This window comes from Eschrichtius robustus, chromosome 10, assembly GCF_028021215.1.
Source record: "Eschrichtius robustus isolate mEscRob2 chromosome 10, mEscRob2.pri, whole genome shotgun sequence".
NCBI lineage: Eukaryota > Metazoa > Chordata > Mammalia > Artiodactyla > Eschrichtiidae > Eschrichtius > Eschrichtius robustus.
Window position 1 is genome coordinate 87,655,314 of NC_090833.1, and position 72,089 is coordinate 87,727,402.

At 42.3% G+C, this 72,089-nt stretch overlaps 1 long non-coding RNA gene across 1 annotated transcript; it reads left to right on the forward strand.

The window, feature by feature from the left end:
* The first annotated feature begins 13,237 nt into the window (after window positions 1-13,237).
* Window positions 13,238-16,873, forward strand: LOC137770861 (uncharacterized). Its single transcript, XR_011075251.1, has 3 exons — window positions 13,238-13,346; window positions 15,883-16,015; window positions 16,732-16,873. It is a non-coding gene; the product is annotated as an uncharacterized lncRNA (long non-coding RNA).
* The last annotated feature ends 55,216 nt before the right edge of the window (window positions 16,874-72,089 follow it).

Genomic DNA, 72,089 nt, shown 5'->3' on the forward strand with positions numbered 1-72,089 from the left:
CAGAAAAGTGTGTGATATGTAGGCACTCCATGAAGACTTGTTAAATGAATGAATGAATGGATGAGTGAATAAGTGGATGAATGAGTGAATAGTTCCCCTTCTGCTATTCTTTGATTGGAAATCAGTACATGCACTGCTGAATGTCTCAGTTTAAACAGCTTGGAAATGTTCAGTTCAGCCAATTAACTCTCCACTGGGGTTCAGACCCGTCTGAGACCTGAAGAAGCACACTGCCGTCTCCTAAGATCTGCTCTTCCAAGTGTGATATTAGTCATGGCGACCGAGAGAAATAAACATCGTCTCACCATCGGTGGTGTATTTGACTCCAGGAACAGGACCAATTATTTAATACTCTCCTCTGCACACTAATATCATTTTCAGTAATAATCATTCCTCATCCAGGTTTTCTTAATTTGTTCTTTAGTTCTAAACCAATAATTTAAAAAGAACAATCAATTTCAATTTAAAGGTATGATTCATGCTCAGTAAGTTATTTCATGTATGAAGTAAAATCTACAGTTAATGAAAAGACATTACTCCTCACAATTTGTACCAGGAGTTGTAAATTTTAAACACAAAAACTCCAAGTGATCAGCTGGAGTAACGTAATTAAGGTAAAAAGTTCTGGTCCTTCATCTTTATAATCGCAGGCCTACCACTGTTTGCTGCAGGTCTGCTGCTTATATGCAGGAATATGGAATAGCGTGGGGGCCACACACGTGAGCTTCTCTGGACAGGATGCTGTCCAAAGGATCGTGAAGGAAAGACGAGGGCTGAGCCCACATGTGTTGGAGGTCTGCTGTGTAGGTGGGCGTGCTGCAAAGTGACCTCAGGTACAATATAATGTTATCAAAGGATGAGTGCTAACAATGTGCTGATTTGAAGCTTTCATCTATATTATTAAAGCTCAATGGTAATCACAGCAATAGCTTAGAAAGACCTTCCAAATTTCCCCCTTCCCCCTACCCCAGGAGGAGTATTTTATCACTGGCGATGTTTAGAATGCTAGCACATGACGAAAATAAAAAGCCAACCAGAACTGTGGTGGGTTTTATGGTTGTTTTTAATTTCTCTCAAGCAATCTATCCCATTGTGTGCTGGGCTGGACCGCTCCCACCGCCGCGCCCTTGATATGCTACCGCTTATCATTTCTCCCTGTTTGGGTAAAATCTCTAATCCTCAGTTGTCACAAACAGCTGCCAAAGGCACATAGCATGTTCCTGCATGCCTCAGCTTCAAACTGCAGTGTTGATCTGTCTAGTAAGAACTGAAAAGGACTTAAGAGAGAATCTACTTAAAACCTTTCATTTTACAATGAAAAATTTTATTTACCTGATTTTTAAAAAAATTTCAAATGCTTTCGCTTATTTTGTTTCTCAACCAAACCTTTTAAGTGGGCAGGATAAGCATTATTGCTGATTTGGATGAGGGACATTTGAGGCTCTGGAAGTTAAATGACAAGCCCAAGGTTACACAACCTAGTAAATCCCAAAGTCTAGTCTTAAACCCTCAAGGACCTGTAGGGCCTATTTTGCTTTTTATAATTATGTTGAATTCAAGGCCATTTGTTTACACAACCTGGATTAGAAGTCATTACTCTTAGGGAACTCTGAGCTACAATTTCAAAATGCACAGTGTAGCTGTGGAAACTGCAGTTTTTTGCAGGAAGCAGCTAGGTTTGATACATATTTGTGTTTCCAGGGCACATATGGGCACTGGGTACATGTTTGTTTCATGGAGGAATGAAATCTTAGGAGAGCCTCAATATCCAGTGCAGACCAGTCCACACTGAACCCTAGTGGGGTTGGTGGTCATGATGGGATGACTCAAAGATCATGTCAACAAAAAGCAGTGTAAAGACCTATGTGCTTTTATTCTTTTTTTATTTTTATTTTTTATAAATTTATTTATTTTGTTTATTTATTTATTTTTGGCTGTGTTGGGTCTTCATTGCTGCACGCAGGCTTTCTCTAGTTGTGGCGAGCAGAGGCTACTCTTCGTTGCGGTGCGCGGGCTTCTCATTGCTGTGGCTTCTCAGGTTGTGTAGCACGGGCTCTAGGTGCGTGGGCTTCAGTAGTTGTGGCACTTGGGCTCAGTAGTTGTGGCTCACAGGCTCTAGAGCGCAGGCTCAGTAGTTGTGGCGCACGGGCTTAATTGCTCCGTGGCATGTGGGCTCTTCCTGGACCAGGGCTCGAACCCGTGTCCTCTGCATTGGCAGGCGGACTCTTAACCAATGGGCCACCAGCGAAGCCCGACCTGTGTGCTTTTAAAGAAGAAAAACCTGAAAATAGCCTCTAAAGCTATCCGTAATAGTAATAATTGCCATTTTTGAGTACCTTCCATGGACAGGCAGTTTCCCTTCCACATTGTGGAAAACCCTGCCAAGTTGTGAGCAGTGTGTACAAACGTGTTCTGCCTACAACTGAGGCTGTGTGTGCACGGTTAGCATAACGTCTGGAGGTCAGGATGCTAAGCTAGATGGGTTGGGTGATGAAGGGGAGAGTGGGGGGCACCAACCATGTGGGTCACAGGATGAGGTGCAGGGCGAAGGTGCCAAGGAAAGTGGTGTGTTTACTGAAACCCATCGAGAGGAGGATGAGTATATACAACGGTGCTATCAGGGCCGTGAGCAGCTCTGCTCACTGGGTGGGGAGTGACAGGATGGGCAGTCAAGGGAAGACTATATTAATGATGAAAAATTATTTTCCATCTTTCCAAATTGTGCCGCCAACCTGTTAATTCTTTTGGATGTCCCAAAAAAAGTATAGTCTTCCCAGATGTGCTGCAGATAAAGACAGGTCGAGAATGACCACGTTGGGTATTTCACACATGTAATTTGTAATTCCTACAATGACTCTACAGATACGAACTCTCATGGGGTTTAAGAGCTCACCCCAGTTCACGGTGTGGGTGGCTGGGAATTGTATTCAGTTTAGGTAAGTCTCCAAAACCCGTGTGTTTCCCTCCTTGCCTGTTCCCTCACACCTATGGGACAGGCTGTCTTGGGAAGAAGAAAGTGGTAGCATTTTGAACGGCAAAACTTGGACCAGTGGCGAGCTTCAGGGAGGCAGCTCTCCAGCCAACCTAAGGGGAGGAGTGCTCTGACAAGCAGAGCTGCCCGCGAGTGGCATGGGCCTCCGAAGAAGGCTGCAGGATCCTCAGAGGGGGAGAGTCCAAGCAGAGGGATGGGGATCCGCGTGGTCAGGATCTCCCCGAAGAGGGCATTCGGAGGGTCTGTCAGCCTGCCTCTGGGATGGAAAGTCAAGATCTTACACGGAGACTGATCAGGCCACTACCAAGGTCAGGCCACAAGGCATGTGCCGCTCACACAGGGGCTAACTCAGCTGCCCCTAGAGGAGTAGTCCAGGCAAATATGACGGGGACCCAATGAATATCAGACCCAATGACACAGGCCAAAGATGGTCAGTGCTTATTGCCCTAGCTGGTAACGGAAGTCATGAAACAGAGAAGGGGGTGGGGAGAATGGAGGACAACAGGGATGAGGGAGGAGACGGCCACGGGCACTGTGCCGGAGGGTGTGGGGTCCCTGATTTTGGCCAAGGAGGAGTCAGAGAGACTGCAGGTCATCTTGGGCGGAGACGGGCAGCCCCGCCACCCTGTCACCTACGGAAGGCCAGAGCAGCACCCTGCCATGTGGTGGCAGGCGTTACTGGAGCAGGAGAATCCGGGTCAGAAGGGTTGAAATCCGGCTCTGCTGTGAAACCTCCGGAGAGACAGGACTTTAAGCTCTCAGTTTCCTCGCCTGTGAAAGGGGTTCTGCCTCCTTCGGGACAATCAAGAGGGAGTGTTTGCAACATGCTTAACGGGAGGCCTGCCTCCCACTGAGCAATCACTAAACAGCAGCTGTTATTATTATTTTTCATTATTGTTGTTTTGAGTTTAGGACTTACAAAAGCCTATTCTACAAAGCCAAATACATTCCAACTCTTCAACTCATTTTTGGAATCAGGGAATGGGAAATGATTTGTAGTCAGAGAACATTCTGGAAAGTACTTTGGGAAACAGTCTTCCTTGTTCAGGCTGAGATCCTCTGTAAAACGGGCATGATAACACATTTTAGCACGGTGCCTGTCCCATAGAGAATCCTCAAAAATGTTAGCAATTATCTTCATTATTTTAACTAATCACATCATCATCGTAGCTCCTTTTTAACTTTTGGAGCGTGAAGTTAGCTTTGTTTTGCTTTTCAAATTTATTATCAAGAATTGCCTGGTTCTTGGTTTACTCACTGATTACCATTTTTCCCAATGAGACAATCTAATCAGAATTTGGTTACTGAACTAATAAATGCTTCTGAGGGTCTATCTGACACTGCTTTAGTATTGTGAAAGCGCTCCTGTTCTTATTAGGGTAGTTCATGCATGGCTCTTCAGTTAATTTATATTTATCACAGAATACAGTGGGTCTTCACTGGGGATGGTTTTGCCCCCAAGCCATATCCGGAGGCAGTTTTGTTTGTTACAACTGACGTTGGGGTTGCTACTGGCATCTCATGGGTGAAGGGAAGGGATGCTGTTAAATATCCTAAAGTGCAAAGGCCAGGCCTCCACAACAGACATACCCAGCCCCAAATGTCAGTAGTGTCGAGGCTGAGAAACGCTGGTCCGACATCTATCTTTCCTACTCTCTTTGCTTGAGAAATGCCAAGAGGACCAGGGGCAGATGACTTTGTGGTGCGTTGCGCCAGGCACTGTTTTTGAGAAAAGTTGTGGGGACCTGCAAAGCCTTTTTTTTTAGCAAAGAGCAAAGTCACAGATAGCCAAAGCACTAAGAGCATGCCCTCCTGCTGGCTAGGTGTCCCCCTCTGGCTTCCCTGCCCTGGCCAGGGTGTGAGCATCGCCTCAGCCAGAGGAACATTTTCAGTGTGAATCAAACCTCCTAAGGAATCCACAGAACATGAGCACTGCGGACTGTTTGCCCAAGACTAAGAGGGGGAAGGGATTGTGTTTGGGGGGCTGATGATGCTGAACTTTCAACCCTTCTTAGCAATGTTTGCTGGCCAGAAAGCAAAGCCAGCTGTATTTGGACAGCACTTTATACAAACAGACAACACAGACTGTTATCTCCTAAATTGGAGGCTTTCTACAATGTCTTCTCATGTGGGCACTGGACTCAGGCGGGAAGACCACCCACAGGCAAGCACGCAGCACCTCCCAGGGAGGCCCTCTAATCACTCACCGTTCTCGCCACCTGTTCTGGGCTGTGTTATCAGATGTGAAGGAGCCAGCTAATAACCGTTTATAAGCTATAAATGGAAGTGGCTATGGCAGGGAGCTGATAAACATTTTGAGGGCAAATTATTTGTGTAGCTGACTGTCATCTGCACCCCTCTCAACTGCTTAAAAGGACGTGTTTCAGGTTACAGGATGTCTAAATGGTTGTTTGCAGGGCGGATGCCTATTGCAGTGCTGGGTCTGTGGTCTCGATCCAGGCCACAGGTCATGACAACAGCCCTGGATATTTTCAGCCTTCCTGGGCACCAGGTCTTTTTTCTTAACCCTGTTTGGGGGTGAAAAGGAAATTCCAAAGCTAGAACCCCTTAAAGTATCTCACGTGCTTTGAAATCTCAAATCTCAGGGTGGGGTTGAAATGCATGGACAGAGTTGTTTAGGAAGTGAGCTTTTACACGCTCCATTAGTTTGGGTTGGGTTTTGTTTCGTTTCTGCTAAAAGAAAGCAAGGATGGGAATGCTGTATGTAAATGGACATCTGACTGTCTGAGGCAATTACAGCTCCTGAATTGTGTTTGTAGGGCTTAGCACAAAAGAAGCGTTTCAGCAACGCAATACGGTCACAGCCGAGCCACTATCGTGCCTTGGGTTGGTGGGTTGGTAGCTATTGGATTAAAAGGCTGAAGGGGGAGTTTTGGAAATGAAAATGGTGTGAGGAATAGGGAAGAAGGGCCCTGGACATTTAAATAACAAAGTGACACCCTGTTTTTTCAGGGGCATGGGGGAGTGGGCAGAACTTGCTGCCCAAGCCCAACTTCTACTTTTATCTTCCCAGGGGAGCCACAGACTAGAGTCTGTGTGTGACCAGAGTTTCCAGAGGCTCTGAGCCACTAGTGCAGGACCTGGGGATCACCAATTTCATGCTGTCTTAGGATGTGGGAAGGGTGCCAGGGGGCTGCCTGCAGAGCCGGGTTCCAGACCCCTCTGCTCTTGCTGGGCTGGGGGATCTTCAGCAAGTGTCTTGCCTTCTCTGCACCCATGTGTTTATTTGCCACAAGGGATGCTAATGGCTGAGGGTGCTGCTGGAAGCTACAGAGGTTTGACTAGAAACCATCATCAGGGAATCCATAATTGGGCTGGAGACAAGACCTTTTACGGAGAGATCTTCAACCGTCCAAGGCCACAGAGAACTGGCAGCAGTGCCCCAGGGGAAACGGAGAGCAGGGAGACTCTAAGGAGGAGGTCTGGCTTGCGTTGGCCTCCAGGGGTGGTTGGGTTCGGTCGGGGACTGAGGGAGGGAATGCCATGGCCAGAGGCGCAGTGGAGGGCATCCACGCTGTCCGTCAAAGGCACAGTTTATCTGTCCCAAAGGAGCAGACTGGAGCCTTGCAGGTTGACATTAGGGAAGCAGGTTAGGGCCACATTGTGAAGGCAGAGGTCAGTCTTTTCCTGGTAACACCTGAGCAGGAAGGGCTGGAAAGCAGTGATCTGAGGCAGGTGGGTCTCGTAAAAAGGTAAGACACCTGAGGGAGAGACAGCGGCAGCCCAGCATCAGGGGTGGGCAGCTCACAGGCAGCTGGAAAGGAGAGATGGGGAGGGAAGAGACCCCAGAGAAAGAGCCCGCTGGACTCAGGAGGAGAATTAGCAAGACCCTGCTGGGGGTGAGGCTGAGCCTGAGTCACCAGGAAAGTGACATACCTTCCACAGAAACTAGCACATCCTAGAGACTGAAAGGAGAGCTTTGTTTCCTACACTTTGAATTTGGGGGAAAAGCATCCAAGTAGAAACACCCCGCAGGTAGTTGGAAATACAGACCTGGGGTTGGAAAGGGTGCATTTGCTTCTCTAGATCCCAACTCGGTTGTTATCACTTCAAGGGCAGCAGTGCCATCCCAGGACAGTGGACATAGTATTGGGCAACAACTATGTACTGAATTATCAGCTGAAGGCATGTTCTTGTCAAGCCACAGCCCTACAAAGGCGGGATTACGATGATTGTTATATTCAGAAACAAAGGTTCAGAGAAGTTAAGAAATTTATCCAAGATCACACAGCTTGTAAGCAGCTGAATTGGGATTCACACTCAGGTCTGGCTGATGGAAAAGGCCATACTCTCCCCATTCTCCCTCATGACCCCCTTGACTTCTTAATGTTGGAACTCTTTCATGTGGAACTTCTGCTTCTCTACAACTAATGCAATGCCTTGGGCACAATGGTTAATTTTTTGATATGTGTTAAATATTAATCTTTCTTTCTGCTACCACATTTCTTACAAATAAATATCAAAATTTTATTAGTCCACGAGTTTGAAAAATAAAACAAAAACAAGAACAAAAAAATCTTGGCCTCTTTCTCTTAAAAGCATCCAGTTTAGAGACATCAAATTAATCACAGTTATTTGCTGAGTCAAAAATTATATACTCCCTTTTTCTTTTTTTGCAAAGTGAAGGAAATTTCTGAAAGGCAAAGGAGACAATATAAATTTATCCTTAACTTTATTACAAAGCATTTATCTAGAAGTTTTTGTTAATAAAATTCTTTGGCAAAACTTTAATAATTTTCTAAAAGTAAAACTTAGCTGTGTCTCTTCCAGGTACCTATCAGGCCAAGTTCATCCATATCCATGTTAAAATATCATTTATATATTTGGGGAAGGAAAGTACACAGATTGTGCAAGGTCTCACAGTGACTAGAAGTTGGAATGTAAGATGACTATTTACCACTTCTACTCTTAAAGTCATGCCAAAGCCAGGCTACCTCCCATATAGTTTCAAGGAAAAATGAAATCAGAAACCTAGCTATGGTGATTTTTACTGCGTTGAAGTTTTTGCCAAATTTGGGTTCTTAAAGGAACCAGAGTGTTTTGGCAGGGACCTTGCATTTTTTTCAACTGTCACCTGGAGCACTTAGCTGGGATCCTCTACTGTGCAATGAGTTTGCCTCAACCCTGCCTGCCCTCTTCTTTAATTTAAATCAGAGTAAACAGTATATGAGAGTATGTTACAGTATATATTCGCTACTGACTACGTGTTTCTTCCACCATAACCCACTGGCAGGCAGGAAATGGACAGTCTTCATCAATTTCCTGGAGAATTAGCATTTTCTGTCAAGTTGCATTGCTCTTTCACCCAAGGAATTTCTGAACACCAGAGAGAAACCCTAGGCAAAGTGGCCCATTGGTGGTTTGGTGAAACCATTGTTTCTGTATTAATGATCCTTTTACTCCATGAGCCTAATCATAAAAATCTATATGTCCACAGAGGTCTAAAGCAAATTAAGTTAAACTGTAGAGAAATGGAAAAATATTACTTTTCCATTTTGTTTTATTTCATTTTTAAATCAAAATGATTACACTTTTTCATATGGTTGTTACAGACAAGGCTTTATGTCTCTGTACACCAGCAAGAGAAAAAAAAGCGAGAGAAAAACAATGAAAAATGTTTGTTTGGATAATACAAATTTTGCAACTCAGGGAGAAAGTTGTGGAGCTTCATTTTATTTTTCAGCCTATGTATTAAGCTATAGGAGTCCATTGTAGAAGCAATACGCACTATTTCTTAGACAAAGAAAAATTAATAATTGATTTTGATGCTGAAATCAAAATCTACTTTGTAATCTTCAATCCTGGAATGGTGGCGAAACCAAAAAACTGAGCATGTGCAGGCCAACATCCCCACACTGCCCTCTGGTGGTGGCCTGCCTCTTGGCATCTTTGCATTGATACTAGGGGTCAGGCAGCTGGGAGCCTTTTGGGCAGTCGAGGTTTGACTGTGAAGAAGGAGGTCATTGCAGATATTTTACAGTTTTATCTTTTTGTGTGTACTTCACTTTTATCACATGTCCTAGTTTTCAGTCATCTCCTGTTCATCTCCCCACTGGCCTGCTAGCTACTTGGTGACAGGACACTGTCATCTTCATCTCGTGCACCCACTTAATAGAACCCAGTGCCTGTTGAATGCATGTTAAATGTGTGAAGAAAGGGATACCTCATTAAACTAGAGTGTGGCTAAATGATTGTCCCCACCTCACCCCCAAAGAAGGGGACTGTGCTGTTCTTAGTTGTATTTACCATGTGCCCACAGAACTGAGCTGGAGTGAGGGCACCTGATTACTGGGGCACCTGACATGTGGGCACCTGCATCTTGGGGAGCTAGTGTGTGGGCATGTGCATCTTGGGACCCACTTTAATTTCAGCCTCAGACCCTGGCCTGGCTATGTAGCTGACATCTCTCTCCATCACTGATACAGATGAAGTGACAGAGCCAGCAGGGCTCAGACACAACATTTGGAAAAACATTTGGAACACCAATTTTCTCTTCTCATTTCAAATGCAGGGATACTACAATGCAAATGTGGAAAAGACATAACAACTGTTAGCAACAGTTTGACCTACATAGCTTGTTCACAGTGTTACCAACCTCTCAGAAACAGTACTTCCTGATGAAATAACTTAGTCCATTTTTTTTTCTTTCTTCTTTCTGCTCTTCTTTCTGCCCTTTCTGAAGGGCAAATCACTTCACAGGGCCTCAACTATGAAATTAGAGCGTTGATTAGCTAGAGCCTTCCAGCTCAGATATTTCCTTAAATCTAGTCTCTTATAACTTTTCTTTATTTTATTTGAATTCATTAAAATTTAAAAAGTGATAACTTAGACATGTTTATCTCTTTGCAGAGAGCTCCCTACTCTGCCCTGCTTGTCCCTTTTTCCCACCAGAATCTCTAACCAGTCCATCCTTGACACTTGCCTTCACTGGAGATGGCCTTTATAAAGATGGGCTTCTGCTTTTTAGATCTTTTAAAGAAAGCTCACATGTAGAAAAATGTTCATAGTAGCATTGTTCATAGTTACCCAAAGCTGCAACCAACCTGGATGTTACTGTATATATTCTGGAATACTATACAGCCATGAAAATGAGTGGGTTACACAGAGGCATATGAATGTGTGGTGTGATGACATGCCTGCTCAAATACCCAGGATTGGGGAGTTAAACAAAACATACAACAACAAGAAAATAGGGCAAACACTTTACATTGTAGATTTCCATTTTTTCTTAAATGGGAAATTTTGCAGAAGCACACGTGAGAGGAACCTGAATTGACATCTCAGGGCAGAGCTTCTCACAGTGTGATTGCAAAGCCCGTCAGGATCATCTGAGGGCCTTGTCAGAAACAAAGATGCCTGACTCCACATTGGCTCTCCTGCATCAGAATCTCCAGGTGGGACTGGGGAAGCATAATAAAGTCCCCAGCTGATTCTTATGCACAGTAAACTATGAAAACTTGTTCTAAAGCTTGGTTAAATCTCAAGGAGGATGGTTCTTCGTTAACCTCCGAGGTTTCTTATTGTCTCAAATATCACCAATGTCCCCTGACAGTCTAAGGCAAGGACCAAGCCCAGTAACATTCAGAATTGAGGGGGATACATGCCTCCCCCATTTTCATGGGCTGTTCGAGAATCAGATTTACGAAGACCAGTTGGCCAAAGAGAGAGTGCCAAGCAGCCCAAGACCCCTGAGCAGATTTTAGCCAAGATTTTGGGGGTCAGAGAGAGGCCAAGAATGCCACTCTTATATTAAGAAAAAGCCAGTAAGCCAGGGGATGTGGTTGCATATTTATGATGAGGTTAATATATATTGAGCAAAAGACAAATAACAATAATCAAGCTTAGCTGGGGTGCTTTTTTTCCTCCCTTTAAAGACATTTAAACTCAGTCCAAAAGCTGACCTCAAGTTCCTATTTTATTATTCTAAGCCATATCATTAGCTACAGGAAATAATCCTGTTGGTTGGAGGAAATACTTAAGGAGCAGTTTTCTTTAGGCTTTGCCAAGTATGTGATGTAGCGGGGAAGCTAAATGCAAGGCACGCTTTATGTTCACCTGGTATTAACATGCGAAATAATTGATTCATCATCTTAGAGATGGAGACACCTGCTGGATCAAGATCATAAAATGAGTGACTAGGTCTTTATGGTCCATGACAAGGGGGGCGGATTAAGGCATAAACTGGATAATTTTAGGTAAAGGGGAAAAAGCGGTTTTATTTCCTCTGCAATCCCTATGGTTTTGGTGTCGACCCACCCTCTTTTTGTCATTATGAAAGTAAGATTCATTTCAGAATATCTCCCTGAAATTGATTAATTGATGGGTTGAGTTGTCCTTGGTTACTGTACGTTGTTTTCCATAGCAGTTAAGAGTATGGACTCCGGAGTCCACTGACTAGGATCAAATTCCAGCTCTGCTACTTAGAAGCAGGGTGATCTGGGCTGGGTAACCAACTGTCCTGATTTGCCAGGGACCAAGAAGTTTGCTGAGATATGGCACATTCGGTGCTGAAACCAGGCAAGTCCCAGGCAAACTGGGACAGGCTGGCCATCCTAGAGCTGGAGCAAGTTATTTCACCTTTCTGAGACTTCAGTTTCCTCATCCGTGAAGTGGAGGTGCTAGCACAGCAGCCCACCCTGTGGAGTGGTTGGGGAATTCCCGGAGGCAATCAGCACTTGGAACTGTGCCGGGTGCACAGCAAGCACCAGTGTGTTTTGTCACTTTTAACTAGAAATGCCCTGTTCCACCTCCTCCCGGCACAGAGAACTAATGTGGTATGATGACAGATCTAGACCGGGACCCAGACCACGCACGTCACTTATGGATATTGTGAACCTTCCTTCACTGTGTGGTTGGCTGGTTGAGATGCTCACGAAACAGGTATTTGGTATCTTCCACGCAGTAACAGGCATGACATTTGGGGCCTGAATATCCTCTACGCTTCTCTGGGTGATTGTGACTCCACTCGTAGGGTGTTGTGACCACACACTCGCCTGTGAGCCATGGAAGCAGGAGGCCATGGCTCGTTTCAGGAAGCAGGCAAGATGGTCACTGCCCCAGGGCGTGGATTGAGATGGGAGAGGAGTGGGGACCAGGGCCTGGGGGAGGGGAGATCAAGCTTGGACTTGGAACCTTGAGGGGTCAGGGACCTTAAAGGCCACCTGGATGTAGGAGTCACATCAGAGTAGGAGAAGAGGCCAGGTCTGTTCTCTGATTTCCTCAAAAGTTCCTGGGAAAAAAAGAAAAGGATGGCAGGAAGGGCAATCAATAAGGAAAAGCAGGTTGAGGAAATATATACCTGCATGGGCCAGTTTACAGTAAATATTCTATTCATTCAAAACATATTTATTGAACACCTACTATGCACCAGGTGCCGTGTGCCACCTGCACTAGAGGTGTGTCTCTGAACACAACAGGCAGCGGCCTTCTATCCTAGTAGGGCCACCCCTTCTTTCAACATGCAGTTACTGAGCACCTACTATGTGCTGTGCAGTGTTCTAGGCACCTGCCTTGTGACATTCACAGACTAATAAACAAACACATATATAGGAAAACATCAGGGTAATGAGAGAGAATAATAACAGCTAATGCTCACTGAATGCCTGCTCAGCAGAGAATTGACCAGCCCAAGATGTCAGTAGAGCTGGGGTGGAGAAGCTCTGCTCTAGAATGCCTGGGGAGAGAGAGACATTAGGCAGGGGTCACAGAAGCCTCTGTGATCTTCTGTATTTGAGCTGAGTCCATGACCAGAAAGCCAACAGCTATGCACACACCTGGGAATAGCCCATGCAAAGGCCCTGAGAAGGACAGGCCCAGGCTTGTGCAGGGAAGCCAGCGGGCTGGGAGTAAGGGAGTGAGGAGATGAATGAGAGAGATGAGGGCAGAATAGGTAGGGAATTGCAGCTGAAGTAAGAGGCCTGGAATTTATGCTAAGCACAACCAGAAGCCACTGGAAGGCCAAAAATTCTGAGATTATATGAGCCTTTTTAATCTTCTTTTTGCTTATCTGTATTTTATGACTGTTATGGGCTGAAAAGTGCCCCCCCGAAAACTCATATGTTGACATCCAAACCCCAGGACCACAGAACATGACTATATTTGGAGATGGGGCCTTTAGAGAGGTGATTAAGTTAAAATGAGGTCATAGGATGGGCCCCAATCCAGTAGGACTGCTGTCCTTATAAGAAGAAGAGATTAGGACACAGACATTTGCATGGAGGGAAGACCATGTGAAGACACAGGAGGAGACAGTCATCCCCAAGCCAAGGAACGAGGCCTCAGAAGAAACCAATCCTGCTGACACTTGGATCTCGGACTTCTAGCCTCCAGAACTGTAAGAAATGAATTTCTGTTGTTTAAGCCACCCAGTCTGTGGTACTTTGTTATGGCAGTCCTGGTAAACTAACACAATGACTATGCTCCAATGAGAGAAAAATGTGTACACAAACACATAATTAAAGAAAAAAAAAGTAAAATTTCTTTAAAAAGAATAGCTAAAGGAGACATTATCAACATGTTTGAGACTCCAAGTAGAAATGAAAGCTTTCTTCAAAAACTAGCTGTAAGGATAAGAGGAGAAATAAATTTAAAGAAACATGGGTACCTCAAGAAGAATAGAAGTAGGAGGTGTCAGTGGCATCCTCCCCTAAGAAGCCAGATGCCTTAATCTTGTGGTGGAGGCCACACAATCTCAGGACGTCCAGGCTTCAAGGGATTCAGTTTGGTGAGAAGCACACAGGGCTGTGGGGAATGCATTGTAGCCACCACCTGCCTCCCTCTGATGAGTTTTGTAAAACTGCTTTGGAAAAGTCAGCTGAGTTTACAAAGAGCATTCAAGGTTATGAGAGGGGTGGCATCATAGCAAAAAGGAAGGAAGGAAGGAAGGGAGGGAGGGAGGGAGGCAAGGGAGACAAAAGACATAAGTGATTCAAATGTTTAGCAGACAGAATTTCAAAATGGCCACTATGGTTGGATGCCAAAATAGAAAAGGGGAGTTTTAAAGAAAACATATAATAAAATATGCAAAATGCACTAAAGAGGAGGGACCAAGAGGTGTATGTCAGCACATCTTACTTTTCATTTGGATGCTTTCAGAATAGTGTTAGTTTGTAGACCACAGACATAACACCATTCAGTTTATCTGTATGTCCCATTATGAATGGAATGTGACACAGACCACAGCCATCCCCCAATTCCATGCCCTATCAATTGTGGAATTGCCTTATTTGGATCTCAGAAGGAAAGCTCAGTTGTATCTTATTCTTTGCAATGCAATTTGACTTGCATAGACCTGGCTGGAACGGGGCTGTTAGAATACTCTTTATTGAGAATCATCCATTATCACCACTTATCTGAGAGCTTGTGAGAAACCGTCCTCTCAGCAAATGCCCCATAGCAGTGAACACTGACCAAGCGTTTCCACTGATCTTCCCTGTCGGGGCCTCACTTCTCAGTTCGACAAATGCTTCCTGTTCCAAATTCCCTGTAGTGAAAGCTTCCCCTCCCCAAGTCTCAGTGGGTTTGGTAGGTGTTGGGTCTGGCTGGGGCTAGGAGATTTGAAATGGAGTTGTAATCAGTAGGGTAAGTGACAGCTGTGTGATCATGTGGACCCGACTGTGGACCCAATGTGGACCCTCCAAGGGAGGGTGAGTGATGGGGATCTCCTTGGTGAACTTCATTAAGAGAAGAGAAACCTGGAGGAGCAGAAGGAGGGAGAGAATGAAAGAGCGCCCTGGTGTTCACAACTAAGGGAATCACAGGGTGGAAATGGGCTGTATTGTCACTTAGTAGAAAACAGAGTGCCAGGAACCCAGGCAGCAAGACTCAGAGAAATCCTGAACGCAGAGTCCAGGGTCCTCAGGGTAGGCTGACTTTGAGGACGGCTCACAACATTTCCCACCTCCTGGTAGACACACCCTGATGCCATCCTTGCCCTGGGCGCAGGCTGGGTCTGCTGACTTGCTCTATGTTTGGGTTACAAGATTGTAACTTCCATCTTCCTGGCACACACTCTCTCTCACCGGCTTTGATGAAGAAGTCGCCACGTTGGAGAGGCCCACGTAGCAAGGATCTGTGGGTGGCTTCTGGGCAACAGCCGGTAAGGGGCTGAGGCCCTCACTCTAACAGACCTGGAGGAACTGAGCCCTGCGGACAACCACCAGTGAACTTGGAAGTGGATCCTGCCTCAGTTGAACCTCTGTTACAGGTTTGCACGTGAGTGGAGCCAATACCTCCATCACAGCCTGTGCATGACCCTGAAGGAGAGGACCCCTCTAAACCATGCCCATGCCTGACCCACAGGAACTGTGAGATTTGAAAAGTAACTGTTTTAAGCTACTAAATGTTGGGATAGTTTATCATGCAGTTAGAGATAACCAATACAGCCCCCGGCTGAGACTTGTGTGCCCTCACACAAGAGCCCCAGTCGGAGGCGTGCCTGGTGCCACCCTCATCCACTGCACAAGCTGGAGGAGGGGGACTTTAACCTTGAATGTCCCTTCCAGGTCTGAAGTGTGAGAGAACATGTTGGCATTTCCACGTTGGTATTTGACATTGGCTGTACTTCTGTGCAAAAGCCTTGGCCTTCCTTGCCATTGCAGACCCAGGCTCGGAGCATCCAGGTATGCTCTGATGCCCAGAGCTGGACATTGCAACACTTCGTAAAGGGGGTGAACCATTCTTAAGTCTCCTGAAATTTGTAGACTCAAACTACTGGAGGCAGAGGCATTTCAAGAATCCTTCTTGAAATAACCTTTTTCCCTTGCTCTACTTTTTCTGTCTTTCTCTAACACTTACCACCTTCTAATACATTTTATAATTTACTGATTTATTATGTTTATTGCTTATTGTCTGTCTCTACTGACCTACAGGTATTTGAAAGAAACACAGCCAGACGAAGATCTTTGTTTTATTCACTGATGTATTCCAAGGGCCTAAAACAGCACTTGACACACATCATGTGTTCAGTTAATAATTGCTCAATGAACGATTGCCTTTTTGGAGGTGAGGTGGGGTGTGGTGAGGCGGGGAAGGTATTAGGATACAGGTCACAATAAACTTTGAACTATGCTGTCATATATTTTTAAAATTACTAAATGGCCACTTTGGGCCTTAAGTACCAGTATTATGCCCTAAACATAGAGATTCCCGAGATCTGACCCCAACACAAGTTATTGCTTCTCACAGAACTTGGGACATTTGGAGTCCCTGGCCAATCAATCCTACAGCAGCCTCTGCCGGGATCCCAAATTCCTCCCCCACCCTTCCCCTTACCCCAGGCTGCCTACGCACATTATAATTCTTATATGTGAATTAAGATATACAAAAGTTGCAAAGCACTGGTCCCGTTAATCAACCTGAATTATGAAGTTCAAAATAGACCAGTTGTGAATATTAGTCTGTTGATAATTATATGCTGAATTGGGCACAATTGTTTTCCTGCCTAGGGTTTATTCTCCCTTCTTTTAATCATATAGTCCATATTTTTCTAGAAAAGCTCTTACTACTCTGCTCTTAAATCTCTGACTACCTTCATGTCTGGATCCAGCGCTGGGCACCTGCCCCAGGCCTGGAGGAATGAACCAACGCCACCCCCCCCCCACCATATCCCAGTGACTGGTCCACATTCGTGTATGTGATCCAAGTCCAGCTCAGAAGACTCAAATAGGGGATGTTTGTTTAAACTGTTATGACAGAGACTTCTTTTTCTGGGGTTTCAGGGAGGATGAAGAATAAGCCTGAACCTCCTAGCATCTGCCCCCAGTCGTGAGCCTGCCTGATAAAAGAGCCAACATGGAGGAGAGCTGAACTGAGAGGGAAAGAATGAGGCTAAGTTCTGATAGCATCAGTGGAGTGCCTGGATCCAGCTATGCCTGAAGATAGATAAACTTTTCAGTTACATAATTCAATAAATTCCCATTTTCTTATTAATACTGGTTTGAATTGAAAGTGTCCTGACTAATCAAATAATACATAGAGGAGATAGCACACAAGCCAGCCCATCTCATTTTCCTTCTCCTTGAAGCAAGACAACAAAAAGATGTTAATGTGCATATTATAGATGATTAAGTTAATATTCCTGTATCTACAGCAGCATTTTGAATGATGCAAGTTCTCTGTGATTCCATAGAAGAGGAACATTTGGGGCAGTGATGCTTCTGACTGTTATCCCACCGACAGGACTCACCAAGATGCCAGTTTATCTAGTATTTTTAATTGTGCCACTTTGTAAACCTCTAAAACCTAAAGTCTGAGGGTCCTGTTTGGTTACCTGCCTCAGCTTGCCCAACGTCTTTAAGGTAGTGACAAGGTCATCACCAATTCTTTGTTTCTCAATCAGATATATAAAAGTGAGCTGTGGGGTGGTTTCTTTAGCGCCAACACAATGTATGAGCAGTGAATGGCTCCACTCTCAATAAGCATATAAAACTTGGGTTTTACTAGTTGCGAGCATACAATACAGTATGTTTGTACTCTGCCACTGCAGGCCATGGCAGACGTAGCCACATGCAGGCCTAGATCTGAATGACAGTAAAGGGCAAAGTCTGCACAGGCGGCTGCAGTGGTGGTTCTCTGCCCTGGGGAACCGCGCGGTGTGTGGTCTAGGAGCTCTCCAATTACACAGCCCCACCCCATTCTGACAAGTCCCCAGGGGGCAAATGCTCTGTAAAGCTTCCCGGGGAATCCCCTGCGACTCCCCCCTACCCTTCCCCAGGTTGAGAATCAAAGCTCTGAGCTGCCTTCCAGTTTGTTGAGAAGTCTCATCTCCCAGGATCTGGTCAGGTGAAGCACTGGACTTAATCTATAAATACCTTATCTTCAAAAAGAAAATATTTTCATGATTATCTAAGTAAGCAATATGTTTATTATAGAAGATTAAAAAATATCAGAGGGTATAAGGAAGAAAAAAATCCACGAATACCCTTGCTAGAACCGCTGTATCATAACCTGGGTGCTTGTCAGCAATGCCCTACTCCAGAACTCCTGAGTCAGAATCTGCATTTTCACCAGACACCCAGTGGGTTCTTTGCTTATTCAAATTTGAGAAGTCTTGAGCTAGCTAATCCCACAACAACTTTTGAGTGTATTTCCTTGTAGTCTCCTATACGTTTACTAAAGCTGGGATAAATATTAAATGATCAATATTGCAGTCGCCAACTTTTAAAAGGTTATTTTAATTTAATTTAATATTATTCGGAGGTTCAGTTTGTGTCCTGATTTTCTCCTTTAATTGCGTACTCTATCCACCATCACTTCTAGTTGTTTTGGAGGCTTTCTTAAAACCTCGTTTCTTCATTCTTGGGTGAAGAATAAAATGGCAGGCGGCACACGAAGGGTTAATGTCTACTCATTGCTGTGATACCCACCTGAAGACCCCGCAGCCACCGCCTGCCAAGCCCAGATTTTGCAATATTTGCCATGCGCATGAATCATGTTGAAAGATGGACTGAACGGAGATTTCTTTTTGTTTGCACGTACTTGTGTGTGTGTGTGTGTGTGTGTGTGTGCGCGTGTGTGTGCGTGTTTCTCTGCACAGTCTCCATGTGTGGCCTCCTCCGGGTGAAAGCGCAGTGTTCCCACTGTTGCTTGCCCTGAAGGCTTTCCAAACCTCCCTCCCGCCGACAGCCGGTGTGGGGTGGGGAACACCCCTGAGGAGAGAAAGGACAGTAAGAAGCACAGATTTCTCAGTCCGTTCCTGCTCAAGGAAGGCAGGCGAGGGAGCCCCCCTTCTTAAAGACCTCTTTTAAACCCATTTCTTCTTAGATACATAGTTTTGGAAGGTGCCCAAAGGACTGGCGACCGTGTCCCACCCTTCTCCAGCGGCGCTGGAATACGGAAGAGGTGACTGCTGCCGCTTGCCCAGAGGAAGGAAGGGCTGAGCAATCCTGGGGCCTTCGGGGCCTGGAAGCCAGTAGCAGGGGGATCAGGGTGGGGTGGCGCCTTGCAGTGGCCGAAGGGCCGAGACAGACCCCTCAGCCACAAGGAGGGCGAGGGGAGTATGGAAGTACCGTCCACCACTCCCCAGGGACCGTCACCTCACTCAATTATTCCCCCAGCAAGAATCGTTTGATATCTCGGTCGTCTCTCTCTCTCTTTTTCACACACATTCTGGGAGCTGCTTCTTCCCCAGCTCTGTCCCCTCTCACATCTTCACCCCATGTCCTGCCCTGGTCTGCTGTTCTGGGCGTCGCCCCTTTCCTTTCTCTGTAACAGGAGTCTGATTTTACGAGGGCTCTTTGGCGGGCGAGGCCCGTCATGTTTCCACGTTTCCCGGTGGGTCCAGAAAGCAGGCCAGCCACGCTGAGCAGCTGCTCTGAAAATAGCACAACACCTCTCACCACCACTGTCTCCCGCGGAGCTGAGCCCTCCTCCCACTTCCATCCGCGGGTTCCCTGGGGGCCTCTGGGCACACTCTTCCCGGCAGCCGTGGTTGTCGCCACAAGCATGTCAGTCATCCTGAGCATCGGCCCTGCTTGAATTCTCCAGCAAGCCCAGGCCACAAAGACCTTTGTTTGCAGCCTTGTCTTCCTCCCCCCATTCCCACAAACCCGCGGTCCAGGGAAAACACCCAGTACAAAAACTTCCTGTTTGCATCTGGTAAATTTTCCACTAAAAATTTCAGCACCCAGGTGAATGGGTTCTAGATCCGACCTCTCTGAGTACTGAGAAGTAAAAGAGGGCGTTTCGTGTGCGCTTGGCGCCCGCGTAAGCCAGCAGCCTCTGGGGGCCCAGCGCAAGTCCCCGCTGGTGTCACCACGTGCGCAGCCCGCCTGCTCTGCTGGTTTTCCTTACCTTGATCTCAGCCACCTATCTTGTTGTCTGAAGAGAAGGGCGAGCTGTAGATTTCTCAGCGCTCACGATGGTTTTTCAGATGACTTGCGCCAACTCCCGAAGGTACTAGAAAAATGTAGACAGGTTGGCCACCTAAGGAAAAGCCGTCGATGGCATTTTTCCCAGCCTCAGCTGAATTCAAACCACAAAACACTTGTGTTTTCTACAACTTTCCTAGCTAACAAGACTGGATGGATGCCTCTGAAAAAAATAACATTTCAAAATAACATTTTAAAACCTGGCATTATTTGTTTTTCCCTCTGTAAAGGCCAGTCTATCGTCATTTCTCCGTAGCATGCTTCGGGGAAAGGGGTGGCTGATGGGCAGAAGGGACGTGACATGGTAACTAGGAAGAGCATGAGACATGAAAGAAACAAAAATCCTTTGTTCAGATGTCTATTCAGCCACCTACCAGCACAGTCACAATCTTTCTGGGTCTCAGTTTCCTCCTTTGGAGAATGGGAAGAATAATAGTATAGGCTCAATTACCTTACAAAATGATTTTTTTTTTTTAAATTTATTTATGGCTGTGTTGGGTCTTCGTTTCTGTGCGAGGGCTTTCTCTAGTTGCGGCAAGCGGGGGCCACCCTTCATCGCGATGCGCGGGCCTCTCACTATCGCGGCCTCTTCCGTTGCGGAGCACAGGCTCCAGACGCGCAGGCTCAGTAGTTGTGGCTCACGGGCCCAGTTGCTCCGCGGCATGTGGGATCCTCCCAGACCAGGGCTCGAACCCGTGTCCCCTGCATTGGCAGGCAGATTCTCAACCACTGCGCCACCAGGGAAGCCCACAAAATGATTTTATGAATCATACGAGCTAGTGTTTGTAAAAGCATTTATTCACCATAAAGTGCTACACAAATGTGAGTTATTGTGCTTTAAAAAATAACTTGAAAGAAGTATTGAGTTTCTGGAAGCCTACATAGCCAGAACCCTGGGTCATGTGTTCTCAGATGGCAAATGGTGGTCCCTGCATGATCTGTCCCATGTGCCCCAGTTGCTTTCTCGAGGTGTCAGGTTTTGGGGGGACTTTCCCATGCAGTAAATATGAACAGTAAGAGCTCTAGAAACTCATTCTTCACTTACCTGTTTCTTTATCTTAAACCATCACTGTTAGCACAATTGTTAAGGGTACACGTGGCACTGGAGCAGGACTGACATAGCTTTGAGTCTGGCTCTGCCACTTAACTTGTTTAACAAGTTACTTAGCTTCTCTGAGCCCAGTTTCCTCACCTGTAAAATGGGAATAACAATAATACTAATATTATTATTATTATTATTATCAATACAATACATAGCTTACAGAGTTCTTGTGAGATTAAAAGACAGTGCATCAAATTGCTAACTTGTACGGTATCTAGCACATTGATTAAATGAATGTATAATGATGATGATAATTATTTTAAAGAATCTGAAGGAGAAAGTTTCCATTAACTGGTTGTTTTGCACTGAGTCGTAGAACTTCCTATTGGCCATGCATTCATTAGACAAGCATTTGTTTAATACCTTCTATGAGCCCAAGCATACCTTTTGGTTCAGTTTAATGAAGGGCTACCACCCTGACCAAATACCTCCAGTAATCTAGCACTGAGAACTCCAACTGCAGTGTACAAAAGGAAGATGAACATAGGGAAAGTTAGTACTTGGTGGATACTGGAGGAGGACCTCTGTGGGAGCAGAGCTTTGCAAGCATTTGGGGTAGGTTGCAAACATGGTAAAAATGATCTGGAGCAGTGATACATTCAGATACAGGATAGATGGCAATAGCAAAGAGACTCAAATATAGTGACCAAAATAAGGTAGAAGCTTATTCCTCTCTTACTCAGGGACTGGGTAGGCAGTCCAGGGCTGCAGGAGTGGCCTGATAGCATCAGGGAGCCAGGCTTCCTCCCTCTTGTTACTCTGTCTTCTCCCAGGGTGTTTGTCAGGTCCATTTGGCTCCCTGACATGTATGATGGATTTGCATTCCAGCCAGCAGGAAGGAGAAAAGGGAAGGCACAGCCACTGCCTTTAAGGACATGACCTGGAAATTACACACATCCCTACCATAACTTAGTCACATGATCACAGATAGCAAGGGAGACTGGGAAATGCAGTCTTCATGCTAGCTTGCCATGTAACCAGCTAAAATGTGGGGATTCTAGTACTACAAGAAGAAGGAAAGGATAGCAATACAGTAGACCACACAGCAGATGAACAGTTTTGCCAAATAAGGGAGAGTGGGTCATGAAAAGCCAGGAGAAATGGCTGATAGACAGGGGGAACTGAGCCACAGACCACTGGGGACTCTGTGGGCTGTGTGGTTGTAAGAGGGCAGTGTGGTAGGAGGTGGCGTGTTTGTGCAGGTGGCTGCAGTATGGTGGGCACACTGACCATGTGGGATTGTAGAAGAAAGCATGATTTGAGGACTGGCCCATCATCACTTAAATGTCTTTTCTGGGACAGCCTGATTCAGTCTGGGATTTTTCTCTGCTACTTGAATTATTTGCCCATTCATTATGGGGTCACTTCACTGACTTTTCACTCAAGTTTCTACTTTCTTATATGAGCTCTATCCACTAATCACTACTGTCTACAGTAATGGTTGGATATAACAACATCAACAAGGAAAGAGAAAGGATTACACTAAAGACTGTCTGAAGTGGTTCGGATGCTATCTCACCTGGGATGAGAAGGAAGGATGTGATCCCCTTTCATGATCTTCTCCAAATTTACAATCCTTAGACCACTAATTGAGCTGGTGAAAACTCAGTCTAAGAAGTCAGATAGATTTGAACTTGTATTGAACAATGTAGGGAAGGTATATCAGTGTATATGATTTTAATTTTAAAGTTCTCATCTCCAGCCTCATTTTCAACAACATGATAACACCAAGCTGAAAGTGATCCTTATAAAGATGTACTTCTTGTGTTTATTATGGTTTGGATTTTTTTGCCAAGAAGACATATGACAGGGCTGCCATTCTTCCCAGCTAAATGCACGTGAACATGTGTTCTTGCATTTTCATCTGTTTCTCTGTGGAGAAATCATTCACTGAACCAACAACTCGTTTGGCGCAGTATCTTATGACTTCAAAAGCTTCTGTCTAGGGCTTCCCTGGTGGCGCAGTGGTTGAGAATCTGCCTGCCAATGCAGGGGACACGGGTTCGAGCCCTGGTCTGGGAAGATCCCACATGCCGCGGAGCGACTGAGCCCGTGAGCCACAATTACTGAGCCTGCGCGTCTGGAGCCTGTGCTCCGCAACAAGAGAGGCCGCGATAGTGGGAGGCCCGCGCACCGCGATGAAGAGTGGCCCCCGCTTGCCACAACTAGAGAAAGCCCTCGCACAGAAACGAAGACCCAACACAGCCATAAATAAATAAAAAAGAAAGAAAGAAAGAAAAAAGGGCACAAGGAAATCTTTAAAAAAAAAAAGCTTCTGTCTGTGAGCCACCAAATAGGCATTCATGGTGGGCATTCTTTGCTCTCAGCTTGAACCTCACTTTATAGAGATGTGGTTCCTCGGCTCAGACACGGATGGTGCGTCCAGGGTGCCCAGAGGGTTGCTAGAGCCTCTGAGACTTGGAGGAAGAGAAACATGCTAAATGTGTCTGTACAAACTTCACTTGTGTCTGCCAAGAAGCAATATAGCTTAGTGAATTACAGGAGAATGTGGGTCTGCCATATTGATCCTCGAGCACTGACTTTTCAAGAAATCTCCAGGAGTAATGGATATGAATGAAGTTACCTGGCTTCTGGTTTAACCTTGTCACTCAAAAAAACTTTGGTAGTTCATGATAGCTCCAAGTACCAGATACTTATATGTTGCTAAGGATAAAGGGTTGGATGTGATAGACCTGTAAACACATAATTACTGTATACTGTGTGAGTTGTAGATTGAAAGCTATAGGGCTACAGCCAAATTAGGGCACCAAAGGTGGGATTTGGTGCCCAAGATCAAAGCCCTCTACACTCTGGCATTTCAGGATTCAAAAGAACAAAGGCAGGCTCCCCTCACTCAATAGTGAAACTGTCAGTCAAAGCATGTAAGTGGTGCTTTACAATGACATTGACAATGGAAACATAAAAACACTAGAGACTGAGATGACAGAGAGACAGGGGAGAAGTGGAAAGACTTGGAGGTAGGTGGGCTGATGACCTCGTCTTACAAAGCAGGGAGACAAGAGATTTCATCTTTAGTTGATGGAAAAAAGAAATAATTGCATTTACAAACACAAATAATAAAGACACCAAAATAGTGATGCACCTTTATTGACAGGAAGAAGCAAGAAATGGAAGAGGAGCTCAAGTGAGCTGAAGTCAATACATGGGGTCTAAAATGGATAAACAGAAAGAAAATAGAAACATTATTTAGAGATGTGGAAGTAACCAATTAAAAGTGTACCTCTGGGGAGATCAACTGGGACTAAGGAAGCCTTAGGGTATGTCACTTGCTTTTCATTATAAGCCCTTCTGTACTGTTTGATTTTTAAGTCTTCTTGCATTTGCTAGAATTAGCTTTAGTTTCACGACAGACTACTCACAATAACAGTAGTGTAAACAAGAACGAGGTTTATGTCCCTTACATAAATTTAGTCCAGGGGTAAGCAGTCTTCGATGGTGGCTCTGCTCCCAGGAGTTTTCAGGACCACAGACTTCATTCAACTCATGGCTCCATAGTGCCATCCCTAGGCTGTGGTCCTTAGCCTCCTGGCTCCGGACGGCAACATCTGTGTCCCAGGCAGAGAAATGGAGGCAGGGATGAAAGAGAGGGCATAGGGAGTGCCTCTTAGGGAAGGATCCTGGAAACTGTCACATGGCACTTCCTGTTACATTTTATTGATCAGAACTTAGCCACATGGCTACACCTAGCTGCAAAGGAGGTTGGGAAATATAATCTTTGTGTTAAATTTTCATATACATATACGTATTTTAAATTTCTACTACAAAAAGAGAAGAGAGTATATATTGTGGGACATTTAGCTGACCCAGCTACACTTACCTTGATATAAATAACAACAGAAAACATGAGCATTTAACAAAAAAGCTGTTTCCATAAGAAAATGCTGGGAATAAAAATATAAAGAAAAATAGAATGGATTGATGAAAGGAGAGAGGGATGAGTAGATAAACTGATGTGTGATAAAGCAATTCTAGTGATCATTGTAAAATCTAGGTTGTGGGTGTGTTCACTGTACAATTTTCAACTTCTCTATATATTTGAAATTTTTATAACAAAATGTTGGGAGAAAATAGGGTTAGGGAATACAAAAAATTAATTATTTTTTTAAACTATTTTTAAATGTCACAGCATGTCTGACCTGAGAACTTTGGTTTCTCCCACCCCTTTACTCAATTCCACAAGTTTTATACAGAACTCCTCTAATTCTTCATATTGTAACTTACTGTCCCTTACCCCCAACTCCTTTTCCTCCCCCATCTGTCATTTCCTATTCTCTTTACTTTCTGTTTTTGTCTAGGTCTGTGCCTGGGTCTTAATATATGGCTTATGGTGTCTCAGGCTTGAATTGCCTGCTTGGGCTTCTCCCCATAGGCTCTGCCTTAATCTGATTATAAATAAGAGAGAGTCCTGGCCCCTCATGGACCAGCTTACTGGATTGACTGCCGGGACAGGCTCCCCTCCCCCTTCCCTAGGCTGGGGAAATTGAACCCAATATTTTGTTCAACAACTTGGAGGAGTATTTTTTCTCCCTCCCTGCCTCCCACCTTCCTTCCTTCTTTTTAAATTTTGTGCCTCTTAGCATATAGCAGGTAGGTTGAGGTTGTGGTCACTCACTCATTCATTCATTCAATAAATATTAAATGCCGACTATGAGCCAGACACCATATGGCTCTGGTCATTGATTCATCCTAAACACCAGTCATTTGGGAAACAACTTAGCTTCCAGACGAAAGCAGTAAAAGGGTCTTGCTGTTACACCATCCTTTGGGTTGCACCACAGCTGACCTTTTAGAAGAGGCTGCCTGATCAGGAGTCCTTCTGGTAATTCAGTAACTAGGCACCTTGGACGGGGGCCAGAAGGGCCTGTGCTAGAAGCACTCTCCCCCGTGTGATTTAGGCTGAGAGCGGCTTGCCGTTACCACCTGCCCCGACCCAACGCGCAAGAGCCTCATGATTTGACCTCGCAGGTGTGTTTCATGCTTGGCAAAATCTGAAGCAAGCAAACTGCACAGACTTTCTCTCTGCATGTCTTTCTTCTCAGCTGGATGCATACATAGTTCATTTATTTATTCCATGTCAACAATCGTCGTTTGCTTCTTCCTACTCCCTGCTATATGATGCGAATAACATGTCACTGCCCAGATGGGTCTTTCATTCTGTTGAGACTTAGTTGTCCTGCTAATGCTTTGGCCTTTGAAAGCAGCAGTTACGAATAGATTTAGTGCATGCCCTTCGTGCGATGTTTTCTGCCTACTTCTTCATTTCTGTAGAATTTGGCACTGAGTGAAGAAGAGAGATAATAAGGAATGAAAGGGCAAAATAAAGCCAATTGTTCAGCTGAAAACAAAACGTTCTGCAATCTCCTTAGCTAATTCAACCCCTTGGGAACAAAACATCTTAACCTGTTCACATTGTTTTGACTTACCAGGTTATAGTGGGTAAATGTGGTGAGTAACGGCTGGGAAGGTCGCTTCACATCTCTGCCCTATCAGTCTAGCCTAAGTGGCACTGGCTTCTTTCTGCCTAAAAATATTGATAGGTTATAATCAGATACATTTAATGTGAATCAGGATAGGTCCATTGCCCTGCTGTCTCTTTGTAGTAAAAAACAAAACAAAACAAAAAAGGATGGAATTAATAACCACAATAATAAGAATAATTCCAGTGCATTTTCCCCTGGCTTCCTGAGAACTCATCAGTTTGGGAGCGCCAAGAGGATAACCCCTCCCTCATCCACCCGGAGTAAGAGAGCTGGGTGGTGGCCCTTCTGTTAATGCCTTTGGTACAAACCTCGCAAGAAATGTGAGAAGGAGCCTCTCTAAATGCTTGCAGGTGGCTTCTTGCCTCCGGTAACAAGTCTCATTGTCCCTTTGTGTCCTCACATTCAGTCAGTCTCCCACAAAGCAATAAGTGACACTGTAGAAAAGGCAGGAGGACAAATAGGGATCCCTAAACACAGAAGGTAGTTTGGGAGGGGGAGAAAAAAAGAAAGAAAATCCCTTGAAACATCTTAAAAGCAGCCCAGCCTAAGCATGATCATATGAAAGAAACGTTCTCTTTTATTTCACCATGTCGAGTTGAATTTACTTTCGGGCTTTTTTTTTTTTTTTTAAGAGATTTTGTGGCACAGATGAAGCTCCTCCAGCAATCAAGACAATGGTCACTTCCAAAGATCCACTGAAAGGAATAATCCAATTCAAATGGACATTTCAGATTATATTTTAATAATACAGGCTATATAATAAAAGCTACAAGAGTAATAGTCAAACAGTGCTTTGGGTGGAACAGCACCTTTCTCCAAGGAGCTCACGGTGATTTATAAGCATTGTTAATTCACAGGCAAACACCTCGTCAACTGACTGAACAAGCAGCAATGACTGCCCTTCTGTGCAGATAGGGAACTGAGGACCCAAGTGATGTCCTCAAGCTCCTGGCACTTTGGCCTGAATGTACAGGAATGTTACAGGCCAGGCTGATCCTGCTCGGTCTTCACCCAAGCTGGGGGGCCACAGCATCACCGGCCAGCTGCTGGCCAGTGCCCCATGGAGGCCACCACCCCTGGCAGGAGAAGGTGGTGGTGGCCTTAGCTACTAGGGCCTAGATTCCTCTGCCTGTAATCATCCCCTATTTCTCAACTCCACAGTTGCCACCAAATCTAGCTTTGTGACTTCACCTTGCTAACTAATCTCTTGAAACCCTGGTTTCCTGATTTATTAAACTGGAGCAATAACACACACTTCCCAAGATGATTGTAAGAACTTGAAAAAAAAGTAGGTAAAGCACATAGCACTGTGTCTCCCATATAGGAGATGTATGGGAAAATGTTGATTTTTCAATTTTATTAATAGGTGGAATTGGTGCTCTGCTGCTTTGCAAATATCAGACGAGCTCCCCTCTGAGAGATGCTTTCCATTTTGAAGATTACCTTTAATGTAAGTTTTAAGCTGATTTTTCCTAATGGGGAAAAATGTGATCACACCTCACTCCTCTAACACACATGCAAACACAGACACCAGATCTCCCCAAGGAGAGCTTGGTTATACTTTTTGCAATTTGTACTAAGTACAGCCATTAAAAAAAAAAAAAAAAAAAAAAAGATGTTCTATGAAGAATGAGCACATTTTACTAGTCAGGTTACAGCTTCATGAAGGAAGCTGGCAAACCCAGGTTCACTTCTGAATAGAAAAGGTTTCAGCCCGAATCTCTCCAAACAACTGGCAGATCCTCCTTCCAGGGAGCCAGTAGGCTTTACGGTTAGTGTAGGCTCTGGAGTCAGGCAGACTTGGGTGTGGGCTCCCCCAGTTCTGAGTTCCCATCTGTAAAATTGGGGACAGCAGTACTCCCTGGCTCACAGCTCAGTGTAAGAATGGAACTAATGCAGGGGAGATGCTTAACACTGTTTCTGGGCACTACTGGGTAAGTGGTAGCTGCAATAGTTCACAACCATTGTACAGAAGGTGAGAAAAATTTGTAAATTCAGTACAAGCCAAAGTTTTCCTTTAAGCCTGAGCTATAGAGCTTTTAGCAACTACCTTTGAGTGTACACCATGATCAGGCTCCAGGAGGAAAGGAATCTTAACCAGCTAATTAGTTAGAGAGGAAAGACAGAGATATGTGGAACATACACCAGCGTGAACATTGTATTCATGGGTGGATGGAATTGTTAGAACATTTTAGAACAGCTGCTGGAATTTAGGCTTCAGGGCTTCATCTTGCTTTTTTTTTTTTTAACTTTGAAGAGTTTTGTGGGGACTGAAAACATTTTAGGATAAATGTCTACATGCAAGGCTTTTGGCAGAGACAGAAAAATTGTCATTCTGAATCCAGGTTTGACTTGAACAGGGAGTGACTTTAAAAAAACATCAGGAAGACAGAAATTTGTGAAAATTGTATTTACTCAAGGCTTAAGAGAAGGTTTCTGTCTAGTCTAAGTGATGTCATGCAAATTAAGAAGTGAAATGCTGAGGGGATACATTGGACAGTGTTTCCCAAGGTGTGTTCCATAGAACCCAAGTCTCATGAGTCGATTGGTGACAAAGGAGGTCTGTGACCAGATAAGTTTGGGAAACTGTACACTAACTCTGCCTCTTGAGATAAACAGTGTACATTCACATATAAAAGCTTTCAGAAGTCCTGGAGTAAAGAAATCTCTCATGGTAGACCCCATAAGTAGCTTCCAAATAGCCATTCCTCCTTTCTTTGCCATCAGAATTGTGATTTTGTTTGAGAGATAATGGGCCCAGCTCCAGGAAATGAATCACAATATTTCTATGGCAGTAACTGAAACTGTGATCTCCTTTGCCAGGGGTGAGTATGGGGTGAGCATGTGACTCAGTTCTTCTGGTCAATGAGACTTACTTTGGGGACTCTGGAAATAAAAAGAGAAATACAGGGAGAAGGTGCTTCTTTTTTGACACCTTCTTGCTTTCTGCTTTTGCATGAGGTTGTATGAGAGAATATGATACCTGGTGCCACGGCTGCCATCTTGTGACCATGAGGGGAGGACCCTGAGGACTGAGACAGGAGATGCCAATCTAGTGCCAGATACCGCAGAGCAACTGAGCTTACCCCAGAGCTGCCCACCGCCATAACCTTGCTAATGTCAACAACTGTCCAAATGGTTTGAGACACTGCTGGTTGGGAATGGAATGCAGCTTACAGTAGCCACCTTTTCGTTTTGTTTACTCCAGCTTTTCTCAGTATATGGCTAGGCCGGATTAGTAGCTTCTGAATACCCGTTCCTCTTTTTATGTGAAGGTGCACCCGTTTATCCCAAGATGCAGCATTAATGCGCAGCTGTTGGACCACAGGTCTGCTTTTTAGGTCTCTCTCCATCCCTCACCAGCAGTGCGTACTCCATGGAGCACACTTTGAGAAATGCCTGTGGGAAGGGGCCAGGAGAGAGAAGCAGGCAGTGGGTCCCAGGCCCCACTCCCCTACTAATTCAGCCCTTTGAGTCTCAGCTGTACCATCTGGTCTCCATCACCTCTCCCCTCGGTCTCCAGCTCCAGCACTTAGCATCCCTGAGACCAGGCCCCGTGCATCACACCATGCACTGGGGGCCCAGCAGCTGCCACCCACCTACCCTGCCACTCAATCGAGTCTCTACCTTTCCAAGGTTGTAACTGTATGTACTCCTTAAACAAGACGACAGGGGCACTAAAAATCCACTTAGGGATCAACTGATTCTTTTTCAAGTTTGCCTTCCCTTGTTCTCCCCACTGCCCTTCGGTGGAAGCCAGGGGCCCTCAGCCAGGGCCACTGGAACGGTGCTGTGCTTGCCACACTGGGACCGGCGCGGGAGGAAGTTGAAGCGTCGAGCGGAGGGTTGGGGAGGCGTCATGCGACCCGAGCCTTTCGCGCTGCTGGGGTCACCGGTTCAACCCGCTCCCAGGTCGGTAGTTACCCGGCCTGTGTGAAAATCCCACAGGAGAACTCGATAGCATACCCGATTTTAGGTTTCCCTGGCTGCCTCGCGGCCAGGCGGGCTCTGCTGCCCAGGCTGGGCTCCTGGGGTGGTGGGTGGGGCTGGAGGTGCCCCTCCTCTAGGGCAGCTCCCGGAAAAGCTCCACAGTCACCACTGGCAGAGGCTGCGGGGCTTAGGAAGCCGGCGGTGATTTATCAGCCGTGCCCTGAGCCGGCTCCAGAGGTTGAAGTTCTGCTGCCCGTTTTCCTGCAAACATATCTTCTTCACCCCACAGCAACGCCTGCTTCCGATCCAGAAAGTAGCGACGCGAAATGATCCAGGGTTTTCTGCCCTGTGTTTATGTGCAGAGGGTGGGAGAAGAGGGAAGCAAAGTACCGTGAAAAGAGATTCGTTCCCCTCATTTTTTCTCAGTTATCCTAAAAACCCGAGGAGCACGTTTTACTGCCCTGCTTCTTAGAGATGTTGGAAACTGAGGCTCCAAAAGATTCAGAAACCTGTCCAAGGACACAGGGCGAGAAGTGACAGAGCTGAGATTCTGACTCAGACCTGCCTGATTGCAGCGGCTGCTCTAGACTCCTCTGGCACCGCCTATCTTCTAGGACAGGCCACTTTGGTTGGGAAAATCCGCCCCCCCCCCCCCAGCTTGTACTAAGCTCGTGTGCAGCTTTCAGAGTTATAGAAGGGCCAGGAAATTTATAAAGAAATTGAGATTTAATGTGCTCAGCAGCTTGGCAATTTGGGTTGCAGAACTTCTGCAGATTTCATCAGAGGGGGTAAGGGGAGGGAGTGGGATAGAAGAGACCAGTTGTCCGGAATGCTCACAATGTAGACGGTTCAAGGCCTCTGGCCTGGTCAAATCAGCCTCCCTCGGACCTGAGCCTACCTGGACCTGAGCGGTCTTGTGACTGCTTCCTCGAACAAGGTGGCTTTCCATGCGGTGACACAGTGCCTGGTGAGGAGTTCCAGCCTGGCGGTGAACAAATGACATCATTGGCTGAGACCATCCACTTGGCACCTTCTCAAGAATGCTGGGATAACTTTAAAAGGTGGCAGGGCAGAGACAAGGGTGAGAGAGGACTCCTTTTTAGGAATCCTGTGTTGACAGCCATCTGTGACATCTAAGATGGGAACTGACTTACGCAGAAATGGAATTTTTAATATTAAGGGAAGAGTCGGCAAACTTGTGTGGGCCTAAATGAATTTCCAATGGATCAGCAGAAAAGTCAACAAAAGGTTGTGTTTCTTGTTCTAATCCCTTCACTTATTCCACCAAATGGTTGTCAGATGTTCAACCACACTGAAAGGCAAGGAAAGCCCACACCAGAAGGCTAAACTTTTGGCTGCAGCGAGGTGTTTTAAAAACAGCAGTATTACGTATGGTTCTGGAACCAGCTGAAAAACCCTAAAGAAGAGCTTACCCTGTGTGCTTTCTGATGCCTAGGGACAAGGCAGGAGGAAGGAGAAATAAAACGCCTGCTCATTGCTGGAATAAAGAGTCAGTATGAAAACCCAGGTTCTTTAAGCAAAGCTTGGAGTCCAGACATTTTTCTCCCTGCATTGGAGAAGTGCTGGTATCCTTTAGAAGGAGTTTTGGAGTCTCTCCTCCAGAAGAGAGCTTCTGATAAGACATGGAAGTAAGAATCTTGATTCCTGATGCTCATCAAATTGCTGTCTGTAAATAGTTTTCCACTTATTTTCCATCCCTGATCAATTGGTAGTGGTTTTATGGAGCACTCAGAGAAGGCTTCTGAGACCTTGTCTGGGCTCAGAAGGAGAAAGTGGGTTGGTCAATCAGTGATGCCTGCCAAGGGTCCCCATAGAGGAGAGAGGCAGCACATAGGCCAGATATTTACACCCTGTACAGAATAGAGCAGTGGTAACCAGCAAGGGTTCAGAGTTATATTGCCTATTTTCAAATCCTGCTGCACTCTTGTGACTTCCGTAGGTCTTATCTTGTGGGGCTCAAATTTACATACCCTATTTCAGATGAACAAAAAAGGTACAACCTCTTTATTTTCTTAAGGGATCTGATTTTCCTTGCAAGTCCTCACCTTGCTAGAAGGATGGGTTGCAGGGAGAGGAGGGAGGTGGTGGGAGCTACTAATTTGCCAGTTTTTGTATTTCCATTTCTTCTCATTTAAACAGTCTCTTTGGAGGTGAGCGGGTAATTTGGTCTTTCGTATTTCCTCTTCCCACCTTACTCTTCCACAGAGGGTACCTGGGTATGTGGGAATGGGGGAAGGAGGGGTTGTAACCTTGTGGCTGAGGGGAGGAACCTCGGGTTGGGAGCTGCCCTGAGATTCTTGTTGCTGCCATCTGCATTGGGCTGTGTTGTCTCGCCCTCGAGCTCCTTGAGCTGTTGTCCTGGATTTCTGTGGGGTCACCTATGGCTTGTTCTCCTGCCTTGGTTGAGACCCCATAGTCCTCCTTGACTGGGCCTCTTACTGACTTTCACTGGTGTCCCAGACTCTTTGGAACTTCAACCTCATCTTCCACCTGGCCCCTGGCTAGGATGCCTGGCTTGCCATCTCTGAGGCAGTGTCATTATATCAGTTAGGATTACAGAGGTTCAAGTAACAGCATAGAACTATAATTCATACTGCTTGAAGCAGTAAGAACATGCGTCATCTTACATCATGAGTCGAAAGTTGGCTGGACTCCAGGTACATTGTACTCACAAAATAATAGTTTCTTTCCCTCCCTCTACTCTTTATCTTGAAGCTGCTCTGTACTCTCAAACCCTGTCACATGGCTGTCAGTGGAAGTCAGTAGGGCTTACTTTCTCGCTATGGCCCAGAGACAACCAAAAACTCTCCCCAAGCAAAGATGGTGAGTTCCAGTTCTTCATTCTGGTGGGCTCTCCATGCGGCTTTACTTCCCTACATTGTGGAAGAGATTCTACAATCTCAGCCCACCAGGCATGGCTCCTGCTCTTGGAGCCATAAATTCATTGGTTTATTATTCCTCTAATATTATCATTCCTCATCTGTAAACTGAGGGTAATATGGTACCTAACTCATGAGATTGCTATGAGGCTAAGATGAGATAATTTACATAAAGCTACTTAGTATAGCTCCTGGCATATAGAAATGCTCAATAAATGTTAGCTTTTTTTTCAGTTCTTATAAGAAATATTAATTTTTCCTTTTGGCAAAAATAAACATTAACATTCTGAAATAAGTTTTAGAAAGATGATGTTCCAAACTGGAATCAAATTGTCCCATTTTGAAGTGATAATTTGTGAATGTATATGAATTATATTTCATTATTCTCCTAATTTTTGAAGGGCTTGTAATCAGAGGCCTGTGAGAACAGCAGGTTCACAAGTTTGCTAGGTTCTTGGTTCTTCCTTGAGCCAGTTTCTATGAAAAAAATCCACTGGAGCTACACATGCCATGGTTGATTTACTACTAAAGGTATGAGGATGTTCAATGAAGGGAATGATAATGTCCATCACACAACATTCTGTTGCCATCCTGCTGTCTCTTTTGTTCATACTCTCTACTCCCTCCCCAAAAGCTTGTGTCTCCTACATGTGGACCCAATTACCACTCAACCATGACTTACCATCTCTAACTCCATGCTATTGTCTTCTTATAAGGTAAGTGGGGTAACCAGCTGTCCCTGTGTCCCTGGGTCTTTCCTGGATTTAGCACTGAAAAATCCCGTGTCCTGGACATCTTCAATCCCAGATAAACCCGGAGGGTTTGTGCCCCTATAGGTAAACCTTCTCCACCTGCTAGTCTGATAAGCAGGCTCTAAGAATCCTAGAAAATTAAATTTTCTCCATCTCATTCTATAAAGAACTTTGGATGCTATCTAAAAACTATGGGAAATTATTAAAGGATTTTGAAGTAGCTAAAACATATAATGAAAATTGCATTTTAGAGAGATCTCTGCAAATCAAAACTGCAATGAGATACCTTTTACATCCACTAGGATGGACGGCCATAATAAAAAAGACAGAGAATAACAAGCGTTGCCAAGGATGTGGAGAAAATGGAATTCTTATCCACCACTGGAGGGGAATGTAAAATGGTGCAGCTGCTGTAGAAAATAGTCTGGAAGTTCCTCAAAAGGTTAAATACAGAGTTCCATATGATCCAGCAATTCCACTCCTAAGTACGTACCCCAAAGAACTGAAAACAGGTGTTCAAACAAAAACTTTTGCATCAGCATTCTTAGCAGCACTATTCACAATAGCCAAAAGGTAGAAACGACCCTAGTGTCCATTGACTGATGAATATTTATGACAAAATGTGCTATAGCCATACAGTGAAATATTATTCAGAGATAAAAATAAATAAATCTATGTTACAGCATACTGACCATGCTACAGCATGGATGAACTTTGAAAACATGCTAAGTGAAAGAAGCTAGTCACAAAGGACTGCATATTATATAATTCCATTTATAGTAAATAACCAAAATAGGCAAATTTATAGACACAGAAAATATATTAGTGGTTACCTTGGGCTCGGGGAGATGGGAGCATCTGTAGGGGAGTGATGACTAAGGGGTGCAGGGTGTCTTTTGGTGTAATGAAGATGTTCTAGAATTGATTGTGATGATAGTTGCACTCAAAGCCATTGAATGGTACACTTTATTTGGGTGAATTTTGTGGTTTGTGAATTATATCCCAATAAAACTGTAAAAAGAAAGAAAGATCTCTGACAATATGGGCAGAATGAATTGCATGGAGATAAGGTTGAAGGCAAGAAATCCAGTTAGAGGGCTTTGGTAAAAATCCAGGTAAAATGTCATAAAGATGAATCATGGTAGTGGCTGGGCAGTGAGAGAAGAGAGCTAGTTTATAAGCTATTAAGAACTCCATTCCACAAAACTGCTGATTGGTTGTCATCTAGATCTGGGGAGATGAAGGAGATGTCGTCAGTTGGGCAGCTCATGATGCCATTCTGCAAGATGAGGCAGTTCAGGAAGAGGAGGCTTAGAGGGTGAAAACATTGAGTCCAATCTGGACTGGTCCATTGGAACGTGATTAATTTCAGGAACATGTGGGTCATCCGAGTGATATACCTTCTGTGCCATTGTTTATAGAACTCTAGAAAAGGGAAGGCATTGTCGGCTGGATAGACTTGGGATGGATGGTATTATCTAGAGCTACACTGTGCAAGATGTAGCTGCTACTCATAGGAGACCATTTAAGTTTAAATAAGTTAAAATTAAATAAAATTTAAAATTCAGACAGTCGGTTGCACTATCCATATCTCAAGTATTAAATAGATATGTGTAGCCAGTGACTATCATTTTGGACAGCACAGATATAGAATATTTCCATCATTGTAGAAATTCCTGTTGGACAGTGCTGATCAAGGGGATTTTGTTCACTGAAAAGAGAAATTTATTAGTAAGAAGATCATCTGAGGTCTTGAGAAGAATGGAGTGGTGGAGCCAGCCTCCAAAACTGATGAGGGGTTAGGAACTAGAGCTGATGAGTGTAGACAGTCTTTTTAAGAAATTTAACTATGTAAATAAATGTGAGAGTAACATTGTATCTGAGACATACTATGCATGTAATAAATAGTTGAATCTGAAGAGCCCCTGACAAGGTGGCTTCTGCATTTCAGTGCTTCATGTGGACCTGGAGACCTTATTGAATACGACCTGAGAGCCATCATTTGGCAGGACAGCCATAAGTAGCCACGCAGCCACCTTACTTGTTTCTCTAATGTAGCTTAGGCACTGGGAGGGTCTAACTCATGAAATGTTCATGTGTGGGTCTGGTTAACCTGAAAACTTTTTCCCCATTTTGGGTAGCAATAAAATGAAAGGAATTCAGCTGATTTTTTGACTTGAAATGGAAAGGGATACCTCACTGGTAGGAAGATGAAAAGTTATCATTTCTTCTTATTTTCCCCTTATATTAAAGAAATAATTTGTGTTTTATTTCACATTACAAAAGAAATACATTTTCATGCAAAGTAATTTAGAAAACTCATATAAGCAAAAAAGAAGAAATTAAAATTATCCATGATATCCGTTTGTGGGTTTCAGCTCCAGAAGAAGAAACCCTGGCTTAAACAACAAATATCATAATTTCCTGACATAACAGGAAGTCCAGGGTAGGGTAGGTTTCAGGGCTGGTTTATCCATTGGCCCACTGATGTCATTAAAAATCTAGAGTCCTTCATTATGTTGTACACCTGAAACTAATAAAATCTTAAATGTCAATTATACTTCAATTTTTTAAAGAAAATCCAGATTCTTTTTCTCTCTCTGATCTGCCATCTTCTGTGTGGATTTATCATCAATCTTGTGGCAAGATGATGGCAACAGTAGCTCAGCGTGTCACATCCAGAAAGAAAGGAGAGAGACTTCCTCATCTCTTTTAAAAATGAGAAAACTTATCGTAAAACTTCTTATTGGACTCCTCCTCAAACCCTGTTTGCCAGAACTGGGTGGCAAGCTCACTCCTTAACCAGTATTTGCAAGGGGCACAACATTCCTTTCTGAGCCTTTGAAGCTATGGGGGTGGTCAGTTGTCCCTGAGACATATGAATAAATGGGACTTGGGGAGATATTTTTTAAAAAGCAGCAAGCTATTCTGAAGAAAGATAGGGGAAATGGATACTGGGGAAGCAATCAACAGTATCCATAGTTAGTAACCTGTAGGTTTAACCTTCATTAATGTTTTGGTAAATATCACCTGTGTGTGTGTGTGTGTGTGTGTGTGTGTGTGTGTGTGTAATAACGCTGTTTATTCTGTGGTAATGTGTTTTTTCCCATCAACAATACATCATGAATATCCTTCCATGCCATAAACAATTTTCTATAGCATCATTTTAATGACCAGAGATATTTCATTTTTTAAGGATATGGCATAGTATATTTACCAAAGAGAAATTAAAAATAAATATTTCCAAGTCTGATGTGGAAATTTAAATTTCCATCTGCTATAGGCTAAAATGGTATTACAAAGTTAAGATCTTGCTTTTTTTGAAGGTCAGTAACAAATCAGGAAGGAAACTTGTGTTGACATTTATTTTAATAAATTATGTTTTAAGTTAAAAGATGACCATTTCTTAGCTCCCTAACAAAAATTTCTAGAGTAACCTTCCTCACACATCAAATGATTCCTTGATATGTGAATCACTGGATTTCTATTTAATAATGTTGTAAAGATAACAGTAAAACATCAGTCATTTCTGATAGGCTTAGGCCCTCTTATATAAGCTCTAAGACTAAGACATTTATTTTACATTTCTTATGGATGTTCATAATATTTCATTTGTAAGATACAGTAGCTAATCTTCCTTAGAAAAATTTGCTTTTTAGACAAATTGCTTCTCCCATATGGATTACCTGAAAAACAGCAAGAAAAGCCACACTTTCACAGGTAAAATAAAATTAGGAGTTAAGCATTGTTTTTTCAGACTAACTATATATTTTCCTCTATTTTAAAAATATTTTGGAAAAAAAGTAGAGCCCCAATTTTGTCAAAATAACTGCCCCAATTCTCCACTTGAGTCTACAAAGATCTCAGTGGGAAGATACAAAGTAAATCAGGGAGTCTGCTAGTTTTTACATTCCACATTGTGATAAATTTATGCTGTTTCCTTTAAGGCTTACATTTAGTGAGACATCTCATTCCTAAAAGTCCTGCCAACTAGTTACTGCTCTTGAACTTGGCGAGGTGAGGATACCAACCTACTTCCTGGTGGTCCTGTTTACTCTATCCCAAGCCTTTATTTGAGATAAATTTCCTACCCACAGTCTGTTTCATATGCAGAAATTCACTGCTAGTTTACCTTATTGCCTGTTAAATATATGGCCAACTTGTGATTATTCAGAAACTTAAAATCCAGCCATTGCTTCTTTCATACTTTGTTCATTCATGTTTGGTTAGCAATTCCAGCTCAGGAAGAACAAGGCATATTTTGTATGGTGGAGAAGGAAAGGACTGACCACCAAAAATATCAATTATGTCTTTAGTCTATAGTGTTAAAAACACCAGAAGAAATAATACAGTCAGCATTACTTAATTTCAATGCTTATAATTTTTGAAACGCACCAGAAAAATAAAGTGTTATGCAAATTTACTTCTCTCTCTTCTTTATTTCCCTTCCCCAGCAAAAATATTGTAAATTGTTAAAAGAAGTCTTCTGGTGACTTGTCATATTTGGCACTAGTTTAATTAGTTTTGGCAACTGTATTAATGACTCATAAGAGAATACTTTTGGTCTCTTTACTAACAGATGCCAGCGCTAAAAGCAATGACAACAATGTCACGTGGCCCTAAAATTGCAGGAATTTGCCACTGGTGGTCCAATAAAAACAAACGTGTGTGAAAAGAGAGCGAGGAGAAGATAAGACTTAAAATATACATTGTTATAAATGTTTAATCATAAAAGATCTGATCTTCTGTCACTTACTTAAACAACATGTTCAAGTTGGGGATCTGCAAGGGGCATCATAGGAACCACTAAAGTTTTGAGTCCAATGTGTTTATAATCATATTTCACTTGGACTAGTGTTCTCATTTCTTGTTCAGAGGAAGTGTCTCTAACAACATCAGAAAATTCAGGTGATATCTTACTCATGTTTTGCTTCTCTAAAAAATTTCTTTTTGAAAACTAATGTGGGCCCTTAAAATTATTATCATTTTCCCATGTATCATCTGATTTGATGGCCATTATAGCTACATGAGGTACTATCATTTGAAACATGACAATATTCAAGCAACAAATGTTTGAATGCCTGTTTGTCTGCCACAAACTCTGCTAAGTACTGGAGAAACAACTCTAAACAAGTCCCTCGCCTTAAGGAACTCACAGTCCAAAGGCAGAAGAAGCAAGAAAACACTTGTGCTTATCAAGAACTTTGACAGGAAAGGTCCCATATGCTATGCTAGTGTCATAGAGACAAGATTCCCTGATGTGGAGGACCCCCAGCCTCCTCTCTATCCCAGACCCAAAGAGAATTGTGGTCTTTCCTGTTCTGCTTTCCTCCTCCGCAGTACTTTAGGGAGATTCTGTATTTGCCTAATTATGGATTTTTGTGCTTCAGAATCAAGAGAATGGGTAGAGAGAGATTGAAAACGTGTGAGGAAAAAGGGGGCAATTATTTTTTACAAGATTAATTCTTTGCCTACACCATTATAAAGAATCCTCATGGTGAGGAAAGAAGAAAAGGCACTCAAAAAAAGAGTTGAGAGGCTAAGCCATTACACGTAAAATCACATAAACAAGTTGCAGAGGGCAACTTGACTCCAATCAAAAAACATGCCCATGACCAATTCCCTTTGACCGAGGGTCCAGGACCATGTCCCCAGTCCCAGAGACTAGAAAGGGGTCTTTTTGTCTCCAACCAAGCTCTTGCTAGTCTGTGACCCAAACAGGGAGTCAAGGTAAACAGTGGTACATTTTCCAGAGCTTGGAACATTCAGTTTGATCCAACATCATATGTAGGCATCGGCATAATGTCAATAAACTCTCCACACTGATTCAACACGATCCCTATTAGAATCCCAGTTGGCTTCTTTGTAAAAATTGACAAGCTGATCTTAAAAATCATATGGAAATGAAAATTCATGTGGAAATAAATTCTACTTACATGAAAGATCTATACAGAAAGTAGATTAGTGGTTAGCCAGAGCTAATGATGAGATAAGCAGGCGATAGCTAGAAGACAGGGAGTTTCTTTTTGAGATGATGAAAATGTTCTGAAATCAATTGTGGTGATGGGTACACAACACTGGGAATATACGAAAATCTATTGAACTGTACACTATAAATGGGTAAAATGTATGATATGTGAATTATATTTCAATAAAGCTATTACAAAAATTATACCCTTTTTATGTTTTTCTTAGATGACTATTCAATTCAGCAAAGTTTTTAATTGCTTTGAAAAAGAAGACAATGACTGATGTCCTCCAGAAAGATTGCATTCAACATAAATTCAACTTACATCCTCAACAATAGTGAATGAGGATGCCTGCCCACCTCCTTTTTTTTTCTCTATTTTCACTTCCATAGCATTTATTTTATTTTATTTCTTAACATCTTTATTGGAGTATAATAGCTTTACAGTGGTGTGTTAGTTTCTGCTGTATAACAAAGTGAATCAGCTATACATATACATATCCCCATATCTCTTCCCTCTTCCGTCTCCCTCCCTCCCACACTCCCCATCCCACCCCTCTAGCTGGTCACAAAGCACCGAGCTGATCTTCCTATGCTATGTGGCTGCTTCCCTCTAGCTATCGGTTTTACATTTGGTAGTGTATATATGTCCATGCCACTCTCTCACTTTGTCCCAGCTTACCCTTCCCCCTCCGCATATCCTCAAGTCCATTCTCTAGTAGGTCGGCATGTTTATTCCTGTCCTGCCCCTAGGTTCTTCATGACCATAGTTTTTTAGATTCCATATATATGTGTTAGCATACAGTATTTGTTTTCCTCTTTCTGACTTACTTCACTCTGTATGACAGACTCTGGGTCCATCCACCTCACTACAAATAACTCAATTTCGTTTCTTTTTATGGCTGAGTAATATTCCATTGTGTATATGTGCTACATCTTCTTTATCCATTCATCTGTCGATGGACACTTAGGTTGCTTCCATGTTCTGGCTATTGTAAATAGAGCTTCAGTGAACATTGTGGTACATGACTCTTTTTGCATTACGGTTTTCTCAGGGTATATGCCCAGTAGTGGGATTGCTGGGTCATATGGTAGTTCTATTTTTACATTTTTAAGGACCCTCCATACTGTTCTCCGTAGTGGCTGTATCAATTTACATTCCCATCCAACAGTGCAAGAGTGTTCCCTTTTCTCCACACCCTCTCCAGCGTTTATTGTTTGTAGATTTTTTGATGATGTCCATTCTGACCGGTGTGAGATGATATCTCATTGTAGTTTTGATTTGCATTTCTCTAATGATTAATGATGTTGAGCATTCTTTCATGTGTTTGTTGGCAATCTGTATATCTTCTTTGGAGAAATGTCTATTTAGGTCTTCTGCCCATTTTGGGGCAGGTTGTTTGTTTTTTTGATATTGAGCTGCATGAGCTGCTTGTACATTTTGGAGATTAATCCTTTGTCAGTTGCTTCATCTGAAAACATTTTCTCCCATTCTGAGGGTTGTCTTTTCATCTTGTTTACAGTTTCCTTTGCTGTCCAAAAGCTTTTATGTTTCATTAGGTCCCATTTGTTTATTTTTGTTTATATTTCCATTTCTCTAGGAGGTGGGTAAAAAAAGATCTTGCTGTGGTTTATGTCATAGAGTGTTCTGCCTGTGTTTTCCTCTAAGAGTTTGATGGTGTCTGGCCTTACATTTAGGTCTTTAATCCATTCTGAGTTTATTTTTGTGTATGGTGTTAGGGAGTGTTGTAATTTCATTCTTTTACGTGTAGCTGTCCAGTTTTCCCAGCACCACTTATTGAAGAGGCTGTCTTTTCTCCACTGTATATTTTTGCCTCCTTTATCAAAGATAAGGTGACCATATGTGCGTGGGTTTGTCTCTGGGCTTTCTATCCTGTTACACTGATCTATATTTCTGTTTTTGTGCCAGTACCATACTGTTTTGATTACTGTAGCTTTGGAGTATAGTCTGAAGTCAGGGAGCCTGATTCCTCCAGCACCGTTTTTCTTTCCAGGATTGCTTTGGCTATTTGGGGTCTTTTCTGTTTCCATACAAGTTGTGAATTTTTTTTCCCAGTTCTGTTAAAAATGCCAGTGGTGGTTTGATAGGGATTGCATTGAATCTGTAGACTGCTTTGGGTAGTAGAGTCATTTTCACCATGTTGATTCTTCCAATCCAAGAACATGGTATATCTCTCTATCTATTTGTATCATCTTTAATTTCTTTCATCAATGTCTTATAATTTTCTGCATACAGGCGTTTTGTCTCCTTAGGTAGATTTATTCCTAGATATTTTATTCTTTTTGTTGCAATGGTAAACGGGAGTGTTTTCTTAATTTCACTTTCAGATCTTTCATCATTAGTGTATAGGAATGCAAGAGATTTCTGTGCATTAATTTTCTATCCTGCTACTTTACCAAATTCATTGATTAGCTCTAATAGTTTTCTGGTAGCATCATTAGGATTCTCTAAGTTTAGTATCATGTCATCTGCAAACAGTGACAGCTTTACTTCTTCTTTTCCGATTTGGATTCCTTTGATTTCTTTTTCTTCTCTGATTGCTGTGGCTAAAACGTCCAAAACTATGTTGAACAATAGTGGTGAGAGTGGGAAACCTTGTCTTGCTCCTGATCTTAGTGGAAAAGGTTTCAGTTTTTCACTATTGAGGACGATGTTGTCTGTGTGTTTGTCATATATGGCCTTTATTATGTTGAGTTAAGTTTCCTCTATGACTACTTTCTGGAGGGTTTTTATCAAAAATGGGTGTTGAATTTTGTCAAAAACGTTCTCTGCACCTATTGAGATGATCACATGGTTTTTCTCCTTCAATTTGTTAATATGGTGTATCACGTTGATTGATTTGCGTATATTGAAGAATCCTTGCATTCCTGGGATAAACTCCACTTGATCATGGCGTATGATCCTTTTAAGTGCTGTTGCATTCTGTTTGCTAGTATTTTGTTGAGGATTTTTGCATCTATGTTCATCAGTGATGTTGGCCTGTTGTTTTCTTTCTTTGTGACATCTTTGTCTGCTTTTGGTATCAGAGTGGTGGTGGCCTCGTAGAATGAGTTTGGGAGTGTTCCTCCCTCTGCTATATTTTGGAAGAGTTTGAGAAGAATAGGTGTTAGCTCTTCTCTAAATGTTTGATAGAATTCACCTGTGAAGCCATCTGGTCCTGTGCTTTTGTTTGCTGGAAGATTTTTAATCATAGTTTCAATTTCAGTGCTTGTGATTGGTCTGTTCATATTTCCTATTTCTTCCTGGTTCAGTCTCAGAACGTTGTGCATTTGTAAGAATCTGTCCATTTCTTCCAGGTTGTCCATTTTATTGGCAAAAAGTTGCTTGTAGTAGTCTCTCATGATCCTTTTTATTTTGCAGTGTCAGTTGTAACTTCTCTTTTTTCATTTCTAATTCTATTGATTTGAGTCTTCTTCCTTTTTTTCTTGATGAGTCTGGCTAATGGTTTATCAATTTTGTTTATCTTCTCAAAGAACCAGCTTTTAGTTTTATTGATCTTTGTTATCATTTCCTTCATTTCTTTTTCATTCATTTCTGATCTGATATTTATGATTTCTTTCTTTCTGCTAACTTTGGGGTTTTTTTGTTCTTTTTTCTCTAATTGCTTTAGGTGTAAGGTTAGGTTGTTTATTTGAGATGTTTCTTGTTTCCTAAGATAGGATTGTATTGCTGTAAACTTCCCTCTTAGAACTGCTTTTGCTGCATCCCATAGGTTTTGGGTCATCGTGTTTTCATTGTCATTTGTTTCTAGGTATTTTTTGATTTCCCCTTTGATTTCTTCAGTGATCTCTTGGTTATTAAGTAGTGTGTTGTTTAGCTTCCATGTGTTTGTATTTCTTACAGATTCTTTCCTGTAATTAATATCTAGTCTCATAGCGTTGTGGTCGGAAAAGATACTTGATATGATTTCGATTATCTTAAATTTACCAAGGCTTGATTTGTGACCCAAGATATGATCTATCCTGGAGAATGTTCCATGAGCACTTGAGAAGAAAGTGTATTCTGTTGTTTTTGGGTGGAATGCCCTATAAATATCAATTAAGTCCATCTTGTTTAATGGGTCACTGAAACCTTCTTTTTCCTGATTTATTTTCATTTTGGATGACCTGCTTATTGGTGAAAGTGGGGTGTTAAAGTCCCCTATTATGATTGTGTTAATGTCAGTTTCCCCTTTTATGGCTGTTAGCATTTGCCTTATGTATTGAGGTGCTCCTATGTTGGGTACATAAATATTTACAATTGTTATATCTTCTTCTTGGATTGATCCCTTAATCATTATGTAGTGTCCTTGTTTGTCTCTTGCAATAGTCTTTATTTTAATGTCTATTCTGTCTGATATAAGTATTGCTACTCCAGTTTTCTTTTGATTTCCATTTGCATGGAATATCTTTTTTCCAATGGTCTTATATATGGGTCTTCTTTTTGTATCCATTCAGCCAGTCTGTGTCTTTTGGTTGGAACATTTAATGTATTTACATTTAAGGTATCTGTCGATATGTATGTTCCTATTAGCATTTTCTTAATTGTTTTGGGTTTGTTATTGTAGGTCTTTTCCTTCTCTTGTGTTTCCTGCCTAGAGAAGTTCCTTTAGCATTTGTTGTAAAGCTGGTTTGGGGGTGCTGAATTCTCTTAGCTTTTGCTTGTCTGTAAAGGTTTTAATTTCTCTGTCGAATCTGAATGAGATCCTTGCTGGGTAGAGTAATCTTAGTTGTAGATGTTCCCCTTTCATCACTTTAAATGTGTCCTGCCACTCCCTTCTGGCTTGCAGAGATTCTGCTGAAAGATCAGCTGTTAACCTCATGGGGATTCCCTTGTATGTTGTTTGTTGTTTTTCTCTTGCTGCTTTTAATATTTTTTCTTTGTATTTAATTTTTGATAGTTTGATTAATATGTTCTTGGCATGTTTCTCCTTGGATTTCTCCTGTATGGGACTCTCTGTGCTTCCTGGACTTGATGAAGTGTTTCCTTTCCCATATTAGGGAAGTTTTCAACTATAATCTCTTCAAATATTTTCTCAGTCCCTTTTTTTTTCTCTTCTTCTTTCGGGACCCCTATAATTCAAATGTTGGTGCATTTAATGTTGTCCCAGAGGTCTCTGAGACTGTCCTCAATTCTTTTCAATCTTTTTTCCTTATTCTGCTCTGCAGTAGTTATTTCCACTATTTTATCTTCCAGGTCACTTATCCGTTCTTCTGCCTCAGTTATTCTGCTATTGATTCCTTCTAGAGAATTTTTAATTTCGTTTATTGTGTTTTTCTTCATTGTTTGTTTGCTCTTTAGTTCTTCTAGGTCCCTGTTAAACGTTTTTTGTATATTCTCCATTCTATTTCCACAATTTTTGATCATCTTTACTATGATTATTCTGAATTCTTTTTCAGGTAGACTGCCTATTTCCTCTTCATTTATTTGGTCTGATGGGTTTTTACCTTGCTCCTTCATCTGCTGTGTGTTTTTCTGTCTTCTCATTTTGCTTAACTTACTGTGTTTGGGGTTTCCTTTTTGCAAGGTGCATGTTCGTAGTTCCTGTTGTTTTTGGTGTCTTCCCCCAGTGGCTAAGGTTGGTTCAGTGGGTTGTGTAGGCTTCCTGGTGGAGGGGACTGGTGCCTGTGTTCTGGTGGATGAGGCTGGATCTTGTCCTTCTGGTGGGCAGGTCCGCATCTGGTGGTGTGTTTTGGGGTGTTTGCAACCTTATTATGATTTTAGGCAGCCTCTCTGCTAATGGGTGGGGTTGTGTTCCTGTCTTGGTTGTTGTTTGACATAGGGTGTCCAGCACTGTAACTTGCTGGTCATTGAGTGGAGCTGGGTCATGGTGTTCAGATGGAGATCTCTGTGAGATTTTTGCCGTTTGATATTACGTGGAGCTGGGAGGTCTCTGGTGGACCAATGTCCTGAACTCGGCTCTCCCACCTCAGAGGCACATGCCAGATGCCCGGCCAGAGTACCAAGATCCTGTCATCTACTCAGTTCAGAATAAAAGGGAGAAAGAAAGAAAGAAAGAAAGAAAGAAAGAAAGAAAGAAAGAAAGAAAGAAAGAAAGAAAGAAAAAAGTAAAATAAAGTAAAGTAAAAGAAAGTTATTAAAATAAAAAATTAAAAATTAAAATTAAAAATAAAAAAAATTTTAAGTAATAAAAAAATGAAAGAAAGAAAGAAGAGAGCAACCAAACCAAAAAACAAATCCACCAATGATAACAAGCACTAAAGACTATACTAAAAACAAACAAACAAGCGAACATAAAATGGACAGATAGAACCCTAGGACAAATGGTAAAAGCAAAGCTGTACAGACAAAATCACACACAGAAGCATACACATACACTCTCACAAAAAGAGAAAAAGGGAAAAAATATATATATCGTTTCTCCCAGCATCCACCACCTAAATTTGGGATGATTCATTGTCTATTCAGGTATTCCAGAGATGCAGGGTACCTCAAGTTGACTGTGGGGATTAAATCTGCTGCTCCTGAGGCTGCTGGGAGAGATTTCCCTTTCTCTTCTTTGTTCGCACAGCTCCCGGGATTCAGCTTTGGATTTGGCCCCTCCTCTCGTGTAGGTCGCCTGAGGGCGTCTGTTCTTCGCTCAGACAGGACGGGGTTAAAGTAGAAGCTGATTAGGGGGCTCTGGCTCATTCAGGCTGGGGGGAGGGAGGGGTACAGAGTTCAGGGCGAGCCTGTGGCGGCAGAGGCCAGTGTGACGTTGCACCAGCCTGAGGCACACCGTGTGTTCTCCTGGGGAAGTTGTCCCTGGATCACGGGACCCTGGCAGTGGCGGGCTGCACAGGCTCCTGGGAGGGAAGGTGTGGATGGTGACCTGTGCTTGTACACAGGCTTCTTGGTGGCTGCAGCAGTGGCCTTAGTGTCTCATGCCTGTCTCTGGTGTCCGCACTGATAGCCATGGCTTGCGCCCATCTCTGGAGCTTGCTTAGGAGGTGCTCTTAATCCCCTCTCCTCACGCACCACTAAACAAAGAGGCAAGAAAATGTCTCTTGCCTCTCCACCCGGTCCAGACTTTTTCCTGGACTCCCTCCCGGCTAGCCATGGCGCACTAGCCCCCTTCAGACTGTGTTCTCGCAGCCAACCCCAGTCCTCTCCCTGTGATCCGACCGAAGCCTGAGCCTCAGCTCCCAGCCCCGCCCGCCCCGGCGGGTGAGCAGACAAGCCTCTTGGGCTGGTGAGTGCTGGTCGGCACCGATCCTCTGTGCGGGAATCTCTCTGCTTTGCCCTCTGCACCCCTGTGGCTGCGCTCTCCTCCGTGGCTCCGAAGCTTCCCCCCTCCGCCACCCGCAGTCTCCGCCTGCAAAGGGGCTTCCTAGTGTGTGGAAACCTTTCCTCCTTCACGGCTCCCTCCCACTGGTGCAGGTCCCATCCCTATTCTTTTGTCTCTGTTTTTTCTTTTTTCTTTTGCCCTACCCAGGTACGTGGGGAGTTTTTTGCCTTTTGGGAGGTCTGAGTTCTTCTGCCAGCATTCAGTAGGTGTTCTGTAGGAGGTGTTCCACATGTAGATGTATTGCTGATGTACTTGTGCGAAGAAAGGTGATCTCCATGTCTTACTCTTCCACCATCTTGAAGCTCCCCCCGTCACGCCTGCCACCTTGACTGATATTCAGCTGTCAGGCACTGGATGAACACATGGTACTTTATGGCTGGCATCGGTTTTGAGAGGTTGGTGTCTATACTATATTGGTTGTTAAATTATTTTGAATATGCCTCCTATCTGTTCCCTACATCCTGGCTTACCATGGGAATCATGATATTTTCACTTTTTTGCAAAGTTGATAAATTAAAAGTAATTTGGTTGAATTCTTTTAATTCTGAGTGGAGTGGAGTATGATTTCATTTTTAAGCATTGATCTTTTATTTTTATTTTTATCAAAGTAATCTACACATGGTTTAAATATTTAATTAGACTGTAAGAATTTAAAATGAAAATCATCTGTCCCTAGCCCCATCTCAGTCCTGTTCCCTGAGGCAACTGTGTTACTCTTCTAACGTTTTCTGATTTTAGTTGTTTGTGTGATTCTCAATATCTTTAAATCTACTCAATACCTCTAAATAATATACATAAATCCCTATTTCTAGAAGTATCCTTTTAAAAAGCCAGCTCTTGACTTCCTGCCACTGTATTTAGCTCATCTTCTTTCCTATCTTCCATATAGTCATGTCATTCATTTTATCTTTATCAGTTGCTTTTGTAACTTTGAATAATATACTTATATATTTCTTTTTTTTTTGTCAATTACCAACATAAGGATCTTAGACTCATAGTGTTTCCCTCTTCTGTCATTCTTCCCTTTCCCTTTCCCTTTCCACTTTCTGTCATCTATTGAACAAACTTGACAACTTCCACATTGTCAAGACTGATGGTATTTATTATTTATATTCTGCTCTGAAATGGTAAATGCATCTGTGCTGTGTCAATACTTGATTCTAAAAGCTGAAACTCAATTAAATCCTTATGGTACTATGACCATGTAAATACTGTTCACTGTAGATCCAAGAAATGTGCTATGTTTATATTTCCTTTTCTTGTTCCTTGTGGAGCTTCTAATTGCTTATTTATTCTGGTATTGTAGGTTTTATTGCAACTTAAATATTTTTTCCATTCTCCAAAGAATACTATGAAATGTATGAAATCTTCTTTTCCAAGATACCTCTTTCTTGGACACCTAGCTCCCTAATACTAATTGTTTTCTAGATTGCTGCACAGCTGCATTCTGGAGCTTCCCTTTGTCATTCTCCTGGGTTCAGTTCACTACATCTCAGATCCTGGTATAACTGCCTGAGAAAGGCCCTATGAGAGCTAAACTTGGTCTGAAAATATTTTCATTATTTCATCACACTTAATTTATAATTAGACTGAGTACAGAATTTCCAGATAATAGTATTAGAATATTTTTGTTGTGAATGGCAGAAAACTCGGTTTACAAAGAGAGGGGTAAGGGGTTTCTGCTGGAAATAACCAAAAAGTCTAGAGTTGAATTGTCTTCAGGTATGTTTCAATCCAGAGGTTCACAGAGTTGTATGGGCTTTGGCTCTATTTTTTTGAAGTGATTCTCCCCTTCCCTCAACCCACTGCACTGTGATCAGAGAAGGTGATCTGCATTTTTAAAAATTGTTTTTAACATTAATCGAGATATGGTTAATTTTATAAATGTTCCTTGGATTTTGAAAAAAAGTATACTGTCATACCAAAGAAGTAATTTTTTTCCAGATTCTATAAATACTCATTTATATTATATTTCAAAAGCCCAGCTTTATTTCTTTTTCTTAGCATATATCTGGTGGGTCTTTTCCCGTGTATTTGCTCTATTCACACAGCTCACTATTGTGCTCCAGTAGTTGTGATGGAAACCATTTTAAACTCAAAGCATTATTTGGACTATTTGTGGGACAGAATCTCTATACACCTATACCTAGGAGAGTCTGGTGCATGGGTGCTCAAAATACTTGTTAAAAGGGTTAGTTTATAAAATGGAAGGGCACATCTAAGGAAAGCAGCTCAATTCTGCTCTGCTTTGTAGGTATCTCCATCTATTTCTGCAATTTCCCATTTGTTTCATTTTTTATTCCCTTTAGCTATTTGAAATCAATATCTAATTTTCAGTGCGAATATCTCAGGGACAGAAGTACATCACTGACCATATTTTTTGCCTGCTTTTTTATCCACTCAAATTGTCACTATTCATTTACTAAGAGTACAGAAAACCTGTGAAAGAATTGTTCCTACTCACAACTAAATTAAAGGAACTCATGGAGTGTCAGTTTTCTCAAACTCCCAGAAACGTCCTAAAGACAATCACCTAGGGGACCCCATTTGTGCTCACAAACAGGGTGGGATTGCTTTAGTGGGCATGTGGCCGCTTTCCTATTGATACCTCCGGGGTACAGAGGGAGAGAATGCAGAGGGATGGCAAAGGTTCAGGGGCGCCAGGTCCGCTCCCCTTAGAAACATCACCAAAGGGCCTGACCTTGTGGACATTTGTCTGGCTTGATTTATGGAGCAAATCTAGCCTCACCCAGAAAAGTTTCTCTTTCCCCTAAAATGAAACTTCTATATTCAGACTTACATCAGCAATTTTGTTCTTTTTAAAGACACAACTCTCCCCAACCCCAGGGACTTAGGCATAATTTGAATTGTCATATGGTGCTGATATACAGAAGGTTTGGTCTGGCTGCTAATACTGGCAAAAGGAGTTGAGTTTTTCCCAGTAGAATGAACATTCTGTATTTAATGAAAGCAAGATTCTAAAAATTGGTTTCTGTAACACGTAGGTCTTATAGAATTGTACATGGCTCAGGGACCACTTAGATGATATACAGGAGTGAGCTATTTTATCCAAAGAAGTGTTCTTTAGTGATTCCAGTTGTGGTCCAGGGCTAACAGCTTCACATAAATCTCATCTGAGACAGACACAAGGTGGATCTTCCCTTCAGTCAGCATTTGTGTGTTCTGTGTGGCTAATAATATTTTTGACAGTGTGACTTAATCACAAAGATGTGATCAAGTATCAATTTTTAAATGGTTATATTTCTTAATGAACAACCTGCTGGGTGGGAGATGCTACTCACTTGATGGCTTGCTCTGTAGTATTCTAGAATGAGAAGAACATTGTTTTGCATCTCATTCTAAGCGTCTCTTCAAGATAAGCACCTCCACACTTGAATTTGAAATGAATCAAGGTGTTTGGCCAGTGCACTGTCACCAGTGTTTTCCAATTTTTTTCTTCCTAACCTAAGCAAAATTAGAAAGCTTTCCTTCCTCTAGATTGTAGGTAACATAAAATGTTAGAATAGACTGAAAAAGAAAACTTCGTTTAAAAAAAATTCCACTTCTAGGAATATAATCTACATATATATATATTTAAAAGCCAAGCTATAAAAGGATCTTCAGTCAGCATTTTCTTTAATTAAAAAAAAAAAAAAACCTGGAAACTACTTAAATACCAATTAATAAAGGGCTACTGAAATATATCGTAGAATATATTGGCTATATATAGCTTCTGACAGAACTGGATGCTCTGCAGCTGTTAAAAAGAATGAGATTGATCTATTTGTGCTAACGTAGGAAGTTCTTCAAGATATCTTATTATGTGAAAACAAGGCGGATGAGGCACTATGGGTATTAGTTGTGTGATGCCCTCTATGAAAAAAATTTAAATATGTGCATGTGTGAGTGTGTTTGTGTATGTACAGTGCATTTGATATATGAGAAAATGTTTTCTGAAAGAACTATAAGAAACTGCCGATAACAGGATAAGAGTGACCAGATGAGGAAGGAGAATATTACGTTTCACTTTACAACTTTCTGTACTGCTTGAATTTTTCTTTATGTACCTGAATTAATTTTTAAAAAACGTGTTATCAGAGGTTATCTATGGGTAGAGTTATAGAACATTATTAGTGTCATCTTTATAGTTTTATACATTAAAGAAAACAAGCAAATGTTACTTTTAAAAGCTCAATTATGGCATATTATAGTCTTAACAACAACAGATAAGGTGGTTAAATTTCAAAGTTTAATTGTTTCTTTAATACAACTTATAAATTCACTCTCTTCTAGTCTAACGGAAGTGATGCTTGTGCAAGAAAACTTTTGCTCTGTTATGTGAAATAGGCTCAGGAAGAGAAAGTTGTTTCAGAGTGTGATAATCTAGAATTAGGGATTTTAAAAAATATATTAGAAAGAAGTTTTTGAAAAATATATGTATTAATTCATAATGATATCAGGAAAAATGTATAAAATGAATACACTATAGACAAAATGCATTTCTGAGTGTTTTTCTTTAGTTGCACACATATTGTGTAAAATTTTTTTAATTTAAAGATTTTCTCAAAGATATCATAATTTGCCACAATCCTTAAGAAATACCACCAAATGAGGACATTGAAACAGGTACTGGATGTTTTCCTTTCATGAAGCAGCTGTTTAAGTCATTCTGCATTTCCTTCCCTCTACCTGATAGTTTCAATTCTGTGGTTGAAATTACTTGAGACCAACCCTGATCATTCACTTAAGACACAGTGATACTCTGTTCTCCCATAACCTCACAGAGCACCAGAGACAACGCAAAGCGCTTACACTTCCCTCAGACTTGCTGATTACCTGATTGATTATGAAGTGGGATAGAAGTTGATTCTGGTGTATATCACTTCCATAAAATTAATGATCACCTCAAAAGTGGTTTTAGTCTACATTCAACAGGACCAACGAAGGGATTTTCACTCAGCTTCAGGTTTTTCTCTGATTAAAAATAGACTTTTCTCTTTTCCTTTAAGTTGAATTTCAAAGTCCAGTTGCTGTGATTGCTCAGTAAGAAAGAGGTGAATCAGATTTGCATTTGTGACTTATGAAGAACTTTAGTGCCTGATGGTGAGTGAAAAAGAGGAAGTGGGACACGCCTTGGCTGGCACACCAGGCTTCCAGGAAGCCAAGGGAGTCTGTACCTTTTCTCAGTGTCCTAGGAGGTTTAAAAGCATTCTCTTCTCAGCAAACAATGCCTCAGAGGGCACCAAGTCCCACTATATTTATTCAGACTGCTTAATATGAGTAGTCAAATTTAGGACAAAACACCATGTTATTTCCAGGGAGAATATTTTAACAATATTTTGTAAGAGTTGACTTGGTACAAATGCATTTCAATTAAATATACCCAAATATTTGCTGATGAAATACCTGCTCAGGTCATAGTTGGGAGTCTACACAGTAGACCCAGAGTCCACTACAAGTCACATCACCAAATGTTCTCTGCATTACATCAGAGCATAAACTCATTACACCTCATGAATATTCAGAAAAAGTTTTTTCTCTCTCTGGTTCTTAGTGGTCTCCTTGTAATCTTGCTCCTGACCTTGATCCTCTCCTCAATGCCAGTTCAGCTTTAATTCTAGTTCAGACAAGTTTGAAGTACCATCCTAGGCCTTAACCCTCCATTGTCTGTTTTGGTTGTGATAAACTTAGTATTACTTCATTTTGAGCCAACTCCTGCCCCAGTCCAATTTTCATCTGTTACAAGATGTTGTGAATCTGCATCCAAAGTGGGAATTTGCTTGGCCCACCTGTGTTTCTTTAAAAGTCTTGAAAGTCGGTGTGTTTATTGTCTTTTGACTTTGAGGACTCCAGGCTTGCTTACCTCCCATGACCTTTTGTCCCTGTGTATCCTTGTATGTAAACAGTTTTGCAGCAGTGAAACTCCAACTCTCAATGACCTTGCCAGCACGGCAGTGAGTAATTGTTCTCAGAGAGAAAGCTCTTTCTGAACTCATTTTGCTTCACATCTCCTGCCCCCAAAGGGCTGCTGTTGGCAACAGTCAGACATGTCATTTCTCCTCCACATGATCTTGTTTTTAGATGAACATCTTCAAAAGAGCAAGTTGACAAATAATTTGCAGTCATCTTTCAATTATCTTCATTCTTTGTTTTCACCAAGTATAAATCTCCCATTTCCTCACGTCTTTGGGGTATGTTTCCACATTTAGCCTTCTTTCAGAAGAAGGATATTTCTACCTTCTTGCTCAACTGGCTTTTGACCTAGATTCCTCTACTCTCCCAAATGCCAATATACCCATCCCGAATCCTCAGGAAAGGAGCACAAGTGGGTTTCTGACTCCAAACAACACAGTATGGAGAGAAAAGGTCCACTGATTTCCACCCTTTACCCACCTGCCCTCCAACACACGCCCACAGCTGCATGGCAGACCACGTCCAAGCAGAGCCTGGCATAGGCTCCAGAGGGAAAGAAGCTGGGCTCAGGGTCAAGGTGAAACCTGAAGAAACTATTTCCCTGAGCATAATGGCCCCTTTATAGTGGGATGCCTTTGCACAGTCTGGGGGTGGTCCCTTTGCCCAGAAACAAACCTGGGTAAAGGGGAGAAGTCCAGAATGGAGCAAATGATGCTTCTCTGCTATTCCAGTTGACAATTTGTTTTCCTAACATAGGTAGCCAGAAATTGCTGGCTATCACTTAGAGACCAGGAATTGCAACCCTGATGCACGCAAATCAACTACAATATTGTTTTCTAGCACAGTTTCTTTAAAAAATAATTCGAATTTGAATGCCTTCTCCAGTTTGCCTTAGCCTGTCTGCTCCCTGCTTACCCCCCAAGTGTTTTGAGTTTACACCCCATTAGACTTATCAAGAATTAATTGGGGACCTTCTGAGTTCTCAGCTCTACGCTAGGTACTACAGAGATGCCTTGGACAGACGAGACAAAGGCCACAAGCTCCTCCCTAGGAAATTTTCCTGAGACTCAGGATCTCAAGAAGAAAAAGCAGGAAATACACAAGAGGCAAAGTTAAGGGAATTTGGGCAAAGGGATAAATGTTGGCCAACAAAGCTGGAGCGGCACCTTTGTATATGAGGAAGGGATTGTTGAAGGGTGGGAGGGTATGTGAATAGAGAAAGGCAATCAAAGATTCATGAGCCAAGATGTAAATCTGTGGGCAGGTCCTTTGGGGTTTAAGAGGAGGAGAGCCTTGTCTGAGTGGGGATTTGTGTGAAGGAGCTCCAGGAGCTGCAGATTCCTATCACATTCACAGTGGTTTTTGTTCTTTGTCTCCTTTTAATACTCTTGTATTCAGTATTTGGATGGTGTGATTTTGTCTAACTGCATTGCCCAAGGGTCCTTCCTCCAGACCACATCAACCAAGGCAAGACTTTGGATTTACTTTTCTGTGGTGTTCTCCCATTAGAATTCTCTAGCCTTTCACACCTAGGAGCCATTTCTACAGCCATGCCATCAGGCACATGAAAGACTTCACTCTAGAGCCATATACTGAGTCTGCCCAAGGCCAAGTCCAATAGAGGAGACCACATAAGTGTCAAATGAATATCTAGAATAGTCAATTCAGGTTTACTTTCTTGTCTTTATCGTATATCATGCACTGAATTTCTAAGGCAAGATAGCTTATTTTTATGATCAATCATTGCACTAAACTAATGTGTTTATAATCACATTTTTCCCAGGTATCATTATTTAACAGGTTAATTGTTGGAACATTTAACCAGCAATATGATGAGGCATCATTCAACTTCTTCGCCTCTCGGCTAATTTGGCTGTTCACAGTTATGAGGTTCCTTTGAAAAATATTGGTAGCCTCTAGCAGTTAGAGATCTATGTCCTCTCCCTCATCCAACTCACCACCAGGACACATGTTTAAATGAAAGCACATCTCAGATCAAATTCTGCCACATACCCACGAACATGTATTAGCAGGTAGGCACAAAAATACTCATTCAAGCTCTTTCCTCTATTCTTTTGTCTTTTTAAGTACTCTGACCAGCCTCTTGCAGGAAATATTCAGTTAGATGTGGTCACAACAAAATTTTGACATCAGGATCAGGTGACAAAGGTGACAGAAGCTACCCTCCAATAGGTGGGGAACCACAGGACAGAATTCTATCCCTACGGCATCATTCCAAGGTGTTGGGCCACTGGGTTTGTCAAATCAAGGGAGGAAGTGCCAGTGGAAATCTTAGGCAACCACATGCCTTAACACTAGTCATTTATCCAGTGAAAACCTACTTCTAAGACTCCCTGTGATAACTAATAAACCCTCTGAGGCAGATGGAGATAGGATTATTTGAAGCCCTTGCCTTGGTCTCTTCTGGAGCCTAAATTCCTGATAAGAGTTCTTTATATGTTAACCAACAACTGTTGACTAATCACCCTAAGGCATAGATGAAAGTAAAGTATAAACATAGATATCATCTGGTTTGTCTGTATTTTAGGTCCCCCTCCCTTTAATCCCTAACAGCTGTCCTAAAGCAACCTCCAGTAAAAAATATAACCTAAGTCAAATAGCGTGCTTGCTAACTATCCATATGCAGCCTCCAGGTAAATCCTCTAGCACCTCCCAACTTCTCTATCATCCTAATGAGATTGGCACCATTGAATTTCTCCCAAAGGCCACCACTGCTGGAATCCAAATTCAAATGATTGATTTTACAGAGATCCAGAGACAAGCTACTTGGATCAATACACCGCAGATGTGGTGATGCATTGCTCAGATCCCCCTTCAGAAATAAAAGACTTGTTCCCTGAGCTACTGGGAGTTCTGCTGGAAGCCGACCTCATTTATCAGCTCTGTCCCCGCCCCACCCCTGCCCTGGGAATTGCCCAGACTCCTTCATCCAAGGTTACTCCCCAAGGTTACAATTTCCTGGGACAATCTGCATCCAAAGACTGATCAATAATGGGATATGAAGGTCTGGCCTCCTTGCCACAATACCTCTGATAGTGCATCCCAACTCCAGAACTCCCAGCTTTCCCCCCTAACCACAGTCCTGCTTCCCTCTCTTTACCCACAGGTATTGATCCCAAGAGCACTCCCCAATAAACCTTCGATGCACTAATCTCCATCTCAGAGACTTGTTGTTTTGGAAAACTTTACTTGAAAATTAGAGGTTTGCAAGGGTGCCCATGCATCCTTGCAGCATGTGTAACATATATTCATACCAGGAAAGGGGCTGTAAGCATCCTGAAATAGAGGGACCTAAAGTATAGTATCAAACAGGCCTAAATCCTCTTGGCTCCACACCATCTGCACAGTTTTTTCTGGGGGTGCCTGCATTCTGCTTCAGGACCCCAGTTTCTAGCTTTCAATCACTAATTCAGTTGATCAAAAGATGATCTTTAAGCACTGGGTCTTAAATTTAGTTTTTATTTGTATGGAAGTTATGCATGAACCTGGTTGATAAAATCAAATAATTCTACAAAGCTTATTTGACAGAGGTGCTGCTTGAGCACTGACATCAGTTCTCACCTTCTTTAATAATAGGACTTCTGAGTTTTAGCTGAGCACATGGCCAACAGCTAGTCACTGCATTTCCCAGCCTCCCCTGCAGCTTGGTCCATGTGCCCACAGTCGGGTCAATGGCTATGTGCTGCTTCTGGGGCGTGTTCCTGCCAAGGTATGTACATGTGCTCCCCTGACCTGTTCGCCCTTCCCACTGGCTGGGAAGACAAAAACTAGAATGGTCCCAGAGATGAAAGCTAGATTTTGCCTTGGTCCCAGAGATGAAAGCTAGATTTTGAAGGTTATAAAGCCAACCTTCGAACCCAGATTTTTTCTCTCTGGACCATATCAAACAAGACACATATACCTATCTTATTTAATTAAGCCTCTGTATTTTGGGGTCTTGTTGTTAAAGCCGGCTGTACCTTCATCCATATAGCTAGTTTTTTGGTTTTCTGTTTTTTAAAAAGGACAATCTTGCCCATCCTCTTTTCTTTTTCCCAAAAGCAACCACAACATGTTTAAATAACATACTTCTATCTGATATTTCATCTTTAGGCATTATTAATTGAGTTTCCAGTTTGGAAAATGAATATTCCACTCTCTTTCTCCTTCTCTCCCACCCTCACCATACCAATACACACTTACCACCCACCTCTCCATGCTCCAAAAATAGTTATGTTGTCATTTAGGATAGATAGATATTTAGTTTTTATATAATTATAACAATGCAAATGGTATATAAAACTGACCTCTGCAGTGCACTATGCATGCTTTATCCTTTCTTGAATAACATTTTTTCCCCCTGGAGATGATACTGAACTATTTTGTTTTTTCCATTTTCCTAGCTTCCCATTGACTTATCATTAATTCAAACCTAAACACTGTTGCATGATCTCCTCTAAATACATTCAAAAGTAATTGGGATGCAATCAGTTTCATTTGTTTGAAGAAATATCCCCAGAGCTTTCTGACTGGCTCCATCTGGACGCGTTGTTTAGTAAGCCTGATGTGTGTGTTTGACCTGCCATCTTTAATAGGACTTCGATGCCAGTTTTATAACTTTGGATTGCTATGCAAGTCTTAATCCCTTCAATGGGCTGCAAGAGCTGCTGGCTATGTAACACAGCAAGTTTCCTTAAGTCCAACCTGAGAAGGCCCCATATGTCAGTGGCCCTGTTGGAAGTGTTCTCTTGAGAACATTTACCAATCTTCTGCACAATGAAGAGACTGGAAATCTCCAAGCTGGATCAATGTCTTCCTTCTTGGAGTTCAGACTTGAAACTCTTCCTGCATTAGGCAGAAAAATGGATGCCAATTAACAGCTTCCTAAAAAAAAAAAAACAAAAACCCTCTAGCTCAAGATATCACTGTTTAATCATTTCGAATCCAATATTGTTCATGCTGCACTATTGCACATGGATACTGGCCAACCTTCAATTTGACAGAATCCTCAAATATTTTGGGTATGGTATTAATGCATAATCTTTTGGTCTTTGTCCAAGTTCAGGTTTAGGTATAACGCTTACTGAGAATGCCTGGAATCTGAACAGCCAAGTTTAGAGCTTAAACAGAATCCCCTTCCTCAGTGCCCTTTTACTGCCAACAGAGCCAGATACCCCCCACTACCCCCCCCACTGCCCCCCACAGCTGTCAGGGAATTCTGGGAAGACAACTTACCTTGGCATATTTTATTACAAGATTAAACCATTCTGGAAGCCTGGGAGAAAACTTAAAGGGCAGACACTGTTCAACAATTGTCAGGCTCATTTTTACTTCAGTTATCTTTCCCAAATTCCAGTATGATTTTGGATGTTTAAACAATCATTGTGGTCTGATGAAAGCTTATCAGCTCAGAGCAGCCATAGAGAAGGGAATGAAGTAACTATTTCCCCCTAGGGTCTGAAGTGAAGCTAAACCACCCAAACGCATGTGCACAAACACACATACACACCCTAACAACAAAAAAGGAAACGTGCAAAAAAGCAATATACAGATTCAAAGCCTGATCATTTCAATCTGGCTATTGATAAAAATTTTGAAAAAATTGGAAGGAAATTATTATGAGTTGAATTCCAGGTGAATTTAAGAAGGCATTTCTAACTGGATATGTCTTTGAAATCTGTGCTTTTATATTTGCAATCATCACCACACATTTCTGAACATCTTCTGTAGAACCTGAGCCAGGTGCTGGCTGCCACATACACAGACGACTAACGACAAAGCAAGTGAGATACATTAAATAGCCAACATGAAGGGAAGAAGGGGATGTAGAGAGGTGGGGACTTTATTCACACCTCCAAGAAAGGATAGCATGTATACCAATGAAAAGGAGGAGGCAAGCTGTCTGTGCAAGCGGGAGAGTATGAATGTGGGAGCAGAGGTAGACATGGACCTGACATGCATCTGGCATGTTCAGAGAGCAACAGGTTTGTCTAGAACACAGGATTCACATGTGGAATAATAAACGACAACTGCAAAGGGTTATATTTATTCTAAACAGTGGTCGAGCTGAAATGCCAACTGAAGGCATTTGAACATCTTGAAGGCACTGGGAAAGCACAGAGGTTTCTGTTGTTGTTCAGGGTTGTGGGTTTGGTTAGGGGAGAGGAGGAAATGTGATATATACAAGTGCTGCTTTGGGATGATTCATCTGACCATGACGTGTGGCTGATAAGAATCGAGAGGGAGTGAGGCTTGGGAGTTAGGGGCTACGGCAGACTCAGGGTAAGGAAATGGGAACCTGGCCTAAGGCTACCAGCTGTTAAGCACCTTGGCTGTACAGGCTGTGTGAGCTCCACACCTTATCTCAGGTAACCTTCACAACACCCCATGGAGTAGGTATCTGCTCCATCTTACAGATCAGGAAACTAACTGAACAGTTCAAGGTTACACGAGGAGCAAATGACACAGGTGGGATTTGAATTAATTTTTTTTCTGATGTCCAAGTCCATGTTCTTTCTTTCTTTTTTTTTGAATTTTTCAATTTTATTTATTTTTTTATACAGCAGGTTCTTATTAGTTATCCATTTTATACATATTAGTGTATATATGTCAATCCCAATCCATGTTCTTTCTACTACGACACATCGGCTTCTTGTTTTTAATAATGGTTAATCATAGCCGTGACAGAGGACATACTAGGGGACCCTACACTGAGGACTTGCAACCTCAGTGTCCTTATGTTGTACCACTATTTTGTGAGTCAGTCAATATCCTCTTATTTCCACTTGGGATTTATGAAGTAAAAACCATTTCGTGCTGCAGAGTCTCCCCAAGGGCCAAGTCCTGTGATCGCCGTGACATGGAAAGCGAGTAGCGAAACATGTTTCGGGTTTGTGGGAAATTGCGAAGGACAAGACAGAAATCATAAAGGCGCAATTGAATTATGTTGTGCCGTGGCCCCTGGGATAACAGCTGTTTTCCAGGTCTACAATCGTTCTCATTAGGAAATTAAAAACGTGAAGCTCCGCATCCGCAGCTTTGCACAGCTCCGGCCACGTGGTGACAGGAAGCCCTGTGTTTGCACAGGTGGGGGATCCAGCAGCCTCACAAAGCGGGTGGTTGGAAGCCCTGCCTGGAGCACAGGTGGGCTACTGGAGGAAAGGCAAACCCAGGAAGAGGCTCAAGTGCCCTGGTGCTGTCAGCTCCCCTCTGCACAGGGAGGAGGGGCCCTGCAGGCCTCTCCACCTCGGTGGGTCATTGTAGGGCCAGATCCAGCTACTGGTTGAGCACTCTCTCCATCCAAGCTGGTGCAGAAGGATTTGGTCCTGGCACAAGGTCAATTCCCCTTTCTGAGCAAGTCCCAAAAAATTACTTACAATTTGATACATTTGTACACTGCTAAGAAAAACCCAAACTACATATGCTTTTGAGAACACGTATAGGAATGTCATACTTTTCAAAAAAGGTATTTGTTTAAAAGCAAAAGGAATAAACAACACAAGACTTAGGGTAGTGTGTGGCTACCGAAGGTTTGGGGTTTGGGGAGGTGAGGGGCCAGGAAGGGCGGGACCACCTGGACGTCTACAGTGTTGTCAGTGTTCTAGTTTCTGAGTCAGGTGGTGAGTTCATGGGTGTTGATAAAATTATTAAAAACTAAAAGATCTACATATAAACCATAGCGGGGCATGCATGGACCAATGATAAGAGTACATTAAGATTATAATTAATTCATTTCTGTCCACCTGAGGTACAAAAAGAATAAGAAAATAAAAGATGTGATGTTGCCAGGACTCTGCCAAGGCACCCCTATTCTAGGACACCTAGGCTTTGAACATTCTTACATTTGAACATCTTACCTTGCTGGAGGCTTCAGTGTGCAGCCTGATGACCTGGCACCTGCCATCTGCTGCCTTCTTGGCATGCAGGGCCACTGATACCCACATGCAGAGAGAGCACAGTCCTTGACTAAAAACTGGGAAATGAGCGGTGGTAGAAAACTTCATTGAAAATGAATGTGGAAAATGATAGTAATACCAGACTACTTTGGAAATTTAAATGTCAGTGATAGTTCCTTCAATTAAAAGACATTTAATACCAAAGAGAAAGTCAGAAAATGTGTATTTGCACCTGACCTATAACTAGTCTTGTAATCTCAAGAAATTAATTCCTTCTCAGGAGCCAGAATAATTCAAGTATACCTTTTATGGTCTCCTCCCCTGCCCTCCTCTCTTCATTTCTAATCTCTAACCTGAAACACCCATTCCACCCAGAAAGAACACGAAATGTTATGAGTTTGGGCTAGCTGATCTCAAAGGCACCTCTGTGCTCTGATGTCTATCCTGCCATGTGGGTCATGGCAGGGCCCTGGGGCTGGCAGTCAGGACACAAGGCTGTTGCCATTTCCTCCAGCTGAGATTGTCCAGTTCAGGGTGAATTGGGGGATTATCTTGAGATTTCCTAAGACTTATCTTCTTGTTTCTCTCTCCAAAGTTAGAAAATTCATCTCAACTTTTCCATGTCTTGAATGTTCAAAGCATAGAACTAGAGTCATTGAAAACCAGAGAAAGAGGGGGAAAGGCAGAGAGATTAAGATGAGTGGGAATATGTGACAGTCTGAGAAAAGCCAGGGGACCACAATTAAAGCAAAGCAGCACATCTCCAAATGTGTCCTCTAAACTCTTCTCATAACTAGGTTCAGAGGATTAAAATGTGCTCCTGGTGAGGTGGGCAACTTTCACGGTATTACTGAAGAACATGTTAACTCAACAAAAATGTACTGAGAAATATCTGCGTGCCAGCAAATGTGTTAGGTCCCAGGGACAAAGTAATGACCAAGCCAGGTAATGTCCCTGCCCTGGAGGAACTTCTACAGGGAGAACAAGAACCAACTGCACTTAAGTAAATATACTGCATAACACCAGGCAGAGATGCGTGCTTTGCAGGAATGCTTCGGTGTATGGGGAGGGGTGACACCAAGGACATGATGGTCAGAGAAGGCTTCTCTGCTGGGGAGGGCCGAGTGAAGGAGAGAAGCAGCCAAGTAAACATCTTACCAAGTGAGCTTTCTCAGAAGAAGGAAGGAACAGCAACTGGCCAATTCCTGAGGCAGAAGTGGCAGTGTGTCAGGCCCATTTGAAGATGGGAGGAGGCTTGTGGGTCTGGAGTCAGAGCATGCCACATGATATACAGGGCCCAGTGTGAAACGAAAATTCAGGGCCTCTGGTTCAAAAATTATTAAAACCTTCAAAACTGCATTAGCAGAGCACTGAACCAAGCGTGGGGCCCTTCTAAGCTCAGGGCCTGGACAACAGCGGGCCTGGCTGGCTCTGTCTAAGGTGGGAAATGAGATCTCAGAAGTACCTGTGGCTGATTGTGCTTGGCCTTGTAAGACATTGCAGGTTGCTTAGACTTTACTCCTAGTGCAATAGGAAGGCATCATAGGTTCTGAGTAGGTAAGTGTGGGGCCTGACATGGTTCTAGAAAGAGCTCTGACCCATGTGGAGATGAGCCTGGGAAAACCAAGAAGGACAACAGGGAGGTCAGTGAGGTTGCTAAAGAATTGTAGCAATGGCTATAAAGAAATAACTCAGTATGGCATTCTTTAATCATAATTGGATACAATATTGTCCTCACCACCCCTCACATTCGGAATATTCTATGTGTTCGTCGGCTCTGGAGATGAATGAAACTACTCTGGTTGCTGGAGCAGATGTGAGTAATGTGCTTGGGTAAAGAACTTGGGCAGAAGGAGGAGCCAGGCTGAAAGTGCCCTTTACATGCTCAGTACGCCCCTGCCTCAATTGATTTGACATCAGGCAGGGACAGGAAATAGAAAGAACAGGAACACATACTTCATAAAAATTCTGTCCTGTGGGTCTCTGATCTGGAATTCCATTTCATTTTCTTTAAAGGAAAAGGAAAGTCCTGAGGTCTTAAAGAATGTCTTTCAATGGCTTCTACAGGTGTCACTAGAGGGGAGATTTGAAATTCTAACCAAACCCGAAGGCAGGGGTGGGTTCTTAGGCATGATTGAGTAGTAGGGTAGGTGGCCTCTGCAAGGTGTGGCTTCCCTGGGCATTCCACCATATCCTTCCTCAACCACTGAAGGGCAACCGGGAGATTCCACCTTCTGAACAATGGCTTTGAGAGCAGATTTTGGTGGAATTATGGGAGGAAGATTGAGGATTCTCCTGCCTGAGAAGGGAGGTAAATGTGGTTAAGAAAAAAGAGGCTTAAAATCAGCCAGCTGTTCATGAACACCAATGCACTCTAACGTGGATTTGTGCATATTCTAGCAACCTTGTGATTGACCACGATCTGAGTTTGTAAAGAAAGAGGTCAAGTAAGCTTGCCCAAGGTCACCCATTTAGAAACGGAGGAATCAGGACTCAAAGCCAAGCTCATATTTTGTTCATCTTGCCAAAACCATATCCTTGGACCCTCCTCTCATTGACCCCTCCCCTTGAATCTGTGTGGGCTTATGAGTGCTTTAAATGATGAGCATGGCAGGAGTGATGCTGTGTAGCTTCCAAGACTAGGTCAGAAAAGGCCAGACAGCTTCCATCTGGTTCTCTTGGAACCCTTGCTCTTGGAATGTTCCCTGTTAGATCCTATCAGCCACACTCTGAGAAACCCAAGGCACACAGAGAGGCCATATAAAGGTGCCCTAGTCAAGAGCCCCAGTGAGCTCTTGGAGCAGCCCAGCCCAGGAGCCAGGCATGTGAATGAAGAAGCCATCTTGGAAGTGAATCCTCCAGCCTCGGCTGTTCCAGCCTTTTCAGCTGAGGCCGCAGACATCACAGAGTGGAGACAAGCCAGCTCTACTGTGCCCTTTCCAAATTCTTTACCCACAGAATCCATAGCATAGTCTGATAGTTTTTGTTTTATGCCACTAAGTTTGGGAGAGTTGGTTATGCAGCAATAGACAACGAGACTAATAACTTTGACTTGGGCTGACTTGATGGTGTGAATGGGTCTAAGATCATGTCTCCTAGGAATGAGCAATGTGTACCATGGCTTTGAAATAACTTGACTATAGAAACAAGCTAATACTTGATTGCTATAACCTTGGTCCAGTTGCTAGAAATGTCATGTATTCTCTTAAATCCTGTCATTTAAATGACAGGTGTCTGAAACCAGAGGTTCTTGGGCCAACAATTGATACATCTTTTATACAAATTTTAAATGAAGTCTTTCTGGCTTATGTAAGATCATTAAAGTCTCCTTTTAACACAATAATTCCATGCTCTGTAGCCTGTAAAGTCATTTGGAATTACATGGGAAATGACATTTCTAAATCAATGGCTGGTGGAAGCAATTTTAAATCAAAACATTTGAATAGGGCTTCCCTGGTGGCGCAGTGGTTAAGAATCTGCCTGCCAATGCAGGGGACATGGGTTCGAGCCCTGGTCCGGGAAGATCCCACATGCCACGGAGCAACGAAGCCCATGCACCACAACTACTGAACCTGCGCTCTAGAGCCCGCAAGCCACAACTACTGAGCCTGTGCACCACAACTACTGATGCCCACACACCTAGAGCCCATGCTCCACAACAAGAGAAGCCACCACAATGAGAAGCCCGCTCACCACAACAAAGTGTAGCTCCCGCTCGCCGCAAGTAGAGAAAGCCCGAGCACAACAACAAAGACCTAATGCAGCCAAAAATAAACAAATAAAATAAAATAAATTTTAAAAAAACATTTGAATAACTTCAATTTTTTTCAAAAGTAATATATTTTAGGCCATATTTCATATACAAGAAGGTTTGGTCAAATTTACATTTATTCAGATACCCAAACCATATCCAGATTACACTTGAACATTTCTTTGAGGATCCTATATAGTATTTAATTGCTTTTGACAAGCATGATACCCTATAAAAGATATGACTTTCCTCTGAAAACCCCCTTCAGCTAAAAATACATTGTACTGAAAATAAAGTGGTTGCATCATCTAAACTCTACTCTCTGTAGCATTTTGTAAAATTTCATGACCAGAGAGAATGAGCTCTTAAACTTGGTTTCAGGGTGTCTAAAACAAGATTTGAGTGTGAAGACATGAGGGCGCTGCCCTCATGCCAGGGAGCCAGGCAATACATTCAGGTCCTTCTTGCCAGGCTTTCAGTGCAACAAAGTGGGACAAAACAGCTTAGGATTTCTTGGGCGGGGAGTTTGTGGGTGGAGGATAATTCTTGAGGAAAATCTTTTGAGGGGAAACTGAGGCGTTTTGAACAGAACATGGGAAAGCATCTGGGGCAGAACCGGAAGAAAGGAGAATATGTAGCTGACAGGATACGTTTGGCAGAAGCTAAGAGTGACGACAGGAGAAGGTGAGAGAGTGAGAGCGAACAGTGGGTGATTGTGAAGTAACACCAAGAGCTCTGAGCATCCTTGTCACCAACATGACCATCTGCGCAAAGCCCGATGGCAGAGGCTGCATGCTTCTTCTGGCAGCCATTCTGCCTCAAGCGTTCTGTTTATTGTACAAATCCATGTTCATGGTGCTATGTCATATCCGTGAACACCAGAGTCTTCTTGTGTGTGCGCATTAAGGATTGTGGCAGAAACCCACATGAAAGACTTGGGTTACTGCAGTGATAAATTCTCTGGAAGATTAAATGACTCTGATGGCTTCCATGCTGCCATCTGGACTGTAGTCATTTTGAAGATTAACTCTTTACTTGTTTTAATTAGTGTGGCCAGCATTGCTTGTGTTGTTAGACTAAAGATAAAACTAAGGAAACCCACCTTACCACCACAAAGGTTATGGCCGTAATACTTGTGAGCTTGTCAGGAGTGACTCATCAAGTTACTTGAAGCCAGAGGCTCCAGTAAATCTAACATTTGATAATGCTTGTTCTTGTTTAACTTAGTGAAGCAAGGCCAAATAGGCAAACCTACTGCCACGCACAAGGCAGGCAACCTTTTATAAAAACAGAAGGATCTTCCTCAAGATACCAAGAATGTCTAGATAATCATGCTGTTTCTAAACCTATTGGAAGTTTATCTTCCAATCGGAAATATATATACAGCTTCAAATTAAGTTCAACTTGGTTGAAAACACCTTGAGAGTTGTTACTACATTTTATGCACATTCATATGCCCCATTTAGTAAACACTCTTGTAAGGTCAGGTTCTCCAGAAACTACTCTCTGAGATGAAGATTTGTGTGTGAGGGATTTACTAAGGAAGTGCTCACAGGGAGACCAGTCAAGAGTGATGGAAGCAGGGCAGTAAGTGTAAACAGATAGGATAGGGGGTCCCCAGAGAAAGAGAACCAGGCATGGCTTTCTTGACATAAGAGAAGCCATTTCTAGCCTAAGCCATTTTGTGATCTAAGCCTGGCCACAATGCTGGTCCATGAACAGGTCTCAGTAATTAATGATCTTAAGAGAACAAAAGAAGGCAGAAACAAATAACTGTTATCAGGCAAGAGAAGTAAGAATAGCAAAGATAATATATCAGTTGTAAAGACGCCCAGTTTTGTTTCAGTGGTAAAGATTAGCCTGAAGTGCTCAGATCAACTGGAACCTAAGGGAGGATGATGTTGACCTTTTCTGACCCTCAAGGCTTCAATCAACTAAAGCTTAGATTCTGTCGACCACCCAAACCCCTTCATGAATATGCATGTAACCCTAAGGTTAAAACTTCTCCAATTTTGCTGTTCGGGGAGACACTGCTTTGGGAAAGATCCCCAGTGTTCTCCTTACTTGCTGCAGGTAATAAATCCTTCCTTCTCCCGATCTTTGGCTTGGTTGTGTCTTTTGGCTCAGCACTCACCAAGAGGCGAATCCAATATCTATTGTGTGCCTTCTATGGTCCAGGCATCATGCTAAGCTTTGGAGATACAAAGCAACAAAGGATGCAGTCTGTAAATGAGTTGACATCCTTGGAACAAAGGCTGGGAAGGATGGAAGGAGACATGAGACTGGAAAGGTAAGCAGGAGCTATATTGAAGAGCTTCCTGAAAACTATGCTAAATATAATGCATTTTCACTGGTCATATTTTCTGGGGCTCTATGCTTTTAAAAATATCAACTTCCCAGTTTTTCCTTAACCCATTCTAGAGACTCTGAGACCACAAGATACAAACACATTCAGACACCTTCCCCTCTAGCTCCAAATCAAAATTTCCATGTAAACCACCCCTCAAGGGTATGGATTTTACAGAGTGTAGATGATTATGTTCTTTAAATCTATTGTCTGCTTTTCTTGGTCTTTTCCTGAATTTTACCTTCTGGGCACGTGACTCTTACATAAAACAGGTTATTTTTTTAAATTGAAACTGAGCAGGACCCCATGGGCCTCATGTGTCCCCCATTCCTTGTTTGCAGGGAACAGACTCCAGCCTCCATGACCTTCCCTGAGTTCCAAAGGGCAGATTTGAACAGTTGCTAATCACGGAAAGGAGGGGATGCTGAGACAAGGAAGGATAAGCCAAGAAACAATAGTGCAGCCTTGGGGCAGGGTCCTAGTTCTGCCTCAGTCCCTACTTGCTGCAAGTAATAAATCCTTCCTTCTCCTGATCTTTGGCTTCGTTGTTTCTTTTGGCTCAACACCCACCAAGAGGCGAATCCAGTTTTTCGGGTAACATAAGGGAGGAAGCCAAACAAAGGTGCTATCTCAGGCTGATTATCAGGCTGATCTTTACCATTGAAACAAAACTGGGAGTCTTTATAACTGATATATTATCTTTGCTATTCTTACCTCTCTTGCCTGGTAACAGTTATTTGTTTCTGCCTTCTTTTGTTCTCTTAAGATCATTAATTACTGAGACCTGTTCATGGACCAGCATTGTGGCCAGGCTTAGATCACAAAATGGCTTAGGCTAGAAATGGCTTCTCTTACACAAAACAATATCTTTGAGTCCTTGGCAGAATCAAAACCCCCTACAAATGGAGTTAGCGTTCCTCATTCCAGAGAAGAAAACCTGAGACCAGATTAAAGGAGTGCAGGCCCTGCATACACCCTAATCTCTGGGTTGGGACACACAAGTTTCAAAGGCAGGAAACTGCTGTGTCCCCTTTGCCTGGCAAAGCAATAAAGCTATTCTTTCTACTTCATCCAAAACTCTGTCTCTGAGATTTGTTTCGACACCAGTACACAGAGGGTGAGTTTTCAAAATCAACAGTATTTTAGGAATATTCTCTCTTTTCTAACTTCAATTATTGCATGTTAATTTTTATTATTGGCATGGGCATTCTTAAAATTCTTAATTGACTACACCTTGGGGTTTTATTTTTGATATTGCAAAAGAAGTATTTTGTAATCCTAAGAGTGCAATTCCCAAAAAGAGAGATTAAAGCTTTAAGAATGATGTACAAATTCAGAGTCTCTACTTGGGTTCAGCACTGTGGAGATGTAGGTTTTTATTTATTTTTAATTTTATTTTATTAAAGTATTGTTGATTTACAATTTCATGTTAGTTTCAGGTGTATAACACAGTGATTCAGATATATATATATATATATATATATATATATATGTATATATAATATATATGTATATATATAGCACAGTGGTTCAGATATAGATATAGATATAGATATATATAGAGAGAGATATCTTCTTTTTCAGATTCTTTTCAACTATAGGTTATTACAAGATATTGAATATAGTTCCCTGTGCTGTACAGTAGGTCCTCGTTTTTTATCTATTTTGTATATAGTAGTATGTATATGTTAATCCCATACTCCCAATTTATCCCTTCATTCCCTTTTTCTTTTAATTTAATTTAATTTTTTATACAGCAGTTCTTATTAGTTCTCTATTTTATACATATTAGTGTACATATATCAATCCCAATCTCCCAATTCATCCACCACCACCCCTGCTTTCTCCCCTTGGTGTCCATACGTTTGTTCTCTACATCTGTGTCTCTATTTCTGCCTTGCAAATCGGTTCATCTGTACTATTTTTCTGGATTCCACATATATACATTAATATAAGATATTTGTTTTTCTCTTTCTGACTTACTTCACTCTGTATGACAGTCTGTAGGTCCATCCACGTCTCTACAAATGACCCTATTTTGTTCCTTTTTATGGCTGAGTAATACTCCATTGTATATATGTACCACATCGCCTTTATCCATTTGTCTGTTGATGGGAATTTGGTTGCTTCCACGACCTGGCTATTGTAAATAGTGCTGCAATGAACATTGGGGTGCATGTGTCTTTTTGAATTATGGTTTTCTCTGGGTATATGCCCAAAAGTGGGATTGCTGGGTCACATGGTTATTCTATTTTTCATTTTTTAAGGAATCTCCATACTGTTCTCCATAGTGCCTGTATCAATTTACGTTCCCACCAACAGTGTAAGAGGGTTCCCTTTTCTCCACACCCTCTCCAGCATTTGTTGTTTGTAGGTTTTCTGATAATGCCTATTCTAATGGGTGTAAGCTGATACCTCATCGTAGTTTTGATTTACATTTCTTTAATAATTAGTGATGTTGAGCATCTTTTCATCTGCCTCTTGGCCATCTGTATGTCTTCTTTGGAGAAATGTCTATTTAGGTCTTCTGCCCATTTTTGGATTGGGTTGTTTGTTTTTTTGATATTGAGCTGCATGAGCTGTTGTGTATTTTGGAAATTAATCCCTTGTCCATTGATTGGTTTGCAAGTATTTTCTCCCATTCTGAGGGTTGTCTTTTCATCTTGTTTATGGTTTCCTTTGCTGTGCAAAAGCTTTTAAGTTTCATTAGGTCCCGTTTGTTTATTTTTGTTTATATTTCCATTACTCTAGGAAGTGGGTCAAAAAAGATCTTGCTGTGATTTATGTCAGAGTGTTCTTCCCATGTTTTCCTCTAAGTTTTACAGTGTCCGGTCTTACATTTAGGTCTTTAATCCAATTTGGCTTTATTTTTGTGTATGGTGTTAGGGAGTGTTCTAATTTCATTTTTTACATGTAGCTGTCCAGTTTTCCCAGCACCACTTATTGAAGAGACTGTCTTTTCTCCATTGTATATCCTTACCTTCTTTGTCATAGATTAGTTGACCACAGATGCATGGGTTTATCTCTGGGCTTTCTATCCTGTTCCATTGATCTATATGTCTGTTTTTGTGCCAGTACCATATTGTCTTTAGGTGCAAGGTTAGGTTGTTTATTGAGATGTTTCCTGTTTCTTGCGGTAGACTTGTATTGCTATAAACTTCCCTCTTAGAACTGCTTTTGCTGCATCCCATAGGATTTGGGTCGTCGTGTCTCCATTGTCATTTGTTTCTAGGTATTTTTTGATTTCCCCTTTGATTTCTTCAGTGATCACTTCGTTATCAAGTAGTGTATTGTGTAGCCTCCATGTGTTTGTATTTTTTACAGATCTTTTCCTGTAATTGATATCTAGTCTCATAGCGTTGTGGTCGGAAAAGATACTTGATATGATTTCAATTTTCTTAAATTTACCAAGCCTTGATTTGTGACCCAAGATATGATCTATCTTGGAGAATGTTCCATGAGCACTTGAGAAAAATGTGTATTCTGTTGTTTTTGGGTGGAATGTCCTATAAATATCAATTAAGTCCATCTTGTTTAATGTATCATTTAAAGCTTGTGTTTCCTTGTTTATTTTCATTTTGGATGATCTGTCCATTGGTGAAAGTGGGGTGTTAAAGTCCCCTACTATGATTGTGTTACTGTCAATTTCCCCTTTTATGGCTGTTAGTATTTGCCTTATGTATTGAGGTGCTACTATGTTGGGTGCATAAATATTTACAATTGTTATATCTTCTTCTTGGATCGATCCCTTGATCATGATATAGTGTCCTTCTTTGTCTCTTGTAATAGTCTTTATTTTAAAGTCTATTTTGTCTGATATGAGAATTGCTAGTCCAGCTTTCTTTTGATTTCCATTTGCATGGAATATCTTTTTCCATCCCCTCACTTTCAGTCAGTATGTGTCCCTAGGTCTGAAGTGGGTCTCTTGTAGACAGCATATATATGGGTCTTGTTTTTGTATCCATTCAGCCAGTCTGTGTCTTTTGGTGGGAGCATTTAATCCATTTACATTTAAGGTAATTATCGATATGTATGTTCCTATTCCCATTTTCTTAAATGTTTTGGGTTTGTTATTGTAGGTGTTTTCCTTCTCTTGTGTTTCTTGCCTAGAGAAGTTCCTTTAGCATTTGTTGTAAAGCTGGTTTGGAGGTGCTGAACTCTCTCAGCTTTTGCTTGTCTGTAAAGGTTTTAATTTCTCATTCAAATCTGAATGAGATCCTTGCCAGGTAGAGTCATCTTGGTTGTAGGTTTTTCTCCTTCATCACTTTAAGTATATCCTGCCACTCCCTCCTGGCTTGCAGAGTTTCTGCTGACAGATCAGTTGTTAACCTTCTGGGGATTCCCTTGGGTGTTATTTGTTGTTTTTCCCTTGCTGCTTTTAATATGTTTTCTTTATATTTAATTTTTGATAGTTTGATTAATATGTGTCTTGGCGTGTTTCTCCTTGGATTTATCCTGTATGGGACTCTCTGTGCTGCCAGGGCTTGATTAACTATTTCCTTTCCCATATTAGGGAAGTTTTCAACTATAATCTCTTCAAATATTTTCTCAGTTCCTTTCTTTTTCTCTTCTTCTTCTGGGACCCCTATAATTCGAATGTTGGTGCGTTTAATGTTGTCCCAGAGGGCTCTGAGACTGTCCTCAGTTCTTTTCATTCTTTTTTCTTTATTCTGCTCTGCAGTAGTTATTTCCACTATTTTATCTTCCAGGTCACTTATCCGTTCTTCTGCCTCAGTTATTCTGCTATTGATACCTTCTAGAGTATTTTTAATTTCATTTATTGTGTTGTTCATCGTTGCTTGGTTCCTCTTTAGTTCTTCTACGTCCTTGTTAAATGTTTCTTGCATTTTGCCTATTCTA